We start from the raw sequence: 72,089 nt of genomic DNA on the forward strand, positions 1-72,089 counted from the left end.
ATATTCAGGATGCAAGTACGCCAAAGGAGGCATGGGATACTTTGTCAAAAATGTATAGCACAAATACGCAAGCCAGGAAAATGCAGCTCAAGCAAGAGTTGCATAATGTGCAAAGAGAAAGTATGAGCATCAACGACTACCACATGAAGGTGAAGAAGATTGCAGATGCACTTGCTTCCATTGGGTCGCCAGTGGAAGATGATGATTTAGTTTCCGTGACCTTGAATGGTCTAGGAAAGGATTATGCACAGTTTCGGACATCCATTTCAGTTCGTGAAAGATTTCCTAATTTTGAGGAGTTGATTGCTCTTCTAATTTCTGAGGAACAGAGAAATGGTGGTGCATCTTCTTCAGGAGGAACTTCAAAAGAAGCTGTCTTCTACTCAAATGCTGGAAGAGGTAGAGGCAGAGGTAGAGGAGGCCGATTTGGAGGCCGTGGCAGAAATCAGAATATGTAGCAAACTCAAGAAAACCAGTCCTATGGAGGAGGACGTGGTAACTCTAGAGGCAGGGGGAGCCAAAGAGGTCGTGGTGGATGGCAAAGAGGCCAAAATGCAAACAGTAATGTTGAATGCTACTACTGTGGTAAAATGGGTCATATGGCTAAAGACTGCTATAAAAAGCAGAATGACATCATGAATGGAAAACTGCAACAAGGGAATTATGCATCTTCTAGTAGACAGGGTGATGACAGAAATGAGCATTTGTTCATGGTGCAGCACATGAACAATTCTATGACAAGTGCAGAAGAAAGCAATGATGTATGGTATGTTGACTCAGGTGCATCAAACCACATGACAGGTCATGCAGAATGGATGGAGGATGCAAGGAAAATGGAAAAACCAGGATTTGTGGAGACTGGTGATGATACTGCACATCCTATTGTGCAGATTGGAAAAATTCCCTTGTCTATGCAGGGTGGGAAAAAGAAATACCTGTCCGATGTATTTCATGTCCCGAATATCACCAAGAATCTGGTTTCAGTTGGTCAAATGGTTGAACAGGGCTTGCAGGTCAGATTTAATCCTCATGGATGCTTTGTTGAGGATATGAAAAATAAAGGTCGCTTGATAGCAAAAGGAAAGAAGAAGGGCAGAATGTTTACATTGGATGCAGACATGTCTGAATTGAGTGCAGCAATGTTTGCACATGGGACCGGTGTAGTTGCAGATATTGATATCTGGCATAAACGCATTGGTCATGTTAATGTACAGCGACTTAAATCAATGCAGGCCCAAAATATTGTTGCAGGATTGCCCAAATTCAAGGTTGCAGAAATGCATAAGGTATGTGAAGCTTGTCAGTTTGGAAAACAGGCAAGGAAACCATTTCCTAGACATGTTCAAGAGAGTGAGAAGCCATTGGAATTAATTCACTCTGATGTGTGGACAACTAAAGCTGCATCTCTTGGAGGCTGTCATTATTTTATCAGTTTTATTGATGACTATAGCAGAAAAGTTTGGGTGTATTTTATGAAAAAGAAAAGTGAAGTTTTTGGGCATTTCAAAACTCTTAAAGCTATGGTTGAAAAAGAAACAGGCTTGCAGATAAAATGCCTAAGGTCAGATGGAGGGGGAGAGTACCTCTCAAATGAGTTTGCAAAGTTCTTGCAGGAGCATGGCATAAAGCAGCAATATTCATGCAGTTATACCCCACAACAAAATGGAATTGCAGAAAGGAAAAACAGGCATATTGGAGAGGTATCTCGTGCCATGCTCAATGAAAAAGACTTGCCAGATTTTTATTGGGCTGAAGCAGTTGCTACAGCAGTCTACATAATGAACAGGACTCCCACTGCAGCAATACATGGAATGACTCCAGAGGAGAGGTATACTGGTAGGAAACCAGATATTTCTCATTTGAAAATTTTTGGTTGCATTGCCTATGTACATGTGCCAGATGAGCTGAGATCCAAGTTGGATCCAAAAGCTGAGAAGTGCATCTTTATTGGTTACTCTCTGCAGCAAAAAGGGTATAGATGCTATAACCCTTCTACTCGTAAGTTTACAGTGAGCAGAGATGTTGTTTTTGATGAGATGAGTAGCTGGTATAAACCAGTAAATGTGATTGATGATGAAGATGCACAAAATGGTAATGCTACACAGAATTCACAGCAGCAGTCACAAAATATTAGTGGACCTGGAGCGTCCTCTAGCAGTGGTTCACATTCTTCGCCATGGACAGGCAGATTGAGATCAGGAGAATCTTCTCAAAGCAATGCAGATAGTGGTATGCAGGTATCACGAAAAGGAAAAGAGAAGGTTGATCAGCCCATGTTTGATGTGAATGCAGGTCACTCTTATGTGGATGGTGAATCCAGTGGCTCAGAACAGAGCATTGATGATGAGTTGGGTATTCCTTCTATTGTTACACCTGGAGTAAGGAAGACCAGGGATGTTTTGAGAGCACCTGGGAGTGAACCTACTTTGCGCAGGTCTACAAGAGCTAGGTATCCTGTGGATAGGCTGAAATATGATGGATTTACAGCCATTCACTATGCATATATGGTCAAAGTGATACAGGAACCAGAACCCACATCTTTTGAGCAAGCCATGGGAAAAGAAAAATGGGAGAAAGCCATGGATGAAGAAATGGATGCCTTGGAAGCAAATGCTACATGGGAGTTAGTACCTTTGCCTAAAGGTAAGAATGCAATTGGCTGTAAGTGGGTTTATAAGGTGAAGCACAATGCTGATGGTTCTGTGAACAGATACAAGGCAAGATTAGTAGTCAAGGGGTATGCACAAACATATGGCATTGACTATGAAGAAACATTTAGTCCAGTTGCAAGGATGGCAACCGTAAGAGCAGTCATTGCTATGGCTGCATCAAAGGGATGGTCTTTACATCAGATGGATGTAAAGAATGCCTTCTTGCATGGTGATTTGCAAGAAGAGGTCTATATGGAGCAGCCACCAGGTTATGTGCATGCTGTTCATCCTGAGTTTGTTTGCAGGTTGAAGAAAGCCTTGTATGGCTTGAAGCAAGCACCTAGAGCATGGTCTGACAAGATAGGACAGTATCTTGTCACTATTGGCTTTCAGATTTCCAAGGCAGATTTCTCACTTTATGTGAGAAAAACAGAGAAAGGTATTATGCTGCTTGTCATTTATGTTGATGATTTGATTATGACAGGTGACAGTGATGAAGATATCCTTCATGTGAAAATGCTATTGAAGCAGAAGTTTGAGATGAAGGATTTGGGAGAGCTGCGTTATTTCTCGGGCATTGAGGTGATTAGATCACCAAGTGGGATACAGCTCTTGCAGAGGCAGTATGGATTGGACATGCTGTCCAAATATGGGATGACAGGCTGTAAGCCTATTTCAGTTCCTTTGGAGCAAAATGTGAAGCTGAGCACAGATGCAGGTGAGCTTCTAGAAGACCCTACTATGTACAGACGCATAGTAGGAAGTTTGATTTATATGACTATTACCAGGCCAGATTTGAGCTATGCTGTTGGATTGGTAAGTCAGTTTATGCAGGCTCCAAGGAAACCACATTTGGATGCGGCTAGACGCATACTTAGGTATGTGAAGTCCACATTGCAGTATGGACTATTTTATGAGACTGGGGTTCAGATACAGTTGCATGGATACACTGATGCTGATTGGGCTGGTAGTATTTCTGATAGACGATCTACCAGTGGATATGTATTCTCTTTTGGGAGTGCTGCAGTCACTTGGAGCAGCAAGAAACAGCCTACAGTTGCCTTGTCGAGCACAGAGGCTGAGTACAGGGGTGCAGCAATGGCTGCATGTGAGGTAGCTTGGTTGCATAAGCTACTTTATGATATGCATCAGTCTACAGATGGGCCAGTTGTCATTTATTGTGACAACATGAGTAGTATACACTTGGCAAATAACCCAGTCTATCATGCTAGAACAAAGCACATTGAGGTGCATTATCACTATGTGCGAGAGAGGGTTTTACTAGGTCTTATTGATCTAGTTTATGTCAGCACAGAGGATCAGGTAGCTGACATATTCACGAAGGCATTGGGCGCAGAGAAGCTGCGCAAGTTCAGAGACCTGCTTGGTGTGCAGGAATTGGGATTGAGCTCGAGGGGGAGTGTTGAGATATCGAGCTCCACTCGTGATACGCCAGGGTGACCGTTGTATATTTATGTCACCGACTTGTCAGTTGCAGACGCGGTTGGTACACCGCCCATGAATAATAGCTACATGATAGCTATCCTTATCTACTCTAGTTCGTGGCTCAGTTAGTATGCCACCTTAGTTAGTTGAGTTTGGTTTGAGACCCATATATAGGGTTCTTCTATTTCTTTGTACTTGAGTTCTTTTGGCTTACACAACTAAGAAGAGGAAAACTGTTTTCAGCCTCCACCCTTGTGTGTCTTCCCCCATTGTGCAAGCAAGAAAGCTTCAAGCGAGACTCCTTCCTTCTCTCCCACAATCTTGACAGTAATTGTCATGAGAAGGTAAGCCGGAGCTACGGCTTCCTCATCCTCATCTTCAACCTCCATAATGGTGGCTACTCATACATTGAAAAGGGCTTCTAGCATTGGGGGTTCTTGAAGTGGATATATGGGGGGGTAGTACTTCTTAATGCGGCTACTATTAAAGAACCCTATGCCCTCACCTTCTAGGGTTTAGAGCTCTACATTATCGATCCGGTTTATGGTGCAAAGTCGAAAGGGTCCTAACCCCCTAAACTTCATTTTTTGCTTATGTCCCTTGACCGAGTACAACAATACCAAGTCACCCTGTGTGAAATCGTGTTGCTTGACATGCTTGTCAAACCAACTCTTGCATCGTGCCTTTTCGCAAATCAGTGTGTGGGTGGCTAGAAGTCGAGTTTTCGATAATAATTCTAGCTCAACAAAATGTTTCACCCATGCTTCCTTTCGCTCCCATCTTTCTTGAATAGCAATTCTCAAGCTAGGAACGAAGAATTCTACAAGTAGAATTGCCTCTGTTCTGTAGGTCAACCTAAAGGGAGTTTGCCCCACATCCATTTTATAGGCTATCTGATAGGCTCATAAGGCTGCCATTAGCTTGTTATCCCAGTTGCTACGTGAAGTAGAGACTACCTTGGCTAGGACACTTACCAAAATTTTATTTGTTGATTCTGCTTGGCTGTTTGCTTGAGGTTAATATGGTGAGGATTTTTTATGGATGATCAGAAAGGTGGACAGGAGATGAGCAATCACCTCATTGATAAAGTGAGTGCCTTGATCACCGACAAGTTCGATGGGGCATCCAAATCAAGAGATCATCTAGCTTCAATTTCATTCACCCACCTTTTCGTAATGCACGTTTAGCATGTGTATGACTAAGCAATGGAAAATTATCGAAAGTGTGCATATCATGCAATGTGATTTGTTTCCCATTGGAATGAATCTTCATTGAATGCGTGGAATAATCTATATCGGGATTGTACTGATGACACCAAGGCATTCCTAAGATAATGTCACTAGATTGCAAAGGTACAACTAAGAAATTTCTACGTTCAACATAATCACCAATTTTAATTTCTAAGTCATGCACTTCTTGTGTTCCATTGTATCTAGTGCCTAAGAATGCAGCCTTGATGCGATAATGTGTAGAAACAGTATGTAAATTCAATTCTTTGACCAATTTTGCAAAAATAAAGTCGTGTGTGCTCCCATCATCATGTAAAACAGTTTTTTCTTTACCATGCATAAGACATTTCATCATTAATAAAGAATGGGGATTTGGCATACATGGTAAAGTATCTAAAGTAGTATCGATATCGTCATCGTCTTCCGTGAAATCTTGCATTTCTTCATGTTCTTCATCTTTTGTCGCTTCCAAATAATTGATATGAACAGTTGGCTTTTTGGATTGACAATTCGCCGCTAGATGTCCAGGTTGATGACATTTGTAACAGACTATGGGTTTGGCTTTAGATACATTATTGGTAATAGCGGGAAGTTTAGGAATGTTGGGATTTTGCTGGAGAGATAGCTCAGGGTTTGGATTTGTGTTTGATGGTAAAGTAGGTGGTCTTGTCTAAGATTTACGGAATGAAGATGCAAGGAAATGGTTTTGATTGAATCTTCGAAAATTTGAATTGAATTGTTTTGAACCAAAGTTACCATTAGTTTGAAATTGTTGTGGTCGCTTCTCTTGTCCTCGAATTTTGTCTTCAGTGTCATGGGCCAAGGAAATTACATCTTTGAGAGTCATTGGCTTGAACATGTTGACCTCTGCATAAAAATGTCAAAGTAAGCCAAACATAAATTTGCGTTTATGGGTTGCTTCATGTACATCTTCGAGCATTCGAAGCTGCAATAAAGCATTCCAAAAATGCTAAGTATATTGTGAAATAGGCTCACGATCCCTTTGTTGCAGAAGATCCCATTGTTTGATTGCTTTTTCATGGAATTGGGGTGAAAGGAAATTCTACAAAAATTTCTTTTGGAAAGTCTCCCAAGTAGTAGGACAATCAATGCTATTGCAGACAACAGTCCACCATAGGGATGCTCGGTCCACTAGATGATTAGTGACACACTTAATTTTGTCTTTCTCAGCATACTGTTCTTCATGGAAATAATCATCAAATTGACTGATAAAAGCAAGTACAGTCTTTCCATCGCGTGACCCATTGAAAGTACGAAATTCGAAATTTCTTTTACTTATCTTTGTTTCTTTCCGAATAGATTGTGTTGCATCAATTGTACGTTGTATAAGATCTTCAGATTGCGGTCCATCTTGGTCGGCTATAGATCGTTGCAGATTGGCCAATTAAGCTTGCAAAGTTTGACGTGCTCTTTGTTCCTCTTAAAGCTGCATCATAATCAAATCCAATTTTTGCTCCATCTTTGGTTTGGATAGGTCTCCTTCAGCCATAAAATCTTCCATGGTTTGATCGTACATCCTGCAAAATTCCAAAAGACCTCACACACTCGAAATCTTGCTAGCGGGATGAGCATAGCTCAAAGTTGGGTTTACAAGGCTTATTTCTCTCTTTTTTTTAAAATGGCCTTTTGTAGTATTTCTTCTTTGCGGATGCGGAATTTGATGTCATGGTCATCTTCCGAGAAGATAATTCGTGCGTGCAGACTGCGTGTTGCAAACTGTTTGCTGGAATCTAGCTCTGTCAGTCCACAGGTGTGAACAGGGGCTTGCAGAAGGTTGAAGATGAGTTCGTGTTTAATCTAGAGGGAACTACCACTATGGAAGAGAGCTGAAATTAAAACTTGTGACTTAGTAGACTTGGAACTTAATAAGCTTAAAGCTTAAAGCTTTAACTAGTCGTTTTTTTTTTAAATTAGGACATCGTTATGTTCTAAACGACGTCGACGTCCTTCAATGCGTCCTTCCGCCACGATTCGTGAGATTATGGAGAGCTAAGCTTTTTCTTTATAAAGCTTTTGTTAAGCTTAATTAAGCTTATAAACTAAACTTAATGATAATCTCTTATGTGCTTCTCTAAGTATGAAATGACTTACAAAGGAGCTTGGGAAGTGGTCCTCCGTCGTCTGTAAGTGGTCCTTCGCGATCTGACAGCACAGCAGAGGGGTTCTTCACCGCTAGGAACGCGTTGGTATTGACAAATTGTCGCGAGACTGATTATAGAGCTTGATCATTCCAGGAGCTTAGCCTTCGCACGAGATGGTAAGCGATTGGAAGCTCTCGATCTCAGCTTCGCCCTGATACCACTGGTGCACAGATCGAATATTGTATGCGTGCATAGTGAGCATCGAAAGGTCCCCAAGAACAAAAGAACTCTACTTTTGCACAAAAAACAAAGAGAGAAATCTTGCACGACATGAAGCAAAAGACCAATTGGGTACAATCTCCTCCCATACCTTGTGTGAGTGTCCCAGAAAGCATGTATTTGATATATTATTCATCTCCAAGCTAAAAAAATAGCCCAATTTATAATTAGCATGCTTTAGCTTTTGTGTTTGCTTTTGTCCCACTAAAGAATTAAAGCTATTGGGCGCCCAAAGAGTCGGGCAGTGCCCAAATACAATGTCCAATAACAAATATTTAAATCGTGCGTCCATGCGCATACAATTTAATAAACAAATGTCAGGCGCTTCAATAAATAAGCGCGTCAAAATAAATATTGGTGCCATGCCTAAGATGCGCGCCCATAAAAAATGATAATTTCTTCTAAATAACTTGAATACACGCTATCGCCCAATGCTTCCCAACGCCACCGTTGCCTGCTTTACACATCAACTGAAGCATTCACAATTGTTACAAAATAATAAAATTAAACTGACAAAAGTGAATACCTAGCAATCTTCAGCTACAAAATAAATAAATTGGTTAGAACTCAATCCTAACCTTAATTTATTACGAGTGCGCACTCTAAACTCATAAACGTCCATTAATTTAAATATATATTTTGCAGAATCACCCGCTTATGGAATCACCCACTTGCACATTAAATTAACAAGATGCCCGAAAAGGACAGGCATCCCCATTGACTTTTTCGCACAAGGAATCCACCTTGTGTATGAGTCCCGACAATAAATAAAATTTTATAGAATCCATGACAAAACCTCGCGGGATCCACCGTGGAATATGCCTCCTGGCATCAGATTACTTGAGGATGTTTGACTGCGAGGCATTTATATGCCTATGTCACACAGATGTATCCTCCTTGGTTATGGAGATGGTGACTTTCAAGCTTACAGGTTATGGGATTTGGATGCCTAGTAGGTTATATGCAGTCGTGATGTTATCTTTTATGAGATGCAGACATCTCTCAAGCCTCTTGATGCGCGTTCAGTGCGCTTTATGGTTGATGCTACAGCCATATGTCAGTCTTTCGCTTTGCTGAGGCCGCATACTATCTTGAGACCCCGTTCGGGATGTTGGCCCTTCTTCTATGATTGACTTTGGAGAGTCTATGTGCTCTCAACTGTCTCCTATGCACCACACTGATGCTATGCACTACTCTGATGCTTATGCATTATAACATTGCACTCATGAGTTGTGTTTGCTTCATGAGAAGCATTCTTGGATTGCTCCGCTGTATGGAGTTGCGGGATTGCTTATCCCTTGGATGTCATGGACTCAGGGATGTTTGACTCTTCTTTCACAAAGGTTCCTGCTTATTGCGCAGCTCACTTTTCGATTGGGCGTTGGGTGAGATGTCATGATTCCTCACCTTGTCTCTTTTCCTTTTTTCTTTGTTTTTTCACTCCCTGGCCTATTGGCCTTTTAGTGGGAGGTTGTTGGGGTAAAAGACCTTTGGGCCTACCTGTGTACAGTGACTGCCCATATTCTTTATTCATATATATGAGATAGTGCAATAAGGTTGTCATATCATTCTTGACAGCACCTACATTGTGTGTGCTCTTCTCTTCCGCATCTTCCTCTTCTCCTTCTCCATTGCCATTGCATCCCCTTCAACAAAAAATAAAGTGAGTGTGACGGGTGATTGGCACCTGCAATGTACAAGTGTGCGAGTGGTAAGTACAAGTGAGTGTAGGTGGCTAGGCACATATGGCCTTTATCCCCCCAACAATCTCTTATCCCATAGACCTTTGCAATACACATATATGATCACATTATATATTACATAAAACCTCTTAGTTCCCCATTTCATCTTGGAATTTGGAAGAGTCTCTGGTTTCTTGACAGTACATGCCAACACATAAGTCAACTTTGTTGATATTTGTTCAATCAAATAAAAACCTTTGACATTCATAAATGCTAGACATCGACTTATTAAATAGAGGCTAAGCTTGAGTTCAGAAGTAGATTCATTGCTTGTGAGTAGACACTCGAAGGAGTAGATCCATTGGTTGTGTAAGAAAATCAAGTTTTAAGGTATTAGTCTTGTCCCTATAGCATATATAGCTTGTTTTCGTGAACAATTAGTAGCTTATTGTCATTTTTGCTCTCTTTTTGCTATCACACAATGAACTAAAAAATCAATCCTTTTATCATTCAAGCTCAACTTGTTGCTACTTGAGCAACTTACTAGCTTTTGCAGAGAGAAAACCTATCAAACCAAGTTCCCTTGGAGCTCAAACCTGTGTGAGAAGTCTTCCTTCACATTCTTGGAATCCCACAAGGTTCATTAAGACCAAAATTTTGATTTTTTCCAAAAGATTTCTTAAAGAACTTGCTCAAATAGAATTATCATGTCTCTACATCTCTTAGATAGGCCAAATCATGTCTAGTACACATTGCATATTGTCCAAAATCCAACTTATTATCCCCTAAAGGACCATGAATGCATTTCTCCTAAAATGATTTTGATCACTTTATCAGTTGGAACTTACATACAAACCTCTAGTTAGAATTGCATAGCCCCAATGCACAACCTCCACACATCTATTGACAAAAACCACACATCGATTGCTATACACACACACACTTCTTATTTTTATTTTTTAACATGACAATGTGATAATACCAATCCTTAGATGCCTTGTGGCATATCCCATATTTCAAGAATTTGAACATGAGTGGATTTGAATGAGAAAATTAATAATACTTGCATTAATTGTACCATCCCATAAAGGTGATGGAATGGGAGCAATGTATCCTTTTAACTAACTTCCATCTTTTTTTAATTACAAAAGAATGCGAAAATTATTTCTCTCACACATGCACATGCGTGCGCGCACACACACGCGCACATAGTCATGGACCTATTTTCTCACCCTATCGTCCATGATGAAGAAGCTGATTGACATTGACATTTGACAAGGTCCAAGTTGATGATATATTATAAACAACTAAAATCCTTGAAAAAGTGTTGGATGAAGAAACTCAACATGGACACTAGTTCAAACTTAATGGATGAAAATAGAAATAATATTATTTTCTATGGATTTACATAAACTTGAAATTGCAACTTTTTAGAATCTTGGGTAGCTTCTCTTCATTTTCAACAGGCTAGACCATACACTCCCTTTAACAAATGGATATGGATGACATTGTAAGCTATACATGACAACACTTGAATCTAAGATCTTGCCTAGCAAACACCCTTTGTTTACCTTGCCGTTTTGAGGCATTATGTACAAGATTTTTGCATATGTTTAGGGTAGGGGAGCCAATAAAGAAATAGAGATTGAGAAGCATGACATTTTGTGGTTTCAAGTGGTAGCCAATGGTGTGACAAAGTGGCCGATGTTAGTTGTTAGTTTGGCTAAGATAGAGGTCTTTTGTTGTTGGTGATAGTTCAACACACCAGTTATTTTTAGTAGTCCATGTCTCGAATTTTTTCTACATGGCTCCTTGTCATGCAATCAAAGTAGTGTTTATAGAAACCTGAGGTTTGATGTAAAATGAATTGTAAAATTTTCAAAAATACATTCTAAAAATGTTTAAAGCTTTCAAATTTACAAAATTTTTAGTTAAAAAAATTGTAAATACATGTACTTTGATTTAAAAATCTCTTCAAAATTTTGAGTGAAATGTTTTTGTATCTGCCACCAAAAGTGTTTTTTGTGAACAATGCACTAAAGTCCATTTTTTTCACATAGCGTTTCAACATTGCGGTTCCTCGCTAACGGGGTTGCAGCGTAGCGGTTTGAGTGATGCTTGGAGCAAATTGCAAGGACCTAGCTCGGGATAATGTAGACTTGGAGTTGCATGCAATTTTGGGTTCAATGGCTCGTCGGACATTGCCCCAAGCAAATGGTAGGGTCCATCTTCAGTGGAGTGTCATTGCCCAAGCAGACGAGAGAGCCCATCTTCGAGTGAGGATTGGGGTGTGGGACCTCAAACCTACACTTTGCATCCCTTGAGGCATAATAAGGATTTTTGTGACTTGGAGCTTTGGCGAGAAAATTTTGACGTTGTATCCATTCGACTTGAAATCCGATGCAACTTTCCGTGAGTGGTATTTTACTGGCTCCTGGCTCCTCTACGCTAGGCCTGGTGTGAACCAACCTTGACTGTTCAAACCCTGGCAGGGGGACACGTGCAAGCGTAATTTAAAGAGATCTCGTGTATGTACGAGCCTCGGATTTGAACAGTATAATATTTATTAAGAAAAATAAATGATAATGGCAAAGAGCTTTTCTTTTGAAACGGAAGAAATAGAGATTCTCTTTCTCTATCTCTCTCTCGCGAGTCGCGATGGCGTGCCATTGGGCTTTCCTTATTGATTGCAGCGGGAACAGGTTTTCACAGGACACGCTCCCGCATCGACAGAGACTCCGAGAGAGAGAGAGAGATGGACAGGGGTTCAACATTCGAGGGTGTTGCCTATCAAAGGAGATGAGGCAGGACGTTATCTTATTTCAAACGGGAAGAAAAAGAGTCCCAGAGAGAGAGAAAGACACAGAGCACACACAGAGGGCCCCCTCCCCCCCCCCCCCCCCCCCCCCCCCCAAGCCTCTCTGTGTCTCAGCTGGAGGGCAAGCGCAGGGTCGCTTTTGCCTCTCACCCCATCATTCTTAAAGTTTCTAACCGGGGACACTGCAATACATAGAGATACGTTTATGCTTCGTGGGGGCTTGATTGAGTGTGATCCTCCAACTGTTATCCTTCTTTCCTCACGAAAGGAAGGGGGAAAAAAAAAGCAGGTCTTGTGCTTTGCTTGTAAAGTCAGAACATTGCTTGTAAAGTGAAGAACATGTCTTCTGTCAGCTGGACTCTGGAGTGTGAAGAAGAAGTGACTTAGGATTTCGCATTATTGTTATTGTTCTCCCACAAAATTTTGTCAGAGATAAAAGGCGGGTCTTAAAACATTCCAGACTCGAGGCATCATCAGTCAACAGTCTTTCTCGCTTGCTCTGTCTCTCTCTCTCTTCCTGCACCTGAAGAAGAACATGGTTATCTGCAAAATCAGTCAATTTCTTCTGCCGGAACTGTATTTCATCCTTCTCTTCATTGCCGGTGAGTCACTCGAAACAGTTCGTCAGATTAATCAAACGATCAAGACTTAAGGTTTTATGTTGTTTATGACTCGATACAACTTGCTGCTGTTGTACATGTGTGGAACTTAAGACTTTCCATTCATAGCATTCTCCAGGTATTTGTGGTTTAATGGATTGCAGAATCAATTTTGCTAGTCTATTCCATTTGCAGTGACAGTATACAGAATTGGTTACTTTGGCACAAATCTATATTACTTGTTGAAACAACTGTGCACCCTTAACCAAAGGATCAATGTCACTCCATGTTTGCTAACCCTGCCTCAATGTACACACCATGCATCCCGAATGAGCGATTCATGATTTATAATCCTCATTATACTCCTGTTGTGCTGAAGGATAATTGTTGAGCTGGAAAGAATCAAGCACCATGAATGCTCTGTTGAGTTGGAAAGAATCAAGCACCATGAGTGCTCTGTTACACGTGATTGTTACTTTACTTAGCACACGGGCACCATCATTTTGGTGCTGTCTCTTGGAAAACGTACTGCCTTTCGGTTCAATTACACCGTTTCTGTTTCTTTTGTGATCCTCTGCAGAAGCTGCGCTGGCAGGCGAAGTTGGTTTCTGCTATGGTCGCTTTGGCAATAACCTCCCAAGTCCTCCAGATGTTGCACAGTTTCTTGTGAAAGAATCCATACACAAAATTCGAATATTTGATAATGATCAGTCAGTAATCCAGGCTTTTGCCAAGACCAACATCGAGCTTGTCATAGGCATTCCTAATACTGACCTTCCTGATTTTCAGACAGAGCAGCAGGCAACCACATGGGTGACATCATCTCTCTCCCCTTTATTGCCAGATGTGAGCATTGCAGCAATCTCTGTCGGCTCAGAAGTTATTACAAACGATCCTAGTTTTACGCCTATGCTCTTACCAGCTATGAAAAACCTGCACACTGCATTAACCAAAGCCGATGTTGCATCCAAAATTCAGGTCACCACAGCGAACTCCATGGCTATTTTGCAAGACTCTTTTCCACCGTCCGCTGCTGTCTTCAATCAGAGCTTCTCTGCCTTCATGCAGCCACTGCTGGATTTCCTACACTCAGTAGGCTCTGCTCTTATGATCAATGCCTACCCTTACTTGGCATATACCAGTGATTCGGCACGAGTGCCATTGGATTATGCCCTTTTTGAAGCTAAACAGCCTGTTGTTGATCCAAACACAACCCTTCAATACACCAGTCTGTTTGATGCCCAGTTAGATGCACTTTACTTTGCCATGGAAGCAATGGGGCACAGTGAACTCAAAGTGGTGGTGAGCGAGACGGGCTGGCCAACAAAAGGAGATCCTGATGAGCCAGGTGCCACGGTTGAAAATGCAGCAACATACAACAACCACCTTATTGCTCGAGTAGTCAAGGGCACGGGTACTCCACACAGGCCGAATGAGCCAGTAGATGCATACATATTCTCTCTTTTCAATGAGAACATGAAGTCAGGTGCTGAGTCGGAAAGAAATTGGGGGGTTTTTAATGCAGATGAGACCAGTGTTTATCCTGTAGATCTCACGGGCACTGGCACTCCCACTGCAATCTCGCCCACAGCGTCTCCAACTGCAGCTCCAGTAAGCGTGAACACTGCCACTGAAGGAGGGACTTGGTGTATTGCAAAGCCGGCGTCGAATAATCAAAGTCTGGCTGAAGGTATAGACTGGGCATGTGGCCAAGGAGGTGCTAACTGCACTTCCATCCAACAAGGGCAAGCATGTTATCAGCCTAACACTTTCCAAAATCATGCTTCTTATGCTTACAATAGCTACTATGTGAAGAGTGGTGGCAATCCTGCAGCTTGCCAATTCAATGGCACAGCAATGATCACAACCACAGATCCAAGTATGTAATATTGCTTTTCTGACTAAGCAATACTGTGGTGAAGGCTTGTGAAGTTGTTTGCCTTTCATTTATGTTACTGCTTTGCTTAGGCTAAGCTTTTCAGATCAACAATGGCTAATGTTTGTATGCTATTGCAGGTTATGGGTCCTGCAGATTTTCTTCAGTGTAAGTTATTCCACCTTCTTAGTTTTTCATTCTAACACTTCAGAGCACAATGGTCGACTGTTTGTCTGTTTAGTGAAACTTGCTTGACTTGCAGAGCTAGTGCTTTGTCACCCGGCAGCAATGGCAATGCTTCATCTGCAGCCACCAAGGATTTTGTATCAGAATGGGAATTCAGAGTCATACCAATAGTTTTGCTACTGGCACTTGTTTGACTTAACAGGTATACTTATCTGGTTTCATAGATTGCATGAATTTCACTTCAACTAAGAACAATAGCATTTCATAAGTAAGAATACGTCTAGAGGTGGATATTTAATTCCACCTGAGGGGGTGTTGGCCTTTTGGGTGTGCTACATGATAACCTTTGGTCCAGAGCTACCCTCAAGGTTGTTCCCCTTCTCAATGTACGCACACACATACTACTCTCAAGTGTCAAGCAATTGACCACACATGGGACAACCATGAATGAGTGAGTCCAAGATAGTCAAAAGTACAAACATTGTACCAATCATATGTATGTAACTGAATTAGTTTCTTGGTGTAGGCTAGCCATTGCATTCATTTCTCCCTTTTTCTTCATGGAAATATAACTTGCATTCATTTTGTAGTTGAGAATGGTGCTCAATGGGTATATGGTTGTGGGTTGTTGGACTTCAATTTATATATTTTGCACTCGATGTCTCTGGAATCTGAAAATTTTGGGCTTCCTTCTTTGCCATGCTACCTGGGCTGGATAGTTCTTTGGACTTTGATGTATGACCTTGTGAGGATGCAGGTGATTATACCAGTTAATCGATCGACACGTCTAACTTGCCTGTATCAACACTGTCATTGTAGGCATTATATGTGAAGCAGTTTTGTATACTGATTCATCTATGAAATCAAGAGAGAGACAATGAGGTTGTTTCAGGGAGGAATGACTTGCTCTTGCAGTCCACAACCATTAATTGAGTGGCCACACATTGATTCTTTGACTAATAAATTAATCAAAACAAAGGTGTCAACTGTCAAAAAGAGGATGCAGAGAACATTGAACTGAAATAGCTGATTTCATAATAGTGACATCCCCATGCTAAATGAAAATTTCAACAATCATTTGTGAACAAGCAAGGTGCTTGTCAAGAGGCTACTTTTCATGAATACATTTTGTGGTTGTTGGAAGCGATGAAGATGTCTCAAATACATCAAAGAAGACTTGTGCACAAGGCCTTGAGGCTACTTAGTGATCTTATATTCATTCTTTGCTTGCCACTTGAAGAAGGTTTTTCAATTCCACTTGAGGAAGGTTTGCAAGTGATATTACTTGCTATCGTTTATTTGCAAGTGATATTACTTGCTATCGTTTATTGGCTTGCAAATTGTAATGGAAACCAATTGTTTTTCATGGGTGGAGGTGTTAGATTTTTGGCATTTGGTAAATTCTCTACGTTTATAAATTATATAGGTTTTTTCATGTCTCCTCAAATAATTGATTGGCTAGTGATATATTCTTTAAGCACTAATTTGGATGGAAAATTGTATCAGAAATAGATCTTTTTTAATGGGTGCTAACATTAAACTTTTACAAAACGTGCTAAATTACTCTCCACTAGGATTCAATATTGTTACTTTTGGCTTATTCCAAGTCCCTTTATGAAGTGTTAGTAGTGTGGCTTAGAAAAGGCTATTATCTTTGCTAGTAGGGAAGATATCATGAGCCTTAAAGAATGTTGCAACCTTAAAATTGAGATAATGTATGGCTCAATAAATATTGCATTACTTGGTTGGTCAAATGGAGATGTTGAGAGGGATTTCATACATGAAATGAAGAGGAATAAGTGGAAGGGGCATTTGATAGTTGGAATGTTTATTTTGATGTGTCTACTTTATAGCAAAATTACTTTTTTAAATTTTATGAATAGTATCATTTTATGCTATCACATGCATTTTTTTGACATGAGAGAGAGAGAGAGAGAGAGAGAGAGAGAGAGAGAGAGAGTATGATTTACATCATCCATTTAAGATGGCTAATGCTTTGGCTTTTTGGCCTCTTTTATGATAATTTATGATTCACATTTGGGTTCCATTGAAATGTGTTGATTGCTTGTGTTTTAATAATATTTTGTATATCTCCACATTGGAAGTAGCTTGGAGATTTCCTTGTTTGGTGATGTGTTATGGTGTCTCCAAGTTGAACCCTTGATTTTTCGATGTTGGCCTTAGTTTGGTCATTCTAATCTATCCCAGAGAATCTTAGTAGTCTTCATGTACTTTCTCTTGGTTTTCTTTATGCCATCCATTAGGAAGTCCTTGTCATACATGAGATTTAATCTTCTTTTGCAATGTAGCTCCATTAACTGTTGCATTTTTATTGTTATGTTGTTGATTTGATTTAAAATCTTACTAGTTAGACACTCCATATCTAACGTTTTGTCTAATTGACCCAAGCATATTTGCACCTTGGAAAGTGAGTCCTTCAAGGATAAATTTTATAATTCCAAGTTGTAAACTCATTGATATAGGTTTTCGTCCCATGGGCTTGGTTGTTGGGTTGGCCTTGGGTGTTGTTACCAATAGGTGTTGAGAAAGTATGTTGAGAAAGTATTTGGGTAGATCTTGCTATTAGGGTGAGAATTCAATTGGAGAGGTATCCTCTCCCTTAGATGATACCCTTGCGTTGTGGAAGAGGGGGTGGGGTGGAGGAATGGGGTGATGATAATAGTAAATCTCTATTGGGATACTTTTTGATAGTTGGAGGTAGATTGTTGTATTGCTCTCGAGGGGGGGAGTGGTTCAAGAGGAGGGGCATTGACTATTGCATTGTGTGTGAGGAGGCTTGGTGATCATGGAGTGAGAAAGGGGATATGCAATGTGTTGAGTTAGAGACTTTGATGATGCAACAAAGATGAATGAACAATTGTATTGTTAGAGAGAAACAATTTCTTAGATTGCATTGTGTGTGAGGAGGCTTGGTGATCATGGAGTGAGAAAGGGGATATGCAATGTGTTGAGTTAGAGACTTTGATGATGCAACAAAGATGAATGAACAATTGTATTGTTAGAGAGACAATTTCTTAGATTGCATTGTTTGTGGGGAGGCTTGGTGATCATGGAGTGAGAAAGGGGATATGCAATGTGTTGAGTTAGAGACTTTGATGATACAACAAAGATGAATGAACAATTGTATTGTTAGAGAGAAACAAAGATGATTCAAACAAAGGGTTATAGGGGAGTTGGAAAAATAAAAATATGTAAAAATGATAAGCTATATGTGAACAACGGAAATAAGGACTAGATAAAATGGAGAGAGAGGTTATGTGTGTGTCCTTTAAGATGTCTTAAATGCACATAGAACAAAATGGCATAGTTCAATATGTCATGTTCAATCCACTTTTAGGTCTAGCTATTTGATCCCATGTATTGAGATATACTAAGTTGATCTCACCTATAGGTATATTCTCTCTTACAAAGTGGTATTATATCTCAATGTGTTTTATCCTAGTATGGAATATTGGGTTCTTAGCTAATTGTATGTTGCCCATGTTATCACAATGAATGATAACTGGACCATCTCCATGTACATTCAACTCACCCAATAACTTTTATAATCATACCACCTTACATGCTGCCATAGTAGCAGCACTAGCAATACCTTTGTACTCGGCCTTTGTATTCAATAAAGCAACTATATATTGATTTTTACTACTCCATGTAATTGCTGTACTACCAAGGGAAAACATGGATTTGTTGGTAGATCTTCTGTTAAACATGTATCTAGCCCAATATGCATATGTATATCCAAATACATGTATATCTTTGCTTGTCTCATGTAAAAGTCCATAATGCAAAGTGAACCACATATACCTCAATATGCATCTAATTGCATCTAAGTGAGGCTTTCTAGGCATCTACATAAACTAACCGACAAGGTCAACATCATTTGGCCTTTTGATATTCATGTAAATTAGACTCTCTAATGTCCTCCTGAATATGTCTCCTTGAAAAGGTCCCTGACTTCGGCAATCCCATTCTCATTGTTACCTCTAATAATGAAGTCATTCACATATATAACTATGTCAAAAGTGGTATAGCAATGGAAGCATAAACATGTGTTGAAATAAATTGCTAAACATAAGACAAAAGAAAAGAAAGAGAGAACACCATACAGATGAGAACTCAGATGTATGCTTAAGAAATGAAATCCATATACTAAGACATGAGATAGTATATAAGCAATGTGAGTCATTGGTTGTGGAGACACTGGCAAATGCTCCCTCTCCCCAGGAACTATCAGGTGATGAATGAATGAGGAGGAAGCTTGATAATATATAGGCCAAATAAATGCCATAAAATATGACTAGTTAGCTAGCATTAAATGTTGGTCGATTGGTTGTAAATAATGCCAAATCTCAATACATATTGATAAATAAAATGCCTAAAATATCTATGGTGGCCAGCCTGATGTACCACATATACAGACTTAGCCATGAATTGACTAATTTGCTAACACTCTCTCTTAGATCATGGGTAATATAATACAAACAATATACAACGATAATGTCTCATCATAGTACATACAACAATGTCCATCAAAGTAGAATCGTGGATATCCAAGTAGTGGGTATGCAAGCCACCACCAAGGTGCCTCAGAGAGAACCCGATGTCAATGTTGATCGTACTAGCTTTTGAAAATAGAGAAGAATCATAGCAGCTCTCATGCCCATCGACGATGCCTTTGATGTAGCACACACGACTATCCAATCACCAATGCCGCAGCGAATAAATGACTATGAATCCTATGCCTTTGGCTAAATTGTCAAAGTGTCCTCTCATTTGAGCTCGAGACAGCCACCCGCTCTCTGTTAAATAAGCAGCCCATCATGAACTTGGATGTTAATCCTAGCTCTAGCATTTGTTCCTGCCAGACTTTGGTTGAGATGCATTAGGGATGTCCATCTTTGGATCATGTATATCTATATAGAAATATAGATGAGGTGCGACTACCCCATCTCACCACCCTCTTACACTCCCTCTTTGGCACTGGAGAGTCGTGAGGGATAACCACATCACCACATCTAGAAACCAGTTGAGGAAGGGGCATCCAAGCCCTTCCCACGATCTGAAGAGGAGGATCCCTTCCATGCCTTGGACTCCACCTTGGCCAGAGGATCTGAGTCAAAATCTAGGGCAAATGATGACTCATCGAAGGAGTCCACATCTTGCTTTGTCTTCTCCTTCTTTTTCTTCTTGGAAGTCGTTAACTCTTTGCAATCCTTCCGCAAATGGCCACAGTGGTAATATTGGGCCTTCAACTTCTTCGTCTTCGAACCCCTCTCTGAAGCTGCAAGAGCCTCACTTGAACCTCTATAATGTGATGGAAGCCGCCCTTGTAGTCGCAAAGTTGCCTCATGCTCAAGCAACATTGAGAACATATGAAGAAAATTGATAGAAGTTGTAGAGGTCTGTGCTTGTAAAGCATTGGCCACTCCATCAAACTCCAAAGGAAGTTTGTAGAGTATCGTACTAACAAAATGCTCTTTTGATAGGGAAAACTGCATGGTTTGAAGCTGATCCTGGATTTGGGTAACTCGAAGTAGGAATGATTGAATCATATCTTTAGTTTCAAACTTCAATTTTGTTGGAGTTGGCCATAGAGAGTAATGGCCATCATGGTGAAAGGAGCCTCGTACATCAGTTGCAACTTTGACCATATGTTTGAAGTTGTCCTACAGGAGGTGACCGCCTCGGTAGGACTTCTTTGATAATACACGAAAGTAAGGCCGAGTAAGCATGCGCATCATTCGAATCCCATGTAAGCACTGCTCCTTATGGTTGTCTTTATCAAAATCAGCTAGAACAGGAGAAGGCCATTGAGGCCGTGTAATAGCTCTGCAAACCACGTACCATAACCGCTTCTAGATGAACCAGGCCTTCATTATTGCACTTCATGTGTTATAATCAATTCCATGGAGCTTGTCATCAATGGATGTGTAAGGAGTCATCATCTGTAGAGGATTTAGAAGAGAAGTAGAGAAAAGAAGGTATTTGGAGAGGGAACACAACCAAAACACGAGCACATAGTGCAAAAAGCAAGAGTTCACATACAGTATAACGCAAAATCCGACCAATATAAGACAAAAGCTACTGCAAAAAGTCAAAAAAGCAATAAAAAACTGCCAAAAATAGAAAAATGACATGATAATGCAAGCAACCAACTAGGAGAAGATATAGAGGCACCAAAACAGAGGCTGAAACAAACACACAGGCTATACAGATGCTGATGTCAGCAAAAAACACAAGTAAAAAATGTCGCCTGGTTGGAGTAGTAGTCTCTTGCTCAGGAAGGGTGAAAATAGTTCTAAAATTAGTAAGAAAACATAGTAAGAGCACCAATCCTCAAATCTTATACCATTTTTAGAAGCGGTGCAGCAATGGAAGCATAAATATGTGCTAAAATAAATTGATGAACACAAGACAAAAGAAAAGAAAGAGAGAACACAATACAAATGAGAACTCAGATGTATGCTCGAGAAATGGAAACCATATACCAAGACATGAGACAATACATAAGTAATATGAGTCACTGGTTGTGTGGGCACTGGCACATGCTCTCTCTCCCCAAGAACTATCAGGTGATGAATGAATGAGGAGGGGGGAGCCTAAGAATATACAGGCCACATAAATGTCATAAAATATGATTGGTAAGCTAGCATTAAATGTTGGTCGATTGGCTACAAATAATGCCAAATCCCAATAAATACTAACAAATAAAATGGCTAAAATATATCTGGTGCCCAGCCTGCTGTACCACATGTACAGACTCAACCATGAATTGACTAATCTGCTAATAGACTATGATGATTAAGCCTGCATCTTTCTTTCTCACATAAAGTGAGTGATCAATATTAGAAACATAAGACCCAATATTGACAAGATACTCTCCAATCTTGTTAGACTATGCTCTAAGTGCTTATTTCAGTACATAGAGCGTCTTCTTTAACCTACATACATATGTGGAATGCTCTAAATCCTCATAACCTACTGGCTACTCCATCTACACCTCTTCTTGTAATTCACCATACAAGATGATATTTTTTACATCCATTTGCTACTAACTTCAACTTTTGGCTGTTGATAAAGTAATCACACATTTACAATTGCTATTTTAGCAATTGGAATGCATGTCTCTGCATAATCTATGCTATATGTTTGAGCATAGCCTTTTTCAACTTGCCTAGCCTTATACTTGCTAATAGAACCATCTACATTATGCTTAATTTTGTAAACCCACTTACAATAACCAATAGTTTTCTTGTCATTAGGCAATGGTACTAGATCCAAAGTCTTATTGGTCTTTAATGTAGCCATCTTCTCATCCATTGCTACATCCCAATGAGCATGTCCAATAGCATCCTCAAAACAAGTGGGTTCAACATCCACAACTACCTTTACCATATAAATATGTATCATTGGATCACTTAGTGGAGTCTTTACATTACCATGTGCTCTTTATATATGTCATGTTCTAATTGAAGGAATACCAAGCTCATCATCCAAACTCTCTAAACCATTGGAATCTCCATCAAACCCCAAATAACTAGCAGATGCATCATTACTATTTGGCACTTTCTTCTTCCTTTTGTTTTTACCTATAACATTAGTAGATGCACCTGAAGATGTGGGATTGCTTCTTTGTCTCCCAAACTATAGATGTAGTACTAGATGATGTTTCTAGTCCACTAAGGCTTAGCGATTCTTGTTTTTCTATTTGCATATAACTATCATGATCATCATCCAATGTATCATGACTAGATACATACCAACTACTCATCTCATAAAAATAACATTCTTGCTCACTCTGAACTCATCTATGACAGGGTCATAATAACGACACCCTTTCTGCTCTAAAGACGATCCAATGAAAATATCCTTTTCAGCCTTTGGATCAAGCTTCTTTCACAGTTCATCTAGCACATGAACGTATGTAATACAACCAAACACTTTGAAGTGTGATACATTGTGCTTCTTACTTGTAAAGCGTACTTTGAGGATCATTACATTAATTGCAGCTATGGGTGTTCTATTCATAATATAGATGATAGTATGAACATCTTCAGACAAAAAATCTTTTAGCAAATTCTTTTCAGCTATCAATGCACGTGCAACTTCTATAATATTTCTATTTTTCCTTTCTGTAACCCTATTTTGCTATGGGATATACTTGTAAGTCAATTGTCTCTTTATCCCATGAAACATCAAGAAGCCACTAAACTCATTAGAGAGGTACTTTTCCCCTCCATTTGACCTTAAGCACTTAATATTCAAGCCCACTTTTGTTTCAATAGTAGGCTTGAAAGTTTTGAAGTGCTCAAACACATCAATTTTCCCTTCATGAAATACATCCACAACTTTCTTAAAAAATCATCAATAAATGTAACAAAATATTTGTTGTCACCAAGAGCTATGTTTTATGTAGGCCCCTAAATATTTGTATGTGCAACGTCAAGTATATTCATACTCACATCTCTATCATGCAAAAATGATTGTGTTGCCTGCTTACCAAAACTGACATGCTTCATATACTTTATGAAATTTTGCAACTCCAAAGTTAGACAATCATGTTATCAACTCTTCGGATTGCATTAATTTCAACCTTTGTTGCATGTCCAATACGTTTCTACCATATTTCAATGTCTGCAACTACTCCTTTACCTTTAGCATATATAGTAGCATTCATAGTAGGAATTCTAATATCTCAAGTGAATGTGTGGTCAACTTTACTTTCTTTTGTGACTAATCTACACTTATCATTAAATTCTTCTACAAAACAACATTTTTCATTCAATCAAACATATAGCCCTTACTCTACCAACCTACACTTATTATTAAAGTCTTCCACAAAACAACATTTTTCATTAAATCAAGCCTGTAACCCTTGCTCTATCATTTGACCAATAGACACTAAATTTTTTGTATTGCATAGCACATGTGATACATCTAACAGACTCTTTGTCTGACCATCATACAAAAACAAGGAAACTTTTCTAATGTGTGAGATTGGGTGGCATGAATTTGAGACTATTCAACATGATTGGTCATATGATTAGATACACCTGAAACAACATACAATATATCATTATATGTTCCCCTTTTTTTAATAGCATTAATCATATGTTGCATAACAAACAAACACTCATTTTTGTCTTCATATTGTTGTGAAAATGATGCATTTTCTTAAGGGGATGCAATGGTAGTGGAGAAGGAGAAGAGGAAGATGCGGGAGAGAAGAACACACACAATGTAGAAGCTGTCCAACTGAACTCACAGCCTTATTATATATGAATAAAAAATGGGCAGTCATAGTGTACACGGACAGGCCTAGAGGCCTTTTACCCCAACAACCTTCCACTAGAAATCTCTATTTACTTAAATCATTTTTTCTTCTTGAATCGTTCCACTTTTCGTTTCCCACGATTTAGGAGATAGAAAAACTATAATTAATTAGGATCTAAAGCTTCTGATCAAGCTTTGGTCCTTTTGAATGCTAAGTGAGCCTCGATCATCTCTTTTTTCCCTTGGGCCTTAGCCGAGTTAGCCTGAGCTATCCGAAACATCTCTCGAGCTTCTTTGGGGTACACGGGCAGGCCTAGAGGCCTTTTACCCCAACAACCTCCCACTAAAAGGCCAATGTGGTTGGGGAGTGAAAACAAAGAAAAGAAAATAAAAAGACAAGGTGAGGAATCATGACATCTCACCCAACGCCCAATCGAAAAGCGAGCTGTGCAAGAAGTGTCGGAAACCTCTACAAAAGAAGAGTCAATCATCCCCGAGTCCATGACATCCAGGAGATAAGTGCTCCCGCAACTCCATACAACGGAGCAATCCAAGAATGCTTCTCATGAAGCAAGCACAACTCATCGGTGCATGGCTGTAAAGCATCGAAGTTGCGCATAATATCACCCTGGCACATACAAGACATCAGAGAGCAATCAAACTCTCTAGAGTTAATCACTGAAAGAGAGCCAACATCTCGGACACTCGTCCAACGGGGTCTCAAGACTACATGTGGCCTCAGCGAAGCCGAAGACTGACATATGGCTGGCTGTCCAATTTGCAAAACTACAAGAAAACAACTCTCATGAGCCTACAAGGGGTCTAGCAACTGACCACCAACATCCTGACCCTGACTGCTGTGCATAGCTACGTAAGTGTTTCATTTTCAACATAAACAAATTGTTGTAATGGCACTATAGCTGTTGTAAAATCAACCATAAAGAGTACTGAACACTCATCAAGAGGCCTAATAGGTGTCTGCGTCTCATAAAGACAACATGACGGTTGTGTATGACCTGCTCGGAATCCAAATCCCATAATCTTTAGGCCTTAAAGTCACCATCTCCATAACCAAGGAGGATACATCTACGTGACATAGGCTCATGTGGCATACGTACAAATGCCTGGCAGCCAAACATCCTCAAGTAATCATAGGAGGGCTGCATACCACTCCATGCCTCATGGGGTGTAATACTATCCAAGGTCAAGCACGACGTCCTGTTAACCAAATAGATTGCTGTCATAAGGTCCTCAGCCCAAAAGCCATAAGACAACCGAGTTGTGGTAAGCATAGAAGCAACCTTTGCCTGTAAGGTCAGTGACATGCCATGAGCAATCCCATAATACTGTGGGCACAAGAAATCAATGCCATACTGCTGACACGAGGTTCGAAAGCTAGGAGAGAGAGCATGACTCTCATAATCCATCTGCAAGCACCTAGGCTTGCTACCAGCAGAATCCATAAACCTCTCAAGCATAACCACAGTATCCTCAATCTGCATCAAGGGAAAAGCCCAAACACGGTGGGTAGCATGATCAACAAAGGTTACAAAGTACGATGCTCCACCAAGTGACTGGGAAGGCATTGGTCCATATACTGCACAATGGGGACAAGATCTAGAGGAGCATGCCTCGTACGATTGCCATAAGCCAAGGGGGCTATGCAAGGACCAAGAGTACAATCAGGGCAAGCATCAAGATCTGTAAGTGACATAGGAGGCAACAATGAGTCTAAACGAGACAATATCTCCATCTCTCTATGGTGCATATGGCCTAGGCGATAATGCCATAACAATGCATGTGGTATCCGGATAACTGCAACCATAGAATCTCCCACATGAGAGACATGCACTGGGTAATGAGAACCAACTCTAGAACCTCTAGTCAAAACCAAGCAACCACAGTAGATCTTCCATGACCTATCCTGAAGAGAAATAGTATATCCTGCATTATGCAACTGACTGACAGAAATCAAGCTCTTACTAAGCATGGGAACGTGTAAAACATCATTGAGTATAAGAGAAGTCGCATTAGGCAAAGCTAGGTGTATATCCCCTGTACCAACAATAGCATAAGACTGCTCAAGGCCCAAATCAATACATCTGTCAACCTCCGTGTAAGAAGAGAACCATGCTCTATGAGGGGTAACATGACAAGATTCCATAGAGTCCAAAAGCCAATCAAATGCATAGGCCTGATCACTGAGCAAGTAAGCTGTAGGGAAACAAGATGACATGAGTACATGCTCAACTACATCATCATGGGTAACTGCATGTACCTCACCACTAGTAAGAGTGGTAATACTTGCTCCATCTGTTGTATCTCTAAGTCTCTACTCATGTCGAGTCCGTCTCTGTCTTTGCTGCTCTCTAATCCGGTCTAAAGCATTTTCTTTGAACATGCCCAAGCTTCCCACAATGGAAGCAAAAAACATTTGAAGTAGAAGAGCCTGTAGAAGACGACAAGGAATCCAATTCATCATGAATAGGGCTATCCATAGCATCCACCGAGCTCAAGCAGTTGAGGGCTATTCAAACAGAGGGAACCTGCTCATAAAGACAATCATCTGCAAGTACATCAATGGTAGAAGCATGTTGCAAAGGCTCATGAAACCTCAATAGACATGAGGACATAAAGGCATCAGCCAAGGATGCAAAAGCTCCCACATGAAGAAGAGTCATAGCCAACTGCATGACATAACCAACCACAGTACGGTAAAGCATAAGACATTTGTCATAAGAGCATATGGTATTCAGCCATGAAATCAGCCCATAACCATAATGGCAAACATGACTCTGCAATACATCAGACCACATAGTAGCATCCAAGTCAATGCAAGACCGGTAAGTGGCATAAGATCCTGCAATGGTCAAGCTCCAGGAGAAGCCCAAGTATTTGTACAACAATATCGAAATAAGTGGCTCTGTAAAGTACATGACAGTAGACAAAGTGCATAGCCGGGTAAGCATCAAGAGCAACTGCTCTTTGACCTATATGGGCAAAAGCAACCCAACTAGCATAGAAGCTAGACAACACAGAAGCAACAAAGCCATAACTGCTAAACCCAAGCATTGTTAAGAAGTCTAGTGATCAAGGAGTAACCCACAAAGAACCAAGAATTAATGAGAAATGAGATATCAATAACTGCCAAGAGAATGGAGCAAGCATTGCTCAAAACATGTATTTGCATCCAAGTAAATCCAAGGTCCATAATCGGGGCATTAAGGGACAAATAGGATCCAAGCTACATAAGTGATAAGCCAACCAAATGCAAACTGCTCCACAAAATTCTCAAATGTAAGTCAATTCAAGCCCAAACATTGCGAACCCAAAAGCATCCACATCAGACATCAGTCCCATGATGGGTAGCACGGGGCATAAACCTTGTCAAGTGAAATGCCAGCTGCAAAGAAAATGATAGTGAACCAAGAATTGAGCTCTACTCTTTTCTCAAGAAGCATTTGAGAGGATAAACATCAAAGTGGCATCATGCAAATACATCAACATATCATCCCGAGTAGTCGGGAGCACCCCTAGAGCATAGGCATAACCAAACTGGAGGTAAAATAACATGTCAATCAAGGTAGCATAAATCCCAACCAACAATGAAGTGTCCGCATCCAAATCAAAGCTCAATAGCTCTCAAATAGCATATCTGGGCATAAACCATGATGACCAAGCATCAATACATCCAACATGACACCCGAATGTCAACAAAGAGCATTATGCATAAGCCATCCTCCCTGATAAAACCTTGCTGCCTAAACAATGTACAACAAGAATTCCTTGCATAAATCGAGCTATGGAAGCTCAAACCAAGTCCCAAAGCATCTCAAAACATTGGGAAAAAATCCCCAAAGCATTTGGGCATCAAATACCAAGCCTCGAGAGCATTAGATCTATTACAAAAAATTATGTAATTAGAATTTGGCAGATCTGACATCACCATTGCGTGTGGAGCATGCGAGAACCCCAAGTTAGACTCTTACCTTGCCTAAATCGGGTTCCGAATGCCCGAGATATGAGAAAAAATGGGATTTTTCAGCCAGATTTTGAAACATGCGCAAAAAAACGTGAGCCCAAGAAAAAATGGTTATGCTGAGGATAAGGGGGCAAATGGGGGCATACAAGGTGCCCAATGAAGCCAAGGAACACTTGCAAAGAGCCTATGAGGACCGGGGAGAGGTGGGAGATGAAATCTTACCTCAAGGGGAAGAAGCCATGGCTGGCATTAAAGCTCCAGGCTCTAGGCCTTCAATCTAGGCTGAAGTAATGCTGGGCAAACCTCCACGATCAAGCTCTGATACCAGTTGAAGGGGATGCAATGGCAGTGGAGAAGGAGAAGAGGAAGATGCAGGAGAGAAGAGCGCACACAATGTAGGTGCTGTCCAACTGAACTAACATCCTTATTGCACTATCATATTATATATGAATAAAGAATGGGCGGTCACAATGGCCTTTTACCCCAACATTTTCTTGTTGCAATTATCATTGCGGATATCACCTAATTTGAATTGCTCAAATAATGAGCTGTAATATGACATGTTTTGCCACAATAATAACAAACAATACCGGAATCGCTAGAACCTCTCTTCTACTATCCACTCATCAAAATTTGGAAACAACTTTCGTACATATACAAAAATGACAAACAATTTCTAGGCCTTCTCATTATCAAGGCCACCCAAAGTAGATAAAACCAAATGATCATCATCAAACATTGCATCAATAGCTATTAAGACATCTGTAATTTTATTTTTTCAAGATATATTTTCTTCTTTCAGGATATTCAACTCTTGCTTGAGTTAAATCTTTCATGCCTTTGTGTTTACTAAAAATATATTCTTGAAGATTATTCAAGTTACATGTGAAGTTTCTATATTTCTGATATGCCCCAAAATAGTATTGCCAACTACCTGCTTATTTTCTACATTCCATTCTTTCCACATCTTTAATTCTTCTGTAGTCATAGGATTACTTGGCTCTAGCTTAGTTTCTTCACCTAAAATAAATTCATAGAGGATTTTTCAATAAGAAAGTTTGTCACACGAAACTTACATGATGAGTAGTTGTTCTTGTTCAGCTTCTCAATGATTGGGTTCCATTGTTCTCTACCATTATCATAAAACAACAAGCAAGTCTCTTCGAATCTTTTACAACAAGTGCACAACAACACACCAAGCAGCCTCTTTCACTGGGGCTACTCAACCATACATGTAATCTGCAAGTTGGTTGCAAATAAAACTTGTGTTTGCTTCTTGGCAAATATCTCAAAACCTACAGATTTGAAATGTGTAACATGTACATCCACTTTTAGTCAACACAATTGAAATCGCAATACACCCCCCAAAACTAATATCGGCAACCTTATGGCTCTAAAATAGGGCCCAAAACAGCCTCAAATGGCCAAAAAAGTAGCCAAAATTTCCTAAAGCTACTTATTTGCAAAATATATAGTGCTTTGCTTACAAAACAAATCTCACAGCAATCTAAGATTTTTGCTCTGCCTTCCTTTTGATGTCTCCATAGGTATTATCCAAGAGAAAGAGGGGAAGAATGGGAGAGGTGCTTACTCATTACTTGCTTGCTCAAATTGTTGCTTGTTCTCCTTCGCTTCAACCTTCAAAACTAATCCCTCTCCAATGGCACTGCTCTGATACCATATCATGAAATGCATGGTGGGGGGACTTGCTTGGGTTGTTGTGCCAAACATATACCATACACATAAGAGAAAGCTCATTCAAGAACACAAGAAGAGAGATGGAGGCCAAAAACGTTTTCTTTCTAGTTTCTTTTTCTTGTTTCATACAGTGCAATGTACATAAAGTATATATAAGATACAACATTAAGAAAAGTGACCTACTAAGTCAAATAGTGCATAACTGACTATACTAATCAACTAGTTCTATAACTATACTGACGGTAGGTAGGTGCAACAAACCGAATATAATAAGTGATAAGTAAGTGGCCATGTAAGAGTCGTAATGACCACTGATGTACTAACTGTAGACGTGTGGATCCATCTAACCAAGAGGTCCATCTTCAATGACTGAATGTGTTGAGCTTGCCATCTCAACACTTTTATGGCAAGAAGAGCCATCTCTAGAAGGATGTGAGAAGCTAGTGGCCTGTAGAAAAAAAAGAAGAAAGACAACCATTCTAGGTCTTCATTAGTCTTAGATTTTGACTCTTCTTTCGATCAAGCAGCCAAGGCAGTAGTGACCAATGAATATGTCTTCTAGTCCTAGTGTTATTATCATATGGCACAACACTCTAGGTTATGAGGGAGTATGAGAGGATGGTGGAGGTGGGGCATACATGACTCATCCATATTCCAATGCAATAGACCTCAAGGGGGATTTTCTTAATACATCATTAAAGTCTCTCCTTTCTCATTCACACGAGACTAAGGCACTTGAGATTCCCAAACCCTAAAGCAAAGCTATAAGCCTTTGGAAGATGTTAATCCCCCTAACACATGAAACAACTAAAGAAGAGTACTAGCAAAGGTAAGTAGTAAGAGATCAAAGTTGGTGAGGAGAATAATGAAAACTAGGTTTCCAAGAAGAGGGAGCATGCTAAAGAGGCAAAGGCAAAGTATCCCTCAAGACTCTTCACATGGTCAATCTTTATCTCACTATCATCCATGATAATCAAGTCATCTACATATGGGAATACGAGGTAATAGGGTTGATGGGCCCCATAAAGTCTATTCTTCACTTCTCAAAGGATTAGTGGACAATTACAGAGAAGATTCCCATTTTACCCTTTTTGATGGAAGAAGTTGGTGTCCCACCTAGTGGTGGAGAGGAAGATATATGGATCACTGCATGATATTTAGATACATAAGAATAAAACATCTAAGAAGTTTTATGCCCTTACTTGGAAGGTAAGGTAAATCCACTTCGTTGACAAAAAGGCCCAAAGCATAGAGATGTTGATCATGAAAACACCCTTGGCATGCACAGTGAAGGAAATTCCTTAATCTTATGGAGATGAATTTTGCATGTAGGGACTACCATTGGAAGGTCATCTCGTCAGCCTTTTTGAGGATGCTTAGTCACTATCATAGAAAATAGCTTGAAGTCTGACAAGAGAGAAGAATTAGATATGCCAATTGCTTAGAACCTTTATAGATGTCCACTACAACAACATGCACTTTGTATTTTTTGACATGAAATGAAAGAGCTTTGCTTTTAATTTAATAATAGATGTCCCATACCATATTTGGCTATGATGGTGTAATTATTGATTTTAATTTGGTATATTAAAGTAGAACGTAAATGAGATTCACTACCATTAAGTAGTATAAACACTCGGTAAATTGAAATGGTTCAATGTGTTTCCATACAATCTCAATCAATGCTATGGGTTTTCTAATAATTTGATTTGTCTTCTCCTTGGCCAATCGACAACCAAGTGTGCATGAATTGAAGTGGCAAGACGGGTGCCAAAAAATATTTAAGTTAACAAAATGTTGTTGGAAGTGCTCAAATAGCTTGAGAATGCTCCAAAATGGAAAAAAGCTACATGAGTCCTCCAAACAAGCTGGCCTATCATGGTGCATTAATTGACAAGATGTCTTGTCATTTTACATGCCATGGCAAGCTGACTTGTAGGCTTCCAGGTCCCTTTTTTGCAATTTATTTGCATTTTGAAGCATTCCCAATCTATATGAGCACTTTCAACAATAATGTTTTAACTTTAATTCTATACTTTTAATATTTTTCTTCATTGGCCACTATTGACATCATAATCATACTTGACATGTAGCTTTAGTTCGTCAAAAACTTTAAAATTGTGCTCATCTTAAGTACAATAAATGTAAGATATTTATAACATAGAGATATTGTACACAAAAATCCATTTACAATAATAAGGAGGTTATAAGGGTATTTTTTCCAATGCTATTATGATATCACAACAATAATTTATTTCAATTTCAAGTAGTTGATTTTTTTAATGGGCCTACTTGTGTCACTTCTCAGACTAGGGCATTAGTAGACTAGTCTTAACACTCGGCTCTATGGTCACCTCACTTAGCCCTATGGCCCTTTCAACAACCATGGCCTACAACACCCTTTCACATAGGTGTGTGCTAATGACATGCTTCATCAGCTCCCTTTTCACAAGAATAATATTGTGCATGTTTTCCATGATGGTCCAAGCATAGAGTACCTTTAACAGGGCATACAACACCCTCTCACCTAGGTGTGTGCTAATGACATGCTTCACCAGCTCCCTTTTCACAAGAATAACCTTGTGTGTGTTTGCCATGATGGTGCAAGCATAGAGTACCTTTAACAGGGCCTTAAAAATTGAGAGTTGGATTTGTTCAGCTGGGGAAAATGAGGCATTTATGATGGCAATATTGCCATTTGGGATTTGATTTATGTAGTACCTGATTGAGGCATTATTTCCAAAATCTCCCCGGCTCTTTTGGTGACTTGTGAAATCATGAATGTCAAGTACAACCTACATTGACAAGAATATTTTTCATGTCTAAATTGGAGTTACACTCGTCAATGAAAAGCTTTTTACTTCTATGTATCCTACAAGGGCACCTAACCTACCGCCAATGTGGTTTTCACTGCTTTGAACACTTGGTTTTTAACTACATCATGGTTTGTCAAGTTGATGGCTTTCCTAAGAGCCAATTTAGTGCTTTGCACATCCTCAAGTCATGGATTGTTGTATTTTATGGGCATGTCCTTGAACACAAGAGGGAAGCCATTGGCAATTGCTAGCATTGACAATGCCTCATCCTCCCTCACTCCAAAAAAATTATACATCATGGAGAATAAAAAATTCATTATTGTAAATGAAGATTTGGCTCATAAGGTCGATATGATAGTTTTTACCAATTGCAATTGGCTTGTCCTCTTCTCCACCTAAGCCACTCCCCAAGCTAGTGTCCAAAACCACTATACCTTTGTCGACATCTAGATATTTTTGTTCATCTATAGTCTTGTCTTCTTATTTTGCCTCTTCAATTGGCAAGGGCTTTGGATCCACCCCTACTCTTCAATGATCACACTAAAACGGGGGAGGAGGGGATTGTTCTCACCTTCATTGAGAAATAAAACCAAGGTGGCTACCTAGGAGAGGAAGTCAGTGCCATTCTAATCATATGTGTACATCCTTGCCTCCCAAGGGGTGAACCTCTTGAAGAAGGTGGGTGTGAAGTTATCACAAAAATGACTTAGTCATTTACGAAAGGCCTTGATGTTGTTGTTGTATTGAAGGAGGTCACATGGCACCCAATCCTTGTTAGAATCTTGGAAGACCACAATAAACCCTCAAAGGAGGTTGATCATGTAGCAAAAAGGGCATTTCAAGCTTGGAGCATGCCATAAGATGGTATCACAATATGTGATTGTGTCATAACAATTGATGTCGGGAGAAAATATATGGTATGAGTGTGATTTCACCATAGACTTTGTGGTTTGGAGAAATTACATGAAGTTAGCACAAATGCAAACCATTGAGAGAGGGGGTAGGAGGCAAAGTGCAAGGGGTGTTTGAGAAAGAAGTGGTTGGAAAATTTATAGAGTAAATAAACCAAATTGTTAAACAACCCAAAGTATACAATGCCAAAAAATCAAAATATACATAAAAAATAAAAAGAAAAACCCTCAATTTATTCATTTTGAATTTTCAATATATCATTTTATCTCCATTCAAATTCTAACTTGTTGCAAAGCACTTGATACCACGTAATCCTTTGCATTCTTTTACCCATCTAAAAATGGAAAACACTCAATAAGTTCCAAAATATAATGGCCCCAACTTAAATAAACTAATTCTAACTTCCTAACATTAATTAAAAAATTAAAGCTTTTTGTATTTATGCTTTCCATCATTAAAAAATAATAATCTTGTAGGTATAGTAAGCTCTAACAATCACTCGCTTTGATTGACTCAAGCATTCCACCTAGCAAATAAATTTGAATATCAAAGGCTCGTTCCATGTCTTCAGTGGACTCTGTGGGAAACCACTACCTTGTCTTCTTCATGTCGGTAACAAAATGCATGTATAATGATGAACATGCAATCAAGTCTATGAAAGGTGACATTATAAGCCGCCACTTTTCATGACAAGATTTAATATTTGTGTAGCATACACACCTAGCCCATCCTCATCCCATTTCAAAGTTAGAATCAAAGAACTCCTCACTTATAACCTTATCAATGAACATGGAGGGATAATAATGTGTATTAGTAGTTTTGAATATATAAGTAAAAACATGAATTAGCACAAACCATGAAAGATCCACTGATATTGAAGCTTTTCCAAGTTTCAAGGAACTATGAATATCATATAGATCTTCAACTTCAATGTTTGAAGCGACCAATTATTCAGAATGGGTATTTCCAAAGAATTGAGAGATGGAAAAGGAAGTAATTCAATAGAACCGTATGAATTACCCAATGTATGCAATGTATCCAAAAAGTTATCAAATAAAATATTGTGATCTAGAAGATATTGTGATGACTTTCTAATCATCATTATCTCACCTTCATCCACATGTAGAGCTTTGCATATCCCAGTCAAGCTTCACAAATGTTAATCCTTGACAAGATTTGGAGGGATATGTCTAATAGGAGAGAAGAATTAAAACCTCAACAACAAATGAAAAACCAAGAAGAGAAAGTAGTGCCTTAAAATTTAAGGGGAAGACTTGTCGAGCAATCCTAGGAGGCAGTTTCAAGTCCTTTGCACCATACACATGTTAAAGTGAGGCAACAAGACCACATCTCAAGCCCCCCAAAATCCAACCACTCTACCCTTCCAATGATTTTATAGTACACCATGGTATGATGAATCCTTCTTGAACATGGTGTACTATCTCATCAAGTTCATCATACCATGGTGTACTATATCTCATCAAGTTCATCATACCATGGTATGATGAACTTTCTCTTCTTGGTTTTTCATTTGTTGTTGAGGTTTTAATTCTTCTCTCCTATGATGAATCCTTCTTGAACTTGATGAATCCTTCTTGAACATTGCTCCATCCCATTTACCATGCTCATCCTTTGTATCATGTATATAGATAGCAAATACGGAATCACGAGGCCATCTTTTCTTACATCTAGATGCCATTGGAATGGTTTTGAGAAGAATGCAACTTAGGAGGAGAGGAATGCAAGTAAGAAGACTTTAGAATATTGGTAGAAATGGAGATGGAATAAAGCGAGAAATTGGGGGTTGTGTAGAAGATTTTGGTAACTGTATGGCTATGATTGTATGAGCATAGAAGGAGGGACTAGATGAAAACATTTATGGAGTGGAGGTAAGAAAGTGACCAAGATGGAAACATTTCTTATAGAATGACACCAAAAGATGATTTTTTAAATTGTACATGACATAAAATGAAGTTTTGGGAGGAGAAAGCCTCTTTTTGGAGGGGAGGGGGAGGGGAATTTTCAAATTCTAGGCTCCCTTTTTCTATGCCCAATGGGACCCACTTGACATAGGGGTCGTAAATGTGTTGGAAAGGGGTGGGGGAAGGGGACATAAAGTGGGCATAGGGAGATAAGCCTATAGCTAGAAGGTCAAAGGGAAAAAGGAAGTGTATAAAATGTGCATCCCTTCTCCTATTCGTCCACCTTAAATCTTTTGCAGTTAGAAAAGTCATTAAATCCTAAGCTAAAGGACCCTTTTTGAGACCATATTTTTCCTAATAGGTAAAGAGGTGATGAAGCCTCGTATCGATAGTTATTGGTATAGCAATAGCACAAGCCTATTGCCCCAATATTTAGATGATGTTGATGATGGTATTCTTTTACTATAGTTTTGATGGTGTGTTGATGGGCTATATCTATGTCCTTGAGTTTTGCACCTTAGCCTAGTTTAAGTGTTGTTGAAGGATCCACAAGGAATAACCCCTTGACATGCACCAGTCGTAGGAGACATTGAGCCATGGGAACATGCTTCTATTATCTCCAAGTGAGGTCAACCTTCATAGGCATGTGAATGGGGATTATAAGGAAGATAAACATGAAAGTTTTAAAAACCTTATGAGGCTAATCAGTCAACAACAAGCTAATTGCTCTCTAATGATCATGATGGTAGTTTTTAATGTTTTTTGGTGGCTAAATTTGGCGTTCTTTTTACACTCAAAATGGTTGGATTGATATTAGAAAGCGCAAGGAGGCTCATGATGGAGCTCATGGGATATCACATGTAGCACATGAGCTGGGAAATTCATATTGGCAACGTGTGGATAGGTCACGTGACACCTAGGCATGTCGATGCAACTCACAAAGATTGGAAGAGACTGAGAAAGAGTACCACTAGTGATACTATAAATAGAGGGTCAGCATGACAACTATGAGTATAGGGTCAATACCATTTAGTAAGCTATCATTTTTTATTCTTCTTCCATGATGACTTTGAGAGAGTAGGCTCCTATCTTCTTTCCTATTGAGAAATCCATGATCACCTAGAAAGAGTAGGTTGATTAGTTAGGCTATCTTTTTCTCCCATTTCTTCAAAATAGAAAATGCCTTTTTTTAAAGAGTTCATGAAGAAAACATTTAATGTGGAGCTAGAAAGGGAGAATAAGAGAGTGGGCTTAAATACCATCAATTTGAAGAGCAATCACATGAATGTAGGACTCCAACTAGAAATAGCTAATGCAATAATCAATTGAAGAAGGAGCTTATCTATAGTACCATGCTCAGTATGAAGTTTGGTGAAGATTGTCAAACTTTTTACAACTTAAGAGGGCTTCTGACTTGCAAGAAGCTATGATCATTTGATGGTGCTTTGGGGGGGCTTGTAGAGCTCACTTTCAAGTGTTGTATCTTAGCTTATATCAAGTTATTTTGGTTGCATCTGTGCTAAGTATTTGGTGATATGATCATGTTTTGCATTTAGTTTAATGATGTAAATATGATGGGATTTGAGTCACACCCCCCAATCTCTCACCTTACCAACATATGATAAATGGCCCATAGACTCATGAGGATGATTGTGTTCTACCATTTTTAAAAGTTATATATTCTAGAGAGGAAGCTTGCCATATTTCTTTGTGATCTCTACATGAGCATTATTGGAGCTATTTGATCCCTAAGGGGTAGATCCCTTGAAAGATGTAACTTGTGTGCCTTGCGTTTCTCATCATTTTTGTAAAATCTACAGCATATCCTATGTCTTGCAACAATTCATGAAATAAATGATGTCCAATATGATAAAGAAGATGAAACATGTTCCTTTACCCTAATTGTAAGAGTTGTTTAGAAAGCATTGAGATATAATATTGATTTACTTTGGCCCCTTGCCTGTGTTCAAGGGTGGTGTCCGTATTGTATCTTGGGTTGCTTGGGTGGGAGATTAAGAAAAGTTTGTGTTTGTGAGTGGTTGGTTGGGTTGGTTGGGTGGGAGATTAATAAAAGTTTGTGTTTGTGAGTGGTTGGTTGGGTGGGAGATTAATAAAAGTTTGTGTTTGTCATTGTGCTATTGTTGCTCATTTTCCAATGTGTTGACATCCTATGTGAATAGGTTTTAGCTATAGAGGCTGTATTGTGTTGCTTTGCTAACTTACATTGACGAGGATGAGGGTAAAGTGTGTACAAGCCCAATCAAACATGTAGGTGGTCCTAAATATGTCTATACATAATTTCTATAGTATATGATAAAATAATAATCATTTGTAGTCATTTTTTATTTTGAAGATTGAAAGCTACCTAAGTCTCACTATAAAAAGGAGGGCTTTGGCTATGGTTCTTTCAATAGGTGCAAGCTTGAAGTGGAAGACATATATTTCAGTCTACAAATGTAAATGCAATAATTAGCTACACTAAAGTTCTTGTTTTCTTGAAAAGTATTTGTGGCTTTAGCTTTACTTTGAAAAATTATCGACTAGTTTCACATTGTGGAGTATTTTTTAGTATGCTAGCATATTTTAAAAACTTATGCATCCACTTCTCTTAGTATAAGTAGACTCCTACAATTTAGAGGCTAATTTTGTTGACTATTTGGCTTGCTCAAAGCTTGCATATGTTTAATAATAGTCTAGGCTTGAAAATACTTTTGAAGCTCAATCTATAGTCTATTTATAGTTATTTGAGTTCTTAGTATGTGTATGGTATTTTTGACTTTAATGAGCCTAAATGTTCTTAACTTCTGAGCTTGATAGAAATTTGTATTTTATAACACATTTTATTGGGCACGTGGGTCATCAATTTTGTGGAACATAATCAAAGCTTCATAACAAAGGTTATGTGTATTGGTAGAGACTACCTTGTCTTTTCAAGGCTTGTGCATATTAGAACTCCATACTAAACATTCTCCTAAAATTTAAGCCCTTTACTTACATAAAAATAAAGGATTCCAATTTTTCGAGCTAAGATCGAGAGTTAGTGAACTAATGCATTGAAAAAGATATTTAATGTGTCTATATTTAGACGAAGCATAAGTGAGAGCATTATTTCTCCAAGGTTCATTGCAAGTCATTGCTATATGTTCACTATTTTTATTTTGATATGAAGCTTAAGTGCAAAGAGCATTATTTCTTCAAGTTTTGTTGCAAGTCATTGTTATATGTTCACTATAATAAGCAAAAATCAAAGATACTAATAGTATCACTTTGCCTAGAGAATTCTAAGCCATTATTTCTCCAAGTCATGTGTACTTCATATGATGTGAATCGTTATCATGGAGATTCCTAAGCCAAAAAGTTGTGCACAACCTAGAATGGAGTAGCAAAATATATGAAACGTAGATTACAAAGTCAACTTATGTATGACTAAAAGATTGTATTTCTAAACTTGAACATGGTAAATCCAAATTTATGCGCTAATATCGTTGTGAGTGGTTAAATATTATATACAGACCTCTGATGTGAAACTTATGACAACTTGGAAATGTAGTGCTCCCAAGCAAAATCTGCATCAAAAGCACTTGGGGTAGTACCGATTAACATCATGCTATACTACTAGGTCATGCATATTGTACATATTAGGCATATCTCCTCAAAGTCTTCCCCAAAATGAGAAGCAAATATAATATGAGGCAATTCATTTTTCTTGAAGTAATAGATAAAATAAGATGAGCAAAAAATTCCAGCTTGGGATTTGTAGCTTATGGATGTAGCGAGGTACATGCATATACCCATAAAAGCATTATTAGAAAGGAAAAGGATGAATGGCATTTGAAGAAGATTCTAATATGTGGGTTAACTCCTTTTTTATCAAATATAGTTATCTTTGTTTATTAAAATGTTGTCATCCTTTTGGTTTTGAGATTGCCCATAAGTACTTTTAATTGACATTTAGTGGCCAATTTTGTATCTCTAAATCATGTTAGTTTGGTGTTGTTCTCATGAGACTATAATTAAAATTTAACATTGTAAGTTTGAAGTTTTATCTATGTTTCTTTCCGTGAGAAACCATAAAAGTATGGCTTCTATTTTTCTTGCTTGTATATTAATTTTACACTTGTAACATACACAATCCTTAGGTTGTTTTGCCATGGTTTATGCCACTCACACTTGATTCTTCGTGTCTATGAAAACAAAACATGGTAATGCTCTTTAAAGAAATTATGACCTATTGTTCTATTTGTCTTCAACAAGCACCCAATGCAAGTGAAATAATATTTTTATACCATTTTTGGGACTAATATTATCCCTTTATAGTCATGTTTGGAATGGGTATTGCATTTTCTTAGAGCTAGCATATAGTTGTGATCCTATTGTAATTGTACGCTTTGAAAGTTTTTTTATTCTTGAAAAAAGAGAAGGTAAATTATTTTAGAAAATGATGTATCATCATCATCATCATCATCATCAATACTATATTGTCATTTAGACTATGGCTTGGTAATAACCGATTGGTAATAACTGAAGAACCAAAATGATTCCAAATCTAGCAAAAGCTCCTAAGCCTAATTTCCAATTTCTCCCCAAAAAAGTAGTTCAATGTATTTAATGCTTTTGTTAGGAAAACCTCTCTCTCTCTCTCTCTCTCCACACACACACACACACACACACACACACACACACACACACACACACACACACACACACACACACACACACACACACACACACACACACACACACACACACACACACACACACACACACACACACACACACACACACACACACACACACACACACACACACACACACACACACACACACACACACACACACACACACACACACACACACACACACACACACAGAGCAAGGTAGATGTGTGTGTGTGTGTGTGCGTGCGCGCGCGCATGTGCGTGCGATAGGCATGCAAGTCAAGCATGCACGAGACAAGATTGGGTACAATCTCTCCCCATGCATGGGGGAGCACCACCCCCATGCATGTATTTATAAGTTGTATTAAGCTTTTGTGCTCAAAGATTACATTGAAACACATATTCATTTTGGGCCTTTGCTTTTCTAATATGAACTCCATGCTTTTGCTTAGAGGGAGGGATGCATTCCCTACCACTACCATAATATCACAAAGTTTTAGTGTTTCAATGATTTGACATATTCACCAAATGAACATTGTGTTTCATTATAGCACTATATAGTTTATATGACTTCCTCACACTCTCTCATAGTAGGCGCAATGTCCTTAATTGTCAATTGCAAAAGGAGATAAGCTATAATAGTCTTAAATCTAGTTTAGGGATAATTTATATAGATGTAAGTGCATATATGTATATATATATATATATATATATACACACTTTTTTATTAGTACTATGCAACAAGAGCACCAAAATCATCTCAAACCTTTGTCTTTCGGATTTTTCAATATGAAACTTATTCAATGGCAATTTACTATTTTTCAAGGCAAATAAGTTCTTTAACTCTTCTTTTGCAACATGGATATTCTTGTACTTAGTCTTAGCAATTTCTAAAATGGCAATGATTGCTAATAATCCCTGTGCATGAGTATATATGAGTCATATATTGAGTATGTATGAGATTATCACATAGGTGTATAAGTTGTATGGATGTTGATTTTTATGTTATTTTGGGAGAAGTTTTGAAATTTGAAAGATACCTCAAGGACATACCCAAGGTTTGATTTAAACTCATGCACCCATGCATACATCCACATGCTCCCATTGACATGGATGTTGAGATTTGGTAGCATGGGTTTTTTGGTGTGTGGATGTATAGGTGTGGAGACTAGTGCATGCATAAAATGTATAGAGGTGGCTCTTGATTGGGTGTAAATAGATGCATATGGCATGATATTTTAGGCTTCTAAGGAACATATGGGGGGCATATGATTGTAATATTGATGTGTGGTTGGTAGACACATCTTTAAATTGTCATGCCTTGGCAATCTATTTAACATATAATCCACAAATCTACCAGACTTAATGCCGAAGCCTACATGGTTGCCATAGATATGTTCCCAAAGCTGACGAAAAGAAAATTTATTTAAACTTTTATAAAACAAAATACCTACAACCTAAAAAAGGATGCAACTTGGTCCTTTTTACAATCAAATTTAAAACAAAATTTACATTTTTAAAAAAAGTAACCTACAACCTAGAAAAGGATACAACTCAATCTTTTTTCAATCAAAATTAAAAAATAAATTTAACTTTAAAAAAAGAATATCTTGCAACCTAAAAAAGAATGCAACTTTTGTCTTTTTTCAACCAAATTTCCTTTTTCATTATAAGATTTTAGAAAGTAGGTGGGCATCTAAAAAGGGATGCAAGTTGGAAGAATCGAATGAGCTTAATAATAGTGGATGACATGACTACTAGAGAATTAAAAAAAGGATAAGAAGTTAAAGTAGACTTCATGAGCCATCACATGAGCATGAACTTGGATGACAACTTCATCCCACCTATAAAATAGAGAAACCATGCATCTCATAGTTTTGAAGTCATTTCTCGCCCACAATCAAGTATTTTGATTTTGATTGGTAAGTACTTTGATTTGATTTGATTTGGTTGACAATGATGATTTTGATGTAAGGAATTATTCAATTTGATTCGATGATTTTGACTTTGATTGATTGGATTGGATTTTGATCTAGATTTGTTGTCATGTATGCTTGATCAATACTTCATCACTTTGTTCATTAGCAATGTGTCTTTGTTAACAAGTACATCCCTAGGTTGGTTCTTCATGTTTTGTACAAACTTGTTTCTTCGTATTTGTCAGTGTATGCATCAATATAGATACAAATAAAAATGTGGGTGAGATATACATCCACATGGATATACAATAGTGCATTCAAACTATTGGTATTGTGTGTGTATGAGGACAAACATTAAGAGGAACATGCTCACAACACATAGACTATAGAGCTACTTGGATTGAAGCATCATCCATGCAAAGCTTAGAATAAGTTGATTGATTGATGAAACTAGATCAATCCGATCAAATGAGGAAGGGATTGTAAAATCATTACACGGATAGAAATTGAGTGCATGTAGTTCAGATTATAATACAAACTTGTCGCTTATGTATGCGAAATCATAATGTTGAATTAGAATGTAGGTGCACCTATGAGAGAACTTGAAAGGAGAAATGACACCTGATGCATCAAAAATTGCTAATTGAGGTAGTTCAGTTCATGAGGATTGTTCTTCTCCACCATGGCTACTGATAATTGAGAGTTGGCTGATTTTCTGTGTATGTAAATGATAGGTTATGCATATTTGCACATCATGTAAATAATAGATGTATGTGCATTTAGTCATGCATACATAGATGCACATAGCTATTAATGTCACAAGGAAGCATACCATGGAGTAGGCAATACTTGTATACAGAGTTGTCTCCCTCACTATGCTCAACGTATGCTGAAAGCATCAACCGCCAAGACAAAGTATCATGCTCTAATAGCCCAATAAACATATTCTCTGCTTCTGCGAACCCTCCACACTTGCCATACACGTGTATGAGAGCATTGCCAACAAAAGCATCTGAAGTGAAACCCTGCCTCTTGGCATCAGCATGAAGTGATTTTCTTATTTCCAAACACACCGCCTTTGCTGAGCCTTTTCTTCTTGCATTTGTCTATACAATCGAAAGGCATTCTCCAATCTGCCCTGCTCAATATAGGCTGAAAGCATCCCTTCATGCCCACTATTATTAAAGGAGGACCTATCAGGTGCAACCCCAGCTGAAAGAAAAGGTAGTAAAAGACCTCTCTTGACTATATTACCACGCAGAATAAAGATGCAAACATGACAACTAAATATGTACAAAATATCAACTCCCACACACAACTTTTGGGTGGATTTCACACCTCGGATGTGCAGCAATACGACAATGTTTGAGGCCGTTTCAGGCCCCATTTTAGAGCCGCAAGGTTGCAGACAGCAGTTTCAGGGTACACTGTGATTTTGGTTGTATTGACCGAAAGTGGATGCAAAGGTTACAAATTGTGAATCTGTAATTTTTGAGGTGTTTGTAAGAAACAAACATAAGGTTTATCTGCAAACAGGTTGTAGATTATATGTACTATTGAGAAATCAGTGAAAAAGGTTACTTGGCGTAGTGATGTGCACGTGTTGTGAAAGACTGTAGAAGACTAGCTTATTGTGTTGTATCCTTGTTTGTGATAATGGCAGAGAATAGTGGAAATCCCATTATTGAGAAGCTCGACAAGAACAACTACCCTTCATGGAAGTTTCGTGTGACGAACTTCCTCATTGGAAAGGGCCTTTATGAGTTTGTCTCAGGTGAAGAAAAGGAGCCAGAGCTGGGTATCCCTCCGACTGCATATAAATTAAAAGCATGGAAAGAGTGGAATGTGAAAGATAAAAAGGTGATGTACTGGTTATCTATAGTCATTGATAATACTATGCTGGGGCATATCAGGAATGTAGAAACTTCACATGCAGCTTGGACAGTTTTTGAGAGCATGTTTTCAGTAAGTACAAAGGCACAAAAGATTCAACTCAAGCAATAGTTGAATGCCTTGAAGAAAGGGAAAATGTCTGTCAATGAGTATGTGTTGAAGGTAAGGAGCATTGAAGATGCTTTAGCAGAATTGATGCAATGCCGGATGATGATGATTTGGTTTCATCCACTCTGAGTGGCCTTAACAATGAGAAGGCATGGAAATCATTTGTTACTTCAGTATATGTACGGAAGCCATTTCTAGATTTTGATGAGATGATCTCTCTCATGATTACTGAAGAGATCAATATGCAGGGTGATTCGTCTGAAATAAATGGTGAATAGGTCCAAGCATTTTACTCCAGTTTAGGAAGGGGATGTGGTAGATCCTCTTCGAGAGGCCGTGGTATGGGACGTGCTGGCAATAACCAGCAAAACAGGTTCAATCAACAGTTTGGTGAAATGCAGGTTTCTGGAGGCAGAGGAAACTTTAGAGGCAGGGGAAGCTCTAGAGGAAGAGGTGGATGGCAAAATAGAGGTTCTGGCAATTCTACTATTGTTTGCCATTATTGTGGCAAAACATGCCATATTGTAGCCCACTGATATGCAAAGAAGGATGATATTTGCAGTAGTAAATTGCAGCAAGGAAACTATGCATCGTCTTCACGACAGAATGAAGACAAAAATGAGCGTCTGTTTGTTATGCAACATATGATGAATGCAGTTACAGGAAAGGGGACACATGATGATGTATGGTATGTCGATTCAGGTGCATCTAATCATATGACTAGTCATGTTGAATAGTTTGGAGAGATGCAAGACTTACAAAACCTAGGTTATGTACAGACGGGCGATGATTCATGCCACCCAATTTCACACATTGGAAAGGTTCCCTTGTCCTTGTATGATGGCCAGACAAAGAGTCTGACAGATGTATTACATGTGCCATCAATTACAAAGAATCTAGTTTATGTTGGCCAAATGGTAGAGCAGGGGTTGGAGGTCCGATTCAATGCAAAAGGTTGTTTTGTAGAAGACTTTAATGATAAGTGTAGGTTAGTTGTAAAAGGAAGTAGAGTTGGCCGAATGTTCACTTTGGATGTTGGAATTCTTGCAGTGGATGCTGCTATGTATGTTGTTCTCATTACATTATTGCTTATTTATAATCGTGATAAAAAAACATTGAATAATCTTATTAGTAGATAAAGTTGGTTCATTTAAGGAATTGGAGGCATTAAGAAATACATAAAGTTATTACTAGTTGTGTTTTCCTAGAATAGCATTGCACATGTCCCCAAAAGAAAAAATTACTTAATCTAAAGGTATTGTAGTATTCCTTAAACAACATAGCTAGGTGTTAGATGTTGAAATGTCAGTTGTTGGTCCCAAAGGATCATACCATAATTTACTGGTAGCTACGCTACCTAATATTTGCTAAAGGCCTTCAAGTTGCATGGAGAATCCAATCCTTACTTATCAAGGATACTCTTAACCTCCACAACTATGAAAATATGAGTTGCCAAGTACTTGGTATGTGAGAATATCCAAGGTTTGAACACTACCATGTGAATTGAGACTAGAATTATAGTATTTGCAATAGTCAAGGAACTCAATCAATAATTTGTCACCTCAAAATTGTACTCTATGCCTATGCTTTAGGAAGGAGAATACCAAGTATGGTGGGGTACAATTTGTAACTCTTATTTGTTAATAAGACAATTTGTAATAAGCCTGTTTCAGTTTCAACAACTGCCTTAAAAGATTTGAAGTGCTCAAACACATCACTTTTTTCCTTCATGAAGTATACCCATAACTTCCTTGAACAGTCACAATAAATGTGACAAAGTATTTGCTGCCACCAAGAGATATATTCTATGCCCCCAAACATCTGTATGCACTACATCAAGAATTTTTCTACTCAGTTCTCTATCATGCGAGAAGGGTTGTCTTGCCTGCTTACCAAACTGGCATGCTTCACAGACTTTTTGCAATTTTCCAACTCTAAAAGAAGGCAACCCTGTAACCAATCCTCTGGATTGCATTAATTTCAGCCTTTGCATATTTGCATGTCCAATACGTTTATGCCATATTTCAATATCTGCAATTACACCTACCTACAGCTGGCAAAGACATAGCGCCAGTAGTCGGTTATGCACTATTTGACTTAGTAGGCCACTTTCCTTTATGTTTTATCTTATCTATACTTTGTGTACATTATATAGTGTGTGGAAGAAGAAGAAAAAAACCAGCAAGAAAACGTTTTGGCCTCCACCTCTCTTCTTGTGTTCTTGAGTGAGCTTCCTCTTGTATATACAGTTTGTGTTTGGCGCCGCAGCTCAAGCAAGTCCCCCCACCACACGATTCTTGACATCCCCTAGGTTCCACGTAATCTATCTAGCACAACACTAAAAAAAAACCATAAAATGCACCTGCACTAAATAGACAAATGGCCCTCTTGGCCTAATGAAATAGAGCATTTCACTACAAACTAATTGGGCCTCTTGGCCTAACAAAAATATCTCATTTGACTGCATTTAATGGATGGTCTTTTTGGCATATATACTGCATCTTATCTAGCTATCCGAGACCAAATATATTATAACATGTGGGGGCTACCCACATACTACTTATGCGAGTCAGCTCAAAGCTTGATCTTGGGCTTTTGCAGATCCACTAGCCCAAGCCTTTCTACTGATATCTCAGTAATAAGGGCCATGTCTTTTTGGGTACTATGAGCTAAATAAATTACCTCATTGGTCTCATGAATGAAAGCTTTGTGGTCATTTAAACCTTTCTTGTTTGGATTTTGGCATAGGTCAATGTTGCAACCCAAACTAGGTAGACCTTCAACCCTAGGACCATCACCTACATGCAGCTTAGGGTTGTGTATATTTTTAGATGTGTCATTATGGCCATTGATCTCATCCACTTGGAAAATCGTCAAGACATATCCACATGGAATTCTTGGCCTTTCATCAGGCACACCAACCACACATTTAGAAATTTTGGGTCTCCAAACCCATCTCATATTTCTTTTTATATTCTTATACAGCCTCATTTTCCCGCATTGGTCTAATGGACTCAAAGTAGACTTATTGCTATAGCCAGATGGCTTGACACCCGTAGGGCTTCTACTCAGCATAGGTGGACATTGGGCATGGTATATCTTCTTCAAATGAGATGTATTTCCTTTCTTTTGTCCACTCTACAACTGCTTAGCCATAGGAACCATGCTTTTACTAAAAGGAATAGCATCTACTCGAAAGCATGATTCATCCATAAATTGAAAAGTTTTCTCAAGAGCCTTACTAGCAGCACAACTAGGACCACTCATACCACGCTTATCCATACTCATAGGCCCGATGGTGCTATCAATGCCCCCATCGCAACTACCTCTCATGGAACTCTTGCAAGCCTTGATGGGACTTGCTCGGCGTGGAATCTTTTTATCCCCGAGAGGCATCTTATCACTGCTCATAGGATCGCTACTTTCTACTTGGAGATTTTGACCACCAAGATCTCCCCCTAAGGTTGTCTTGGTATCAGCGAAAATATTATCTCTTTGCAGAATTGGCTGGATATTTGGATGCACTTGCAATGAGCAGGGGAAACTCCAAAAGTTTTCCCAACATCTTCGAATATACTGCTCATAGTCAATTCCATGCCTCTTTGCATCATTTAATGACTAAGGATCCCGTATCCTCACTTGGACTTGCATATTAATATCTAGCTGCTCATAAAGAGCTCACATAGCACATCCTTAGGCAACATAGTAGCTCTTCTTGGCCAAAGTCTCAAGATATCGTCAAAGGCTCTAGCGTATTCTTTAGTAGAAGGGTAAGAATCTTGTCTTGTCTACATAAGTTGCCCTAAGACCTAGGTCATAGGCACCTTCTTTTCATATTCATCTAAAAATTTATCGTGTAGCTCCTCGAATGATTTAATCGACCCTCTTGGGAGGCTCCAATACCATTTTCTAGTCTTTCCCTTCAGGAGGGTACTTGATAATACAAGCCTCCGATATATATTATCATACCCACTTGCAAGGCAAGTTAGGCCGTATTCTTTTAAGTGCAACATCGGGTCCTCATTTACCAACCCATGAAATACTAGGAGATCCCTATAAGGAGGAGGGTAGTTAGTCCTGTTTCTTGGGATCAGAACGAGATCATTAAAATATTCATAATCATGACCTAACTGCAGTGTCTTAAGGTCTTTAATCTCTTTCATTTCCACCTTTACTAGTGTAGGGAGGTTAATATTATCCTTGCCATCCCTTTCTGCCAAGTCATAGAGTGGTCTAGTGAGTCCTATGCTACACAATAAGGAGTCTACTCCATCGCCTGCTTATGGTTTTTTAATTAATAATTTTATCCTTATTTGCTACCGTTTTCCTAGAATAAAAGGTAGATCCTAATAGAACCTTCCTCTCTGATAAGGGTTTTCTACATATGTAGATATCATCCAATGCTTTATGGATCTGCAAAATTGCACTTTGGAACCCAATTGCATCAGGCCCTAGCAGTCAGGATCGTAGATGCCTAGTGTGCCTTCCTAGCCTCACTTTTACTTTCTAATCCTTCCTCTGGCTCCCATAGATTATTTCTCATGATTACTCCATGGGTATTTTTCCATAGTGACCCAAACTCCAGCATGGTGTCACTTTCAGGGCAAAGGGTAAAGTAATCAGTCACATTTCTAGCTAAATATTCCACTAAATAATTTAAAATGGATAAAGTATCTTTAGGGTTACGAGGGTTCCTTGGTTTCATCGTCAAGCTCATGGTTGAGACTTTAATCAGTCGATTTTAGCATCCACCGCTTCAAGGTGGCCATCAACTATAGAATAAGCTAACATGCCCCTTATAAGAAAAAGATTTGGAAATCACCACTTATAGGCGACTCTTGGCAAACGCGCCACCTGTTAGGACCAAAAACAGGCGTAACACTCGCTCTCTAGCACTAGCCACAGACCTCTAAGACACACAAGACACCCCACAAGGCCTTGTGGTTGCCAAGAGCGTCCGAGGGTAAACTAACCTAATTCCTACTGAAGATATTGCTTTTTTTACGGAATGTAGTCCAACGATTGCCCTTCCTTACTCCTCAAAGGCCGATCCCGTATAATATACCACATAACACAAACCTAAAGGAGACACCTCCTTCCGACTAAGTGCTATGGCCCCACTACAGCTCTCCTACATCTTGGGGATTGGCCCCTTGATGCCTTGCTCCAACATAAAGAACAAACATACAAGCTCCACTCTTTTGTATATTGAACTATCCAGGAATTGATATTTTCTCACTAAATTTACCCCAGGGAAGTGCTCCCTACAGCCTAGGAATCCTCACACACTCCACTTTGGTCATTTATTTAGAAAGCAATTGCAATGCGTCCATGAGGTGATACCATGCTACGCTTAATGCATGGGTGAATGACCATTGTGCTTAAACATTTATCATTAAAAATCAGCAAAGTAAAATCAGTCATTTAATGATCTTACAAGAGAACAAAGGAGAAGGAAGGGGGATATAAAAAAGAAAAGTAGGTGGCATGAATGGTGAACCCATCATCATCTCTCTCTCTCTCTCTCTCTCTCTCTCTCTCTCTCTCTCTCTCTCTCTCTCTCTCTCTCATTCGTTTGCTTATTATTCCTTTCCCCCTAAGATATAATATATTTTTAGCTCCCCCTCTCTCTCCTATCAACTCATGACAATCTGTCCCTCCCTCCCTCTCTCATGTAGACATAGGGAAGAAGAGAAGGGGGATGCATAACAAAAGAGAGAGAGAAGAAAGAGGTACTCATCTTCTACGGATCTGATATGAAAATCAACATCATCTACCATCTAATAATTCTCTTGCATCAGCCATCATGGAATGAATCAACTAGAGTCTCTCTATAGGGATTGTAAAGGTTCGGGGTAGTAAGAGTTGCTAGAGGCCGAGGTGGGATTGCAAAGGCCAAGCACAATAGGAGGAGGTCAAGTGGATTGAGTTGAGTTGTAGAGAGGGAGGAAGGATTGCAGAGGTTGAGGTAGTGGAGGTGAGGTGGGGTGAGTTGAATTGCAGAGTGGGAGAGGGATTGCAGAGAGGGAGAGAGAGGAAACCTCCAAAGAGAGAAAGGGGCAAGAAAAGGAGGGGGAATATTAGAGAGAGGGAGAGACAAAGAACGAGAGACTAAGACATGACTCTCACTTGATGTGAGATTTATTCTTTTAGAAATAGTAACTCTCACATGTGAGACAAAGAGGGAGAGAGACTAAGACATGACTCTCACTTGATTTGAGAGTTACTATTTAAGAAACAATAACTCTCACATCAAGTGAGAGTCATGTCTCAATAGTTTGATCCAATAGAAGAGGTTCATAATTGTGCATTATATATGTTACATAACGGTTTTGGGTATTGTTATATCTCACAACCAGAGGTAGTGGATTTAGTGATATAGACCCTCTTAATATGTTTTGCTACCTTAGTCAAATTCTATAGCTTCTATATTTGTAAACACTTTTGACGAGTGCAAAGACCTTTCTGGGAGCACAAAGTTTTATTCATATGGTACATAGGTGAAAGGTCTTTGTCATAATTGCACACAAACAACATGTTATTTTGATGAAGATATTGATATTGGCCTAGACTACATCTTGCCAGTCAAAGATGCATCTTAAGCTTCACACACACACACACACACACACACACACACACACACACACACACACACACACACACACACACACACACACACACACACACACACACACACACACACACACACACACACACACACACACACACACACACACACACACACACACACACACACACACACACACACACACACACACACACACACACACACACACACACACACACACACACACACACACACACACACACACACACACACACACACACACACACACACACACACACACACACACACACACACACACACACACACACACACACACACACACACACACACACACACACACACACACACACACACACACACACACACACACACACACACACACACACACACACACACATAGAGGTGAGGATATAATCATTCTAATGAAAAAAAGAGAATTTGTAAATCTATGTGATTAAAAAGAATAAGGATGCACTATAGCCCCTATTAGGATACAATTTGTATCCTTGAGTCTTTTCTAAGTCATGCCATGACATGATATAATTTGTATTCTTAATAATGTTTTCCTAAATCATGCATTCAAACTATAGGTCTATATCTGTATATGTGTGTGTATATGTCCCATGAATGCATGTGTGTATAGATATTTGACTTTTGTTCACAACACTTTGAATCATTCTTAGAGGATGGCCCCAACTTTGGATCCTTTGCCAACTTGGGAACCAATTCTACAATCATGTAGAGTATGGTTATACTCAACAAGATTCAGTCAAAGATGCAATGCTAGGATTAATACTCAACTATGAAGCTTCTAATTAGGTCTTTCATCTTTTCTTATTAAATCTATCTTTGAAATAGATGATTCCTTAGAAGAATCCAAATCACACAAGTAGTGTTTAGTAAAGTAACCATAGCATATTGAAGTCAAGGGGCAGTATAATTGAAGTGATTTGGTATAACTATCTATTAACACAATGTTTGAGTCTTTTCGCAAGCTTAATGAACATTGATTTCTTTGAAATATATAATTTATAATGAAATCTTTGAATGGTTTTGTGTGTTACAAATTCGATTTGAGGTTTTCATTTACAATTCCAATTGTATGCCTATTTAATAAATATGAAGGCTCGAAATCTTAATGTGATGGTTGAGACATTTGCCAATGATGTTCTAGAGGTTTTTGTAGTTGCTTTGCAGAGATGGATTGATGTGGATCATGCTAAGGAAATAGAAGGGGCAAAGCCATTAAGATAGCCTTGATTGTAGTTTGCAATAGCAATCACTCACATGATAAAATGGATGGCATCCTCATGCATAAGTTGCAATGCTTATGCAATAAGTTGAGCAAAGTTGTATTGGCCAAAGTAGCCTTGTAGCTCATCTCAAGTGTGTGTGACATAATAAGACAATTCTTGGAGGGATAGAGTAAATTTTTGCTTCAAGGCTTGCTAGACATAGCTTCTAACATACAGAAGGACACCAGTGATATATGAGGCATGTTATGGGGTGGACCTAAAGGATTACTAGTGTACCCTATGGGTTGCAAGTTGCTGTCCCAATCCTTGAAGCTCTAGCTTGATAAGTTTGTCCCTAAGGTTACCAACCTTAGATCATATTTATGGTGTTTGAACACGACAACTATAATGATTGAGAATGATACTACTTCTAGGATGGTCGGCAATGCTAAGCCTCGTGTCATTCATATTGCCCATCTTGTTTTTGGAAATAATAAAATGATTGGTAGGCCATCTAGATTTTAGTGTTAGCTTTTAATTTCAATGGATATCTGCGAAGGTGTTTTTAGTTGACCGTTGTTGATGGAAACAATCTTATTACTTTTGTGATCAATTCTTGCATATACGATTTGCTTTCTTTCCCTTTCCACTCTTTCATTTGTCTTCATTTGTATTAAGTTTTAAAGCATTCAAGATAGCTTCTTCTCCCTCTTCCTCCCTCCCTCTCTCTCTCACGGGTGAGGTCTTCCTTATGGGGGACTTCAACGGGCGCACATAGAGCCGACAGTGTGAGAGTTTTGATATGGAGCAGCCAGAGATCATGAGAGCATTAGACCCTGAGGAGTTGGGGATCAGTAGGGAGTCAGCAGATACTGGGCCAGACGCCACAGGGTATGGAGGGCATTTACTTGAGCTTGGTAGTAGACATCACCTCGTTATTTATAATGGGATGGCACGATGGCCATATTCAGGAGGTCTTACATGCTTCCCACATGGGGGGGCGAGAGTACTGTAGATTATCTGCTCGGACCGATCGATGGGATGCATACTATCGAGTCCTTCGGCCTTGGGAGACTTCCACTCGGTGCCGATCACACCTTTCTCAGTTTCTCACTCCTCACCTCATTACCATCACCACCTGCAGATATCATACCCCACATGCATACTACCATACACTTCACTCATGAGCTCTCACATGTTTACTCACAGCATCTGGAGGAGCACATCACGTCACTTGATCCATACGCACCCCTTGATACACTGACCATTGATATCACATGCATTCTGCATGATTCTGCTACACTCACTTTTCCACATCACACATACACGCACCCCCTCGGACCGGTACCATGCCACAAAACAGGTGGTATGATGATGAGTGCAGAGATCTACGTCGACAGCTATGCGATTTGGAGGCCAGAGGAGAGATCACACACAGACAGGCGCAAAGACGCATGCACCGCTTGACTCGCCGTAAAAAGCGGGAATGGGAGGAGGAGAGATATTGGGATATATACCACCTTCTTATGAGCAGAGATTGTGCAGAGGCATGGAGGCAGATCAGAGAACCACGCTCACCCACACCGATACATGACCCTGCAGTATGGCATGGATACGCACAGAGTTTATATCATGTACCCGCACAGCTGTTGATACCCACACCATGTACACCGAGACCGGGTATTTCATCCTTTTTCACCACTAGTATGATGAAACATGCTATCTCACGGTTACAGCATGGTCGTGCTCGAGACCAGTTTGATCTTTAGGCAGAGCATATTATATATGGCAGAGACACATTGGCTCCACTCATTGCTCACCTCTTCAACCGTGCATTGTCTGAGGGGTTCCCTGACTCGTGGACAGAGCACACCATTGTACCTATCCACAAGTCAGGGGATCCTATGGATCCTAACACATATAGGACCATCATGATTGGACCAGTTTTGGCCAAACTTTATGGCACGATGATGGAGGAGGAGCTCAGCACGCTGGCAGAGAGAGAGTGCATGCGCACACCCGGACAGGCATGGTTCAGACGGGCATTTTCTACCATAGACCACATCTTCACTCTCCGTTGTCTGATCGACCAGACACGAGTGAAGAAATAGAGATTGTACTGTTGCTTTGTGGATTTCCGCAAAGCCTTTGACATGGTTCCGAGAGAGAGGCTTTTCAGACACCTACTTGATCTGGGGGTGGATGATGACATGATGTGGGGTATTTATGCACTATATGAGCGAGTTACTGGCAGAGTCAGATGCCCGGGAGGTATATCAGATCCCCTTGTGAGCACCATTGGTGTGAAACAAGGATGCCCACTCTCACTGACTCTAATTGGGCTATACATTGATGAGATAGCAGAGTTTATTCAACAGCGAGCCGGTGGAGGTATAGATCTTAGTGGAGCCACAGTTCATATCTTACTATATGCAGATGACATTGTGTTGGTCTCAGACTCAGCTCAGGGATTACAGCAGCATTTATTAGCATTGGATGATTTTTGCATACAGAGAGGCATGACAGTGAACCTTGGTAAAACCAAGGTTCTTATATTCCATACATCAGCTCAGATACGCAGACAGAGTATTTTCATGGCAGCAGGAGGGAGTATTGAGGTCGCTGGATCATATGTATATTTGGGAGTCACCTTTACAGCAGCTTCAGGGACTTTCTCGATGACACAAGCAGCTGGTGACCGCCTCACTAGGGGATACTCAGCATTGGCTCTTATGGAGCGACAGTGTCATCAGGCACATTTCCAGGAGCCCCGCACCAAGGGGTGGCTCTTTGATACTCTAGTCACTCCAGCACTGATGTATGGAGCAGCTATATGGGGGCCAGGCCTTGCCGATTATGTATGGACATTGATGGAGAGACCTCAGGTGATCATGATATCTAGATTGATTCGCAGCAAGGCCTCAGTCCCACATGACATTGTGTGAGCAGAGCTTGCCACACCGCCCATGCTAGTCGAGGCATTATTTCAGACAGTCTGCTTCCTACACAGATTTCAGGATATGGACAGAGATCGCATTGCATACAGAGCATATATGGCATCTCAGGAGATGGCTCGAGTGGGGGATACCACATCATGGTATGCACAGACTAGAGCTTGGTTTGACAGACATGGACTGGACATTGATAGACTCCCACCTCTTCTATATGATACTCAGGCTCCCACTTACACCCTCTCTCTCTCTGAGAGGAACAAAGTCATCAGACAGGAGATATGGCATATTTATATACAGAGGACATGGGTCAGCCCTGCACAGCCACTGCCATCAAAGATGGCACATTATTATACACAGTTCTTGAGCATATCAGAGCAGGGATTCATAGAGATTCCGAGATATATGCAGATCTATATGCCACATCGATTGAGAGTTCTTATTGGACAGCTCAGGATATCATCACATCAGCTTATGATTGAGAGTGGCAGAGCCAGTGGCATCCCACGGGAGGAGAGGATATGCCCCCTTTGCAGATCAGAGGTGGAGAGTGAGGAGCATTTTGTTCTCAGATGCCCGGCATACTCAGAGTTGAGATCTAGATACACACTGAGCAGCTCACTTCAGGGATGCATGACTGATATGGATCAGAGATCATTTGGCCGTTTTCTGGGAGAGGCATGGTACATCAGAGAGCAGAGCACACAGCGGGTCCCAGTCAGAGAGGGGCCCACCCAGACGACTATTACACAGTTCTTTCAGACAGACAGAGTGAGAGCTATTGTACCAACCTCCAGCCAGACCTCCGGGCTCACACTACAGCAGGCTGAGGACCAGCGTACCCGATGCCGCACGAGGATCCGTGGGTTTTGGACCCCATAGCCACACCGACAGGAGATCCGGAGGATTCTTGATCTACATCGACAGCAGACTGAGATCCGACGACACTCGACACATTGGATCTCAGATCTCTAGTTTGCTCTTTCTCCACCGCCGATGTACCACATCCTGCATCCAGGAGGGATCACCTGCTATTAGCGACTTCGACGACTGCTACTACATCCCAGGATAGTATATCTCCCTGCATCTGTTACATATACACATCGCACCACTTTATCACAGTCGACAGTTGTTTCCCTATCACAGCCGACATTTGTTCCCCTTTTGTAGCCATTATCTGGAGTACCAGAGCTACATATGCACATACACATACACAACACTTATCACACTCACAGCATTGTATTTTCAGTTTCCAGTTTTTAGCTTTTCATTCAATACTTTTATTTTGGATAGCTGGACCTCATCAGTTGTATCACAGTTTGTCTCATAGGCCAGTTTTGGTCTTTAGAAGATGTTAATATAACTTTCTTTCTCTCTCTCTCTCTCTCTCTCTCTCTCTCTCTCTCTCTCTCTCTCTCTCTCTCTCTCTCTCTCTCTCTCTCTCTCTCTCTCATGTACATAAGTGCATGGTTATATAAGAAGATAGATATAGTTCCATACTTATATGCACACACACACACACACACATATATATATATATCTCATGTACATAGTGCATGGTTATATAAGAAGATAGATATATTTTCATACTTATAAGCATGTGTTCACACACACATGCACGCACATGTAGCCTTTTTTTACTGTTTGCTCAACAATACATATAATTTGCAACCTATTTGCAAATAAACCTTGTGTTTGCTTCTTAACAAGAACTTTAGAACTTATAGACTTGTAATTTATAGCATGTACACCTAAGCACGCACACACACACACACACACACACACACACACACACACACACACACACACACACACACACACACACACACACACACACACACACACACACACACACACACACACACACACACACACACACACACACACACACACACACACACACAGCCAAAATTGCAACATACCTTGAAATTGTTATCCGTAGCCCTACAGAGCTGAAATGGTTTGTACTCAAAAAAGGTGCAAGGAAACATCATTCTTACTTGTTCATTATCATAGTCGAAGGGTTCTTAGTGGCTTTAATTGAAGCTTATAATCATTTGAGGGTTGGTTCATTATTACCAAGCAAGGGGGTAGCTTAAGGGGCGTGCTTCATGCAAACTAAGTACATGCCTACCTCATAAGCTCAGGGGTAGCTCGTGGAAGAAGCAAGGGGTCTACTTCTATGGAACAGATAGAGAAAGAGACATGTTATTATCAATCATAGAATCAAACCACAAAAATCAGGTCACTTGCTAGGGAAGGACATGTTGGAGCAAAACGACACCATCGCGGATGTCCCCAAGGCCTATGCAATTCACATCATTTTCAAACAACTTCCCTACTACTATCGATTTCTTCTCTATTTCAAACCTTATCGCTTTCAAAGATGGGATTGCAATGGAATGTTATAGGATGAAGTATTCTTTAGCTCAAGAGAAATCTTAGACCTTGAGTGTACAATATGCTCCTTTGGCACAATAACAACACATCAATACCGGATGACGATGTTACTAGCCCCTCCTATTTTAATTTGCCCAACAAGCAATTATACAAATATGTTTTCTTGATTCCCCCCAATCCAAAAAGGAAATAATTTTATGATAGGAGGCAATGGCATCAAGTACAACCAAGTATGCCCTTCTTTGACATTCATTCAAACTCTATTCCATTGAATGTGCTACATTTTGTTGACACATGATATCAATATGTGGCTCCTCATAGATCAAAGGATTATCGGAAGATGACATCAATGATCCATCAAGTTCAAGCATTCCATCGAATTGGGCCAAAATTCATCCATGTTGGCATAAGATGTATTTCAAGTGTAGCAAACCTGAATTGAATGCCAAGTCCTAAGCATATCATCTATATACTATTGAGATGGCAAGAACATGTGTGGGCATTGATGATGGATCACCTAGTCAGATTGATATGCATATCTAAACTTAGCATGTTGGTTGTCATTATGATCCTCACATGGCCATTGATTTATCACTTATAGATTTGGTTAGTTACACCTACCTACTACAACTGGTATAGTCATAGTGCTAGTTGCTTTAGTATAGTCAATTATGCACTGTTTGATATAGTATGCCACTTTTCTTTTTGTTGTATCTTATTTATACTTTATGTACATTACATTATGTGAGGAAGAAGGAAGAAAAACTAGCAAGAAAACATTTTGGCCTCCATCTCTCTTCTCATGTTCTTGAGTGAGCTTCCTCTTGTGTGTAGTGTGTGTGTCTGCCGCAACAGCTCCAGCAAGCCCTCCCACCACATGATTTGTGAGACATATTATTTGAGTGGTGCCACTGAGAGAAGTTGGTTTTGAATGCTGAAGTGAAGGAGAAGGAGCAAGGATTCAAGCAAGCAAGAAATCGGTAAGAATTTTTCGTCTTTCATTGTCGTTCTCTTATGATAGTGTCTTAGAGTGTGGAGAGATGAGGAGGAGGATGATTTTTAGTTTACATCATGAATACATGGATTCACTTGCAAAACATCCACCTCAATGTGAAGAGGGGATTAAGTATAACTAGTTTAATGAGTTATAGGTGTGAGACATGCTTAAAACAAACAAGCTTGAAGATGCAGGTGTGAACGGGACACTTTAAGCTAACTAGTTCAAAAGAAAGAAGTGTGAAAGGTGATTAAGAAAGAGAGATGTTTCAATTTTAGTGATAAATTTTATGATAGAGAAGGAATCGATAATAGGAGGGAAACCATTTATAAAATGACATGAATTGCATAAGCCTTGAGGACATTGTCATAGGTATCGTTTTGCTTCGACACATCCTCCCATAGCAAGTGATTTGATTGTTGTGGCTTGATTCTTTGACTTACTGTAGCAATGCGTCTCTTTCTCTCCTCCTTCTTTGTCTTTTCCACAAAAGAAGACCCCCTACTTCTTCCACAAGCTACCCCCTAGCTTATGAGGTAAGTAGGTCCTTAGTGCACATGAGGCAAGTCCCCTAAGTTGCCCCCTTGCTTGGCAATAACACTTGACAACCAAAAATAGAAATTGATAGAGATTGAAATGAGCCCTCTAATGATTATAAGCTTCAATGGAAGCCACTAAGAACCCTTTAGATATGATAATGACCAAGTAAGAATGATATTTTCTTATACCTTTCTCAAGTAGAAACCTCTTCGACACCTCTAATACACTTGATACTCTTGCAAGCCTTCAAAATGGGCTTTAGAGTTCTTGGAAAATACCTCCTTTCTTGTCTTGAGCTTCTTCAATGATTTTCTTGGATGATGGATGCACAACCTCACAGCCATAAGGATGGTGGCTGTGATACCATAACTGAAGGAAGAAGAGATTCATGGAGGCTCATAGATAAGGTAGGCTATAAGTTTGAGAAAGAAAAGAAAAACCACACACCATTGTATAAAGTTTGCCTCTTAAATAGGCATATGAGTACATTATATACATTGTATTGAGTCCAATTTGACTTGCCACCTCACATCCTTATCCATCCAACTCATCATGGCCATCTCTTCATACTTTAACGTTTAGTTCATATTGTGTTGCATACAAACAAGGCACCACTCTTACATACACACACACAAATATTTTAACACCACCCTTTGTGCCTTATTTCACTATTACAATGTGTTTGGGTGGTTGCATTAGTTACCTTGATTGATTTTATAGTGATTGATTGTCCCCCTCTCACTGAGTGCATTCTATGGTTACTACAAGTGGGTGGTCAAGCTCTTTGTCTTTAAGTCTTCAGAAAAGGTACCCTTCTCCTTGTTTGTCTTGGTTGTTTTCCTCCGTGAAATTTGATTGTATTTTGAACCTGCATGTATCTTCATGATGTCCAATCCATTTATACTAATTTCATTTGGATAAGTAATTTAGTTTGCATTTCTATGTAGATATATCCTTTCCTTTCATAGTTGTAGTATTCCTTGGGATTCTTCTATGTAAAGAGTACAGTGTTGCTTGTAGATAAGTCAACTTGCCCTTTAAGTTTCGTCTCTTTGAAAAGAATTGAAGGCATGCACTCTTCAAGGTTAAGTGATTCATGGGTAAGAAGTAAATCTTTCAAAGATCCATATTCTTTTTGTAGGCTCATAAGTAGCATTGGTATTGCATCATTTTCAAGGATTGTAACTTTGATATCTTTAAGTTGGTTGATTAAGCTTCTAAACTTTGATATATATTCTGCAAGTGATTCCTTACATTCATGATACAGACTATAAAAAGCTATTTTTAAGTACATCACTTGATTGTTTGCTTTCGCACCAAAAATTTTATTCAACTCCTCCCACACTTTCTTTGTTGTTCCTTTGATATTAATGTGGTGGATAAGGTATGGAAAAGATGCAAACCAATTAAAGCAAGTGCTTGTTTATCATTCTCGATCCATTCTAGAGTACTTATGGTTGCAATTCATCTTAGATTACAGTCCATAGCTTTTCATAAAAGAGTAGAAATTGCATTTGAGTTACCCAAGTTTGATATTTTTCCATGCCCTCAAAATTTTCAATGCCAAAAGAAATGTTGGAAGTTGGAGCCATCATTTTGCAGAGAGGCTTTACCAAGTTTATGACAATACTTGGCAGTGCCTCACTTTGATTATAATATGAGATTCTCCAAAGCCTAGATGCGCCTAAACAAGAGTTAATTTTGAGATGAATCAATTTAGGATAGCAAGCTGTGAGCTCAGCTTACAAATATCCAACTCAAGGCAAAGAGGGGCTTAAGGATAATTGATTTAATGAGTTGTAGGTGTAAAACAAGCTTGAAAATGCTTGTGTGAGTAGGGCTTTAAGCTGACTAGTTCAAAAGGAAGAATTGTGAAAAGTACTTAAGAAAGGGAGGTGTTTTAACCTTAGCAATAAGGTTTAGCATAGAGAAGAAGTCGACAACAACAAGGCAATCGTTTGCAAGATGGCATGAATTGCACATGTCTTGAGGATATCCGTTGTCGTGCCACTACACAGACACAATGTGAAAACCTCTAGAGTGCAACACCATCCAGCACTCTGATTGATATAGAGAGTCAATGCCATATTAGTCATTAGTGTCAATGTCCATAGTATGGATGGTTCAAAAATACTAGATTTTTGGACAAATTTAGCCTATTTTTTATATTTTGGATGTTATTTCTTGTAAATATCCTAAAAAGCCATGGAAACTTCTAGAATAGGGTGGCATGCAAAAGGCAAGTTACTTTTTCAGCCAGTTTGGGGAAAGCTCATGAAAAAAGAAGGATTGGCAAAATCGCGCGGCAATGAACGCAGTTTATAGTCAAAAAATAGCACTCCAAACTAGGAGAAGAAGGAGTGATCTAGGAGAATTCTGATAAGGTGTTTTGGGGGTTTTACCCCCCGTTCGAATCCAATGGAACCATCAAATTTGAGGTATGAGCATCAAAGAAGAAGCTAGTGTTTGATGCACATTTATTGTCTACAAGGGAGCTCCAGAAGATCTAATGCTTGGAGATTGCTTCTGGGTAGAGCAGGACAAGGAATTTCAGGTTCTATCAATACATAGTGCTTTGATTCATTGTGCTTTTTCTTTATCATGTGTACCTCTTGTCTATTCTTTTTCTTCTCTTCCATCTCCTATTCTCTACTTCCTTCTATCTCTGACCCTCGGTGGATACAACCGTTCGACTAAAACCCCTCCAACACCATGCTAGTGTCGTTTTGCTCCAACATGTTCTTCCCTAGTAAGCAACTTGATTGTTGTGGCTTGATTCTTTGACCAGTAGCAACACGTCTCTTTTTGTCTGTTCCATAGAAGCAAACCCCTTACTTTCCCCCAGCTTATGAGGTAAGTAGGTCCTGGGCTTGCATGAAGTAGGCCCCTTAAGCTGCCCCCTTGCTTCGCATTAGCACTTGAGAACTAGAAATAGAAATTGATAGAGATTAAAACCAGCCCTCTTATGATTGTAAGCTTCAATGGAAGCCACCAAGAACACTTCAAATATGATAATGACTGAGTAAGAATGATGCTTCCTTATACCTTTCTTGTGTAGAAACCTCTTCAATGCCTCTAATACACTTGATGCTCTTGCAAGCCTTCAAACTGGATCTTGGAGTTCTTGGGTCGCACCTCCTTTCTTAATTTGAGCTTCTTTAATGATTTGCTTCATGAAAAGCTCACCAAAAGGTTAACTAGCAAATTTAGAAAAATGTGCTTGCCTTTTTCACATGTTGGTAAGAATTGCTATGGTGCCTACTAATTGGTAGGACCAGAGGTCTAGCTCCACCAAGTGGCCCTAAACTTGCATAGTGAAATCCTCCCTGGGCACATAAAATCATGGCCCTTCTCTTCATGATGCTAATCTAGTTCCGGCCTCCATCATGTGCTTAGGCTATATCTATTCAGCTTGTTTTTGTGCAATCATATTGCATCCTAATTTTGGGAAATTTTATGTGGGCCACCATGTTGATGTGTTGGCTAGCCATTATTATATTATACTTTTATAGTGACCTCCCCGTGCATGTGCTAGTTGGCTATTGATGAGACATATGTGAGAGAGAGAGAGAGAGAGAGAGAGAGAGAGAGAGAGAGAGAGAGAGAGAGAGAGAGAGAGAGAGAGAGAGAGAGAGAGAGAGAGAGAGAGAGAGAGAGAGGGGGGGGAGGGAGAATGGGTCAATGAGACTAATTTTAGTTTTGAACCATAAAACCTTTTTTTTTTCAACTTGGCATGTTTTGTCCACATGCAAGAGTGACATCTATGTTTAAGGACATCAGGTGCAAGAGCAGAACAGAGTTGAAAATATTACATTAATGATTTTTTCTCGTTTTTTTTCATTGTCTTATTTTAGTCTTGTAACAATAAAATCTTTAGTCTCTTTTATAAAGAAACTTGATGTAATTTTCCCACATGCTCTAGAGGGAATCATTCATTCATATGAAATATAAAGGAAAAAAAATATAAGAGGGCCTATCGTTTCTCATTTAGCCAATGTTTTTCCTTTCCTTCATTTTAATGCGACGTAGGGTTGGTTTTTGGTAAAGGAAGATTCGTGCGTCTTTAGGTGCCTTCATTGGCCTATGCTGCTCACTGCCATCGCCATTCGCCATCAGCCTTCAAGGTTTTGAGGATTGCCTGCCCTCTTGAGCTGGATTTCATGTTTGTTGAGAGACTCAATCATACATGCTTTGAAGCATTGCATTACCAACGGAACAAATGATCCGACATTAGTGATCTTTTGAAAAGGGGACACATTAGAAATGTTAAAAACCTAGGACACTTCAACATCATATCATTGTAGAATTTTCTCCTGACACAATGCAACACATTTTATGTGTTACCTCTTGGTAATGGTAAGTAGGCGCTGCGCGCCTAGACTCGCCCCGGCGGGACAGGCATGATTTTTGCGGGGGGGCGGGTGCTGGATGCATGGCACCCGCCCTCGTGTTCTCTTTCTTTTTTGTGGGGGAGGTGGGGGGCTGCCACGTGGCACCCGCCCCCCACCTCTCCTTAACTAATAGTATAGATGTTATAGCAATCAACGATTCTATGAAACGCACAAAGGTTCAAACAATTCTATGGATCAATTCGATTAAAGCGTATATTATTAATTGCCAATTCATGCCACACAAAGAATAGATGTTTCTTTTAATAGCATGTATTTCTTTATTTAAGAACAATACATGAAACAATCAAGATATCGGATAATGGATATGGAGGAGTAACTCCCAAGTATATTGATGGGAAGGTGATGGACCAGTGATTGAGGGTCGGAGTAGCATCATAGTTGGCCGCTATAGTAAACATATTTAGTTTTTTTTCAAAAGATCAGTGCTTATAATCCAAATATTTTTACTATAATACAGGATTCATTTCTAAATGAAATAGCTGCTTTAAACCTAACAGATGCTTAAAAGTGGTTAAAGAATTTTGCAAAGTTAAGAAAGATCCAACTTTGTCATCCATAACCATATTTCTTTTTCAATAATGCAAAAAAAAAGTTTGCGATTGTTTTAGGCAGTGGGTGGCCACAATTGTAGGGCAGCTACAAGAGTCTCCACCCGCTAGAGTGACAACGACAAACCAGGAGGCATTCGAGTGGTAGACAAGTGCAAAGTGCAACCTTCAATAGTTTGAGGTATAATTACACCTTTATCCTCGTATTGTTCATGAAAGAATATCGAACTTTCTAGCCATGATTCACAAACTAAGAGTATCCACATGATTGCCTCTTACAAACTAAGGTCTTCGGGTTGCTCCATAGATGGCTCCATTGGGGTGGGTGGCTCAATCTCCCAAGGATCATCTTATATTACTAGTGGTGAGGCCAATCTTGGGGGGTTTTAGTGCAAGTTTTTCTCCCATCTATGAAGTTTGAGGATGGACATTGGAAGAGGATTCCTCCCTAGATGAGATTGGTACTATTAAACCCATTTGTCTTATTTCCCATTTATACTAGTCACATCTATCGAAATGCAGCTCAAGTCATGGGAGTTCTACACTGAAATTGCAATTGAGAGCATCTTTTGTAGTGACCAACTTCTTCCTTAGGCTCTCAATATCTTCCTTTGCTATAAGCTCAATGGTACGATTTAAAGCATTCAAATATAATCCTATTGAATGAACATGAGGTGTGGGTTATGACTACCTCTTGCTCCTTCAATAAGTTTGTCTCTAGCATGCTTTATGCTAGGTCGGAGGCAAGTTTGCAAAAAAATTCATCTTTTTTCCTAGACTTGCTTCACCTCATGCTCCAAAATTTTAGGAGGGTTTCAATGCTTTGGATGAAGGAGCCTCTCACTTTCTTGAACAGTTTTGAAGGCATTTTCCAATTGTTACTTAATTGTTTTGTGGGTTGGAGTTTTGGGCTTAATAAATGAATGCTTCCTTGGCCCTGAGAAGCGGTTGTCGATCTATAGCTTGTTTGTCAAGAAGGGAACTATGGGCTTCCAATGCTTCACTTATTATTTGTATTTGAGCATAGTGCTTTTGATTTGAGTAGTCTATTCCTCTAGAGTCTCTTTCAACCTTTGTATCTCTTAGGGTGCCTCTGATATCTCCTTTGCTACTTCTTTCTGTTTGCTACTACTGAGTTCTTCTCTCATAATGTAAGCAACATTTGATCCTCTTAATGCTCTATCACCATTGTATCTTTGTCTTCTTACAGCTCTTGCCAAAGGTCCTCTAGAGCAAAGGTACTATTCTATATACAACTTAGTTTCAATGGGCAGCCCTTTGTTTCAGCTTCCATCTTAATTGGTCTTTTTGCAATTGATGCTACTATGACTTCCTTCATTGATTTCTTCTCAATTACTCTACTTTTTCAATAAATTATTTTAAGGTTATTGCTTGGTATTGAATGAGATTAGGAGCTCATGTGGTAACCTATGTTTTGAAGATGCAATTTTAGGTACCTTCTCCTTCCCTTTCCCTGAACTTCTTGCTTGTTGCTCCATGGCATATTGTAGCATCTTGTCATATTCCTACTACAAGGTTTCTCATTCTTTTCTCATTTGTGCTTCATTTTAGTTTTTTTTTCTCCACTTATTCAAAATATGTTGGGCCTTGTACACATGTTAGGGATTCTCGAGAGACTCAAGGTGTCTTTGATGATTTTGGTCAAGGAATTGCAAAAGTTGATCATTGTAGCCTTATCTTCCATTCCTTTCCTCCTCTAGGGGTAAAGCTTTGCAACAATTTCATTACCTATTTCCGAGCACAATAGCTATTGAGATTTTGTTGCACTATTTTCCCTATAGGAAGAGAGGATCCTAGTCATGTGCTAGAATAGGTGATCATTGATTGACAAGTTTATTTAGCTAGTTCTTCTACTACTATCTCTCCAACGGATCTCTTACTTAAGTCTAATCTTAGTCTAGCAAAAGGTCTAAAATTTTTAGAGCATACCTAGTGTAGATTTGCATTGATGATCTCGACATCACTCTTTGACAATTTGGTATTGTCCCCATTCTTCAAAATTCTCATTTGGCTAAGGGAAAAGTAGCAATCTAGGGATACAATGATTTGGATTCTACATTGGTATATCGGGAGCTTGATGCTTCTTTGATAGTTGAGTAAAATTGCAAGCTTGAATCCTTGGGTGGATTGGAAGAGGCTAATGGTTGCTAAGACTATGAGGGGGATGGCTTACAACATTTGAGAGCTATTGTTGTTGGCATTCTTATTATTGAATTGCTTTGCCTTTTGGACCTAGCACTAATGTGTGAACATCGACACAAAGTTGTTGCTTTTCCATTTCTTAATTGCATGATATTTTATGTTTGGACACTGATGAATGCTTTCTCTTTCTAAATTACATGATACTTTCTCTTTAGACACCTATAGTTGGACATTGATTTCTCTTTCTAAATTGGATGGTATATTGTTTTTGGACATGTACTCGTGTAGTTTGGCTCGAATTAGAAGAGGGTATCTATGAGTGTTCATTTGGTGGTAGCAATTTCTACTTCTTATAAATAGTCACTAGATACATAGATTTTCTCCATAATAGTTTCTTGTGATGCCATTAGCACATGGGTTTGGGTTGTCTCGGTGGAAGTGCCCATTGTTGTTTCTTCATAGGCCAAAGGTTTTCATATTCGTAATAGCCTTGAACACCCATTTAGTGCTTTTCTTTATTGTGGGGAGAACTTTGCTCATTGGTTTTTATTTCTCCCATTGGACTTTGATGAGTTATTTTATTACTCATTTACCCTTCTTACTATCAGTTGTAGCAATTCTTGATGTGGTCTTGTTTTTATTAATTATTTACCCTTTCTCTACCCTTTAATATTCTTGCTAGATGATTCTTGATGTGGTTTACTTTTCATTCTTCACTTTGTGGTCTAAGTCCCTTTTATAAAGAGTGGCGATAACGTTGAGATAATTTGGCAAGCTTAGGTGGATTTTGTTGTGTATCAAAATTGAGGTTACACTTAGTCATCTAGTTGATTGTTCTACCAAGTAGTGTTTCTTTCCAATGCCTTCTTTATTAAGGAGTACAAACATAAAAAATTGTTCAACACTCATCAAGACCTTACACTTCCTTAATAAAGAGTAGGGTTGTTCTCCATATGGATTGATAGTAAAAATGTGGTGATCTGCCCATTCAACTTTGGCCATCTATTGTATATCAATATGTTGAAATCAAATCCTCAATCAATGAGAGCGTCAAGAATCTGCTCACTTTTTATGATTAATCCAACCCTAAGATATAAATGTGGTGCTAGTTCTTCATATCTTGGGTTATCCTTTATGATATCCAAAGATCTAATAATGACATTTGACAATGTATTGGTGAATTTTGAGGATATATCTTATTATTAATCATTAGACTCTCGTTCTTCTAGATCTTGATCACAAGACTCATCCTTTGACATTCTTTCTAATCTCTCAAGATATTGGGTTTCTAAGAGTACACAATTGCACATAAGCTCTAGTCATGTACTCCAATCCACCACCATTTTGCACCTTTTGAAAGATCTTCCAAATATTTTAAGCTCATTAATGGTTTGTGTTCTAAGCTTCTCTCTAGGAACTTGAGTAGTTTGATAAGGTCAGATTGACACTAGTGTGTCTCATAATGCATTTATTGTTGTAGATGGTTTTGAAAAGAACTTACCATAATGTAGACTACCATAGAGTATATGGAGTCCATCTTTTCTTGAGTGTAGTCACTTTCTCCTCTTTAGCACATTATTTTGCTTGCCTATCTACACTCATCAAATCCTAAGAAGGGTAGATGAATGGCTGTACATATGTGCATCCAATCACTTTCATACTTTGAGTAAGGTATGTAGTTATCTAGTTGCCTATGGCTTATGAGCATTGTCATTCTCCTTTCAACATCACAAACATGGCATCTAGGTCAACTTTGGAGGTCTTCCAAGTTTTCATCTATAGGTGAACTACATTTATGCTATTCCTAAAGAACACAAGTGAGTTATCCCAATCTTATATCAATCTTGCAGTTCTCATCCATGGTCAACCTAACAAGACAACATAGTCCATGTATTTCATAACCACAAATTTCACCAACAATCGCACAGCTCTCCAATCTTACTTGACTAGTCCCTAAGGAATCTAATAAGTTTTATCTTCAAACCATTGGCCATGATTTATATATTCTCAATTGGTAGGCTACCCTATGATTGGACTAATGATGAATTGATGATGCTTGACCTAGAACCTATATCTATGATTTCCCTTCTTGTAGCATTGCTTATGGCTTCATTGATAGTATAGTGTGCATCTCAACTCTCCCAAAAGGTGTTCAACCTTAAGGTTCCTAGGGTCTTATTCACTGTTAAGCCAAAAACACATGTATTTGAGTTCAATCCTTGGAAGGATACTTTGATTTCTAAAAGATCTTAGAATCCTTTCATCCAAGACTTAAAGGTTTTCCTAAAATATTTGTGGAGCCTAAAATCTCAATCATTCCAAGATTCACCTCTTTGAAACTTTTCCCTTTAGCACTTTTAGTCATCTAACTTTGTCCTTAAGAGGAGACCATTGACAATTCTTCCTCCACTTTTGGGTTAGACACTAGTATCCTAAACATGCCAGGTCCTATGGGTCTACTGACTTCAAGACAAGAGTGACAAGTATAAAGCAAGTCAAAGGCACAAGAATGATAGGTCAAGGACAAGCAGTGAAGTCATTGATGTTAGATTGTGGGCATGATACTCCTATTCACTTTTTAGGATCAATTAACCTATGTGAGGTGCATGTAATATTGAAAGGACCAATTAGGAGACTTAAAACTAGGTAGGATATAAAGGCAATTAAGTGAAAAGGAAGTTCTCATTCATGTGCCCTTCATGTGTGTGCAATTTTGGCAATCATCTTTTCTTGTGATTCTTGTTCTCTATCTTGTACTAGCATTCTTGAGAGTGAGTGAGCGAGAAAGTGTGAGTGAGTGAGTGAGTGAGTGAGTGAGAGTGTGTAAGGGAGTGAGAGAGTGTGTGAGTTACTTGGATTGGTCTACAAGCTCGTGGAGGTGTAGTTTAAGTAATTCATTGCAACAAGTGCTCGAGAGAGCTTGAGGAAAAGTAGATTTGATTGGAGGAAGGCACGAGGAGCAAAAAAACTAAGGTGGTGATTATGAAGAAGAGATCAAATTTGCTTCTCCTCAAGCTCTCTCAAGCACTTGGGATGAATTGCTTTGCCTACATCTCCATGAGCTTTTAGACATTGAGCTCCTCCTATTGTAGAAGCTTCTAGTTGCCATCTATGATTGTAGTCATGGCCTGTCTACTCTCGATTTCTATATGTCCCACATCCTCATAGTCAATCTTGGCAAATATATAGACTGCATCTCCATAATTTCTCCCTCCTGTGGTGACCCTCCAAGTTTAGGGCAAGGGGAGAACAAAATGGGCAGCAATCACTCATCAACTTACTTCAATCAACTAAATCACTTTGACTCAAGAGCTCCCATGTAGTCATAGCTAGACCTTCCATGAAAATTAGTACATGTTGAGCCCTATTTTGTCTTCTCCTTTGGGAGCTTGCCCACTAAATACTTTCAAAGGTGCCTCTAAATCTCAAGATCTCCAATCTCCAACATTACAATTTGCTTCTCCTCAGATCATTCTCGCGTATAATTCTCTCTTCAAAAAAAACTTTTGCATCCAAGCTCTCCCTCCAAGATCCAAAAGTCTTTGGGCTCTATTCTTCCACCACCTTCTACTTCCTTCTTCCTCATAATGCTCATCCAATTGTCTTTTGGAGGCCTTTGAATATTTTCCCTTTGAATCTTTGTTCATATGCCACATTTGGCACACAAGCTCTCTCATACCCTAGCCAATCACACATCATAAACACACACCTCTATATACATAAGGCTAAGGGTATTTATTGTATTCCACCAAGCACACGTAAATGTAAGCATCATCCCAATATATGCAACTAGGTAAAAACTAATGACACATAATAGTCCCACTAACAACACAAGAAAATATACTAAATAATGTTATAAAACACATGGGCCATAAATATAATAATATCCCCAAGTAAAAAATAAAATAAAAATTCTCTCTTTTCTTTCTCACCCCTTGATTCAAAGATGATTCTACACTCACTCCATGCCCCTTACAATCCCTCTTCCAACAAAAAAGTAACCCACATCCTTACACTCACCACTACACAAGCTACCTTCATGACCCTTTGTGCACCTATTCAACATGCTTGTGCCATTGAAGTATGTATGTTTGAACAACATGCTTTTAGACAAGATGCAACTTTAAAAATAGCTAGTGCACTTCAATCATTCGATCAACACAAAGAAAATATGGATGCAAAGAAGATTATGTGCCTAGCCAAACTTGTGCTACTGCAAGTGTTCATCAATGCCTCTGCATTCACATAAGTTCATTGATTAAGTTAGAGTCCTTTAATGCTCACTTCCTCACCCCTCATTAAAAAAATGAAATCACTCTACCCCCACTCTTTCAAACACTCATGAATGATCCATTGAGCAATTATAACCCCTCTTACATCCGATGGAGTCCTACATGACCATCAACTCTACCAGCCTCATTCCTCACTAACCCCATGGCTCCTATTGAGTGAAATATTTATCCCAATGTGATGTGCAACATGTGTGTGTACTCTCGTGTAAGTGCATCTAAATTTACTCAGATAGCTCTAGTGGGCCTCATGCCGTGTAGTGCAATGAATGGTGCAACAAAGTGCATCTTCCCCCCATGGCATGGTTATAATTGAAAGGATGGAGTATACAAAGCCCCATTGCAGTGCTCAAAATAAGTGTAAAGATGTGCTCAATGATCATTCCTGGTGAATACATAGTTCTAGGATAGGAAATACAAATCTCTTATAACATTTGTGGTTTAACTTCTCCTTGTTTTGATCTCCTCTACATATTCCTAGCTCAGAAAACATCTATGTGTAGGAAAATTCTATCCTCTCTCCAAAAAAAACACAACAAAGCTATTGTACAAACTTACATTTTTTTAAATTATAATGGCCATCAAGGAAAGAAAACAAGCACCAAAGGGACAATTTCATTCTAGGAAAAAAATCCCTCACCATCAAAGGGGAGCCTTCTTCAGATGAGGAGGATTTACCTTCACTTAGTAAGGGGGGTCCCTTTCCTACATAGGAGCATTGCAAGTACTGGAGGCTGCTCGATATCCTTCATAGTAAGGTGAATCTATCACCATTCCTAGATGGTATTAACAACTCAATACAGCCTAGATAGCATGACATTGGACAAAAAAGATAAGATGTCTAGGTCCCACAACTAGCCTTGAGATGCTCTACTCAAGCTACATGTCCTCCTGATTTTTTTGAGCCCTATATGGACTATGGCATGGTGATAGACTCTACTGAGACATTGGCCTATGAGGAGGCTATGTGTAGAGTTGATTCTAGTTATTAGGAGAGGACTATGTAGTTTGAGTTTGACTCACTATAAAAGAATTATACATGGGACTCGATTTTCTTGCTAGATGGTAAACTTGCATTGCCTTGCAAGTAGTTTTATAAGCTCTGAAGAGTATCCTTGGTCACCCTATATAGCTTATAAGGCTAGATTGGTTGCAAAGGGTTTTAAGTAGGAGCATGAGAGTTACATGGAGTTGACTTCAATAAATTCTTTTCATGTATGGTCAAGATGATGACCCTACGCTTGATATTGGCCTTGGTTGCATAGATGGATCTGATTCTCTATTAGATGGCTGTGAAAATGACTTTTCTACATGATGGGGACTTGCAAGATGATATCTATATATATAGCAGCCTAAGGACTTTCTAGAAAAGGGTAGGGAACACCTTGTGTGCAAGTTGAGGAAGAGTCTATGGATTTAAGAAGGAACTAATGGAATGGTACCACAAGTTCAATGCTTCCATACATTCACTGGGGTATTCCCATAGTGATATGGATCCATGTCTTTATAGAAGACGGGCCATGATGGTAGCCTTGTCATTTTGGTACTATATGTGGATGATATGTTGATTGTTGGGAGTGCTCAGAAAAGCTAGATGCTTTGAAAACTTAGGTCAAGAAGAGCTTTGATGAAGGCATGCTATGCACATTCTTGGTATGTGCATTAAGTGTGATTGCTCTAAAGGCTCCTCTACTTATCACAAAAGGAGTATATACACATAATGTTGGAGCAGTTTCATATATAGGATGGTAAGCTTATTGGTTGCCCTTTACCTTTTCATGTGAAGGTGAGTTAGGCTAATTGTCCCTTGACCAATGAGGAGAAAGTTGAGATGGCCAAGGTCTCATATGCATCTACAGTGGACAATTTGATGCATGCCATGATAGCTACTTCCC

The 72,089-nt window shown here is 39.2% G+C and overlaps 1 protein-coding gene across 5 annotated transcripts; it reads left to right on the plus strand.

Moving 5' to 3' along the window:
* Positions 1 to 12,030: 12,030 nt before the first annotated feature.
* Positions 12,031 to 16,289, plus strand: LOC148022541 (glucan endo-1,3-beta-glucosidase 12-like). 5 transcript variants are annotated; one of them, XM_087695484.1, is made up of 5 exons: positions 12,031 to 12,809; positions 13,387 to 14,685; positions 14,823 to 14,850; positions 14,924 to 15,070; positions 15,626 to 16,289. In XM_087695484.1, the coding sequence occupies exons 1-4, from the start codon at positions 12,743 to 12,745 to the stop codon at positions 15,060 to 15,062; spliced, it is 1,533 nt and encodes a 510-aa protein (XP_087551610.1). In that variant the 5' UTR covers positions 12,031 to 12,742; the 3' UTR covers positions 15,063 to 15,070; positions 15,626 to 16,289. The 5 variants fall into 5 exon arrangements, with proteins under 5 accessions (XP_087551610.1, XP_087551608.1, XP_087551609.1 ...); XM_087695482.1 differs by having other exon boundaries at positions 12,032 to 12,809; positions 15,688 to 16,287; XM_087695485.1 differs by having other exon boundaries at positions 12,035 to 12,809; positions 14,945 to 15,070; positions 15,688 to 16,284.
* The last annotated feature ends 55,800 nt before the right edge of the window (positions 16,290 to 72,089 follow it).

This window comes from Lygodium microphyllum, chromosome 16 (genome assembly GCF_053477565.2).
Source record: "Lygodium microphyllum isolate KBCC chromosome 16, Lygodium_microphyllum_v1.1.10, whole genome shotgun sequence".
Lineage (NCBI taxonomy): Eukaryota > Viridiplantae > Streptophyta > Polypodiopsida > Schizaeales > Lygodiaceae > Lygodium > Lygodium microphyllum.

Coding starts and splice junctions, on each gene's coding strand:
- LOC148022541 (XM_087695484.1), top strand. CDS start 12,743: ATGGTTATCTGCAAAATCAGTCAATTTCTTCTGCCGGAACTGTATTTC. Junction 14,686..14,822: donor GATCACAACCACAGATCCAA/GTATGTAATATT, acceptor ATGCTATTGCAG/GTTATGGGTCCTGCAGATTT. Junction 14,851..14,923: donor TCCTGCAGATTTTCTTCAGT/GTAAGTTATTCC, acceptor TTGTCTGTTTAG/TGAAACTTGCTTGACTTGCA.